Raw genomic sequence first — 72089 nt, 5'->3', positions numbered from 1 at the left:
CAGTTGCTTATTATTCAGCCCAGCTAGACCCAGTAGCAGCAGGAGCACCACCATGCCTTAGAGGAGTAGCTGCTACAGCCTTACTAGTAACAAAAACCGTTGATTTAGTATTGGGATGTCCATTAACAATAATGTGCCCACATGAGATTGAAGCATTATTGGTAAAACATAGAACACAGGCATTCTCAGATCAGAGAATTACAAGGTATGAAATAACCTTATTAAATAGTGAAAATATTACCTTGAAACGCTGTTCAACTCTTAACCCTGCCACCTTGCTTCCAGATTTACCTACTTCAGGAGAACCATTACATAACTGTGAAACATTAGTGTCCATGGCAGAAAAGCCTCGAGATAATCTCTTGGACACTCCCTTAGACAATGCAGATCTGATTTTATTTACCGATGGTTCCTCTTTTATGAGGGATGGCATACGTTACACTGGAGCTGCCGTAGTCTCAGAATTTGCCACTGAATGGTCAGCTTCACTACCTTCTAACATTAGCGCTCAAGGAGCAGAGCTCATAGTTCTGAAACATGCCTGTATAATTGCCAAAGATAAAAAGGCAACAATTTATACGGATTCTAGATACACTTTTGGCATTAGTCACTCAGTCGGGATGCTATGGCTCCAAAGAGGATTTTTAACCTCAGCTGGAAAATCCATAGCTAATGCAGAAATTATTAATGAAGTTCTTTCTGCTCTCAAACTGCCTAAAGCCCTAGCTGTAGTTCATTGCTCTGCCCATACAGGTGGCTCTGACCCTGTCTCTAGAGGAAATGACCGAGCAGATGCCGCTGCAAAACTAGCAGCCATAAAAGGACCTGGATTAATTTTAACATTAACAACCACCGATAATTTAAATTTATCACTCTCCTATAATGAAAAGGAAGTGGAAAAATGGAAACAAAAATTTAAAGCAAAACAAATTAATGGAGTATGGGTGTCATCTGAAGGAAAACCCCTGCTCCCTAGAAGTTTCTATCACCAAATTTGCCAATCTGTTCATAATAATGGCCACTTTGGTACCCAGGGCATCGTGGACTCTGTTAAGAGAGTATGGATAGCCCCTGGTATAACTACCATAGCCTCTAAAGTGTGTTCATCCTGCCCTACCTGCCAGGCATATAACCAACATGCCTTTCGTGGCAAAGCCTTTGGTGGACGTCCTCTGGCTTACACACCTTTTGAACACCTACAGATAGATTTCATAACGATGCCAAAGGCTGGACAATATAAATTTTGTTTGGTCATAGTAGACCAACTGACCAGATGGCCGGAAGCATTTCCTACTGCCCGAGCCACAGCAGATTTTGTTGCTAAGGTACTTTTAAAAGAAATTATTCCTCACTTTGGCCTACCAGCACGTATTGACTCCGATAGAGGGAGTCATTTTACCGATTCTGTCTTAAATCAAATATATTCTTGCTTGGGGATAACTCCAAAATTCCATGTTCCATATCATCCCCAGAGTTCAGGCCAAGTTGAGAGGATGAATAAAGAACTTAAAACTATGATTGGAAAATTATGCACTGAGACCCATTTAAAATGGCCTGAAATTCTCCCTCTGGCCCTATTTTATCTTAGAAGCAGGCCTAGAGGAGACTTACATATTTCACCATTTGAGATGCTTTTTGGACATCCGCCTATACAGGCTAAGCCTTTCTCCCCGGCTTATACATCGCTATTAGGGGGAGATATTACTATTGCTTCCTATATACAGGAATTACAGCACAAACTGCGTGAGCTACATGAATCCGGAGCTGCAGTACAAGCTGGACCACTAGACTTTTCACTTCACGACCTGAACCCAGGAGACAACGTGTATATTAAGAATTTCAAGCGTACTGGAGCAACTGAACCTTCATGGGAAGGACCATTCCAAATATTGTTAACTACTCCAACATCTATAAAGGTTGGAGAAAAGGACTCTTGGATTCACTGTTCTCATGTAAAGAGAGCATCTTCTGTTGAGACTGATTGACTGTATCCTATACATGCATTGGAGATAACTACCCATTGACAAGTGGAACTGCTTTATTCTGCTTTTGACACATTGAATTCCTAAATTTAAATTTTTTTTCCTTTTTTCCTTTTTTTTCTCTTTTCCTTATTTTATTATTATTATTATTATTATTACATTATTTTATTTTTTCCCTTTTTCTCATTTCTATGTACTTAAGGTACATATGATCAATATTAATTTTATTCTACAATATTAGTTTAAATATATATACTTGCTGTTATTATTAATACGCACCCAAACAGCTTTAGACTATGGGAACCTGTTATTTATTGATAATTGTTGTGGGACTATGATTAATGTTTGTGTCTGATTCTAGGAACGAGATCAAAAAAGGAGCACAGAGATAACCTGGATAATGCCAAAAGAGCTCACAGGTCTAAAAATCAAAGACCAATCCAGGTAGGATTAATGCATTTCTAAGCCAATACTAAGGACTTGAACCTAGTGTGAGACTCGGGGTTGCGACACTTGACAGACGTTAAGATGTAGGCCTTCCCTGTATCCACACTCTTCGTGAAAGTACCTACAGACAAGTACCTAAGGTTGGCTACCATCCTGGCTCCATCCATCCCTGAGAACGAAGGTAAAATCAGACGAGGGAATAACTTCCCTAGATATATAAAAAAATCTGGTCCTCTTTTTTCTCTCCTATAGTACGGCAACTTCCTGTAGCCTTGGCTGCAAATGGGGGAGTAAAATATGCTGCATTCTGTCCTACAGACTTGTGGGATTAGAAATTACTTAACTGGACCCTAATACAGGGGCCTGTGGAAAAAAAAATTTTTTTATTCTTGCTTTCTCAAATTTTGTATACATAGATTTTTTTTTAAATTTTGATACTGATTTTGAATTCTTCTTTAATATAAATATGCATATATAAAGGGTTTATATTTTTCCCTTAATTTTTTCCCTTTTTCTTCTTTTGATTTTGAATTTTGATTTTATTTTCATATTGTTTTGTTTTTCTTTTGAATTAACTCACACACCCCCACCACTAAAACTTGAATCCTCAGCTGGACTCAGTGTTTTTTCAACACTTTCTTCAGGGGGGATTGTATTTCATCAAATCCAAGATTTAAATTTTGTTCGAGAGAGAAATCTTCAGAGAAGAAGCTTGCTAACTAACTGAATCCAGAGAATGAACTGTTTGCAGAAAGATATCTAAACCTTTTCACTACAGGAAGATCCAGAATGAACCTTGGGGTGTGGTTGATTGAACATTTTTGAATGTACTCTCTTATGCCAAAGGGGACTGCCCCCTAATTGGCTTTTGTCAATGCGCCCAGCAAAACATTGGTTTGCTGTCCTTCTCTCTCCTCTATTTCCCCATATTTACAACTATTACAATTTTCCTCTTAGTGGGTAAAAAAATTTTTTGTATACACTTACAGTTAGAAATTTTTGGGGTGCAGTATGCTTATGTTTAGTGATCAATTGGGGAGACTAGTCTCCCAATCATCATCAGGGGGGATTGTGAATTTTAAAAGTCTCCATCTTGGTCTAGCACCCAAAAATTGTGCACACCCACACTACACGAGCATGTGCTAGTCAATGACAAATCAGAAATAACTAACTGCCCACCTGGGCTGTCCTAAGCCAAGCTAGAGCCAACCATTGGATTTGTGAGACACAGGAAGTGAGGTAGGGAGCAGCCTCTGGAATTCGCGCACTTCCTGTGGAGAGAGCGAGACGGGAGTTGGTGTTAGGAGCTTGGACAGAGAGGACGCCCGCAGACAGCTTTCCTTCAGAGTGGTCACGTGAGTTAAGGACTGATTCTTTCCACCTGGGCCTTTGGGCCTAAAACTCCCTCTGCCTTGGTCAGAGGTTGAGTAGCCCCTTTCCCTTTTCTCTTCTCTCCTTCTCTCCCTCTCCTTTCTCTACTCCCAGTGTGATTAAACCTCCATAAACTCCATTCTGACTTGAGTGTTTTATTTTAGGAATTTCATAAGTAAATTCCTTGGCGGCCATTGTTCAATATTACATAAATCCTGTAGTCACATTTGTAACCATTACAATATTATAATCTCTCCCAGAAGCCTAAAATTTCTACTATTACACACTTTACAAGTTTTGGCTATTATTATTATTGCTATTGTCTTGTGGTGAAAATAGACCCCTACCCCCTTATACTTGATTGGATTTTAGTGATAGTGATAGGTTTAAGATAATCAATATTGTGATTCTAAAGTGATTCATATACATTCCATTATAATCTTAATACAATTAGTAGAATTCATGGTTTTTACAAGGATTTCTAACTAAAGCATAAAAACAGCTTCTAAAGGTATATCTAACCCCTCCCTAAGTTTGAACTCCCCCTTATCATAAGATGCTGACTATCTGAATTTCATGTCCCAATATGGCACAAATATCATGCACCCTTCCCTATTTGAAAATAGTCATCCTTTCCCCCAGATCAGATGAGAGAAAGGTAATGGTCATTTGACTTGACCTTTAGACTAATATGGGTTTTCCAAAATGAACTAACCAATCAGCTTTGTAATTGGGTAACTGTTTCTAAAATAAGGTCTATATGATGTTATGTCTTGTGATATGTCATTTTGTTATATAAACCAAGTCTCAGCCTCTGGGCATTGTCTCTTGCCAGGTTCAACATGCAAGAGAATGCTTTTATTGGAGGACTTGGCCCTCTTCCAATAAAATCAAACTTTCTACCTTGACTTGGAAATTTTGGCTTTTTGACTTTATTTACCTAAGTTGTCTATATGAAATCTGTGGGTTTCTATTTCACAACAGTCTAAAGTACATGGGTATGAAGTAGTAAAGTTTAGATACAAACCCAGATATGGCTCCCAGTCTATTGCTTTTTCTACTGTAGCATAAAAATTTACTGATGTCTCTGGTAATGAAGATAAATAAGGACAATGATGAAGGAATGAATAGATCATACCCAAATAATTTCACATGTCAATGGGCAAAATATTAGGAAGGGAACCGCTGAAATACTCTATCTAGGCTTGAGGACTATAATGTTATACTCTACCAGCCCCAAAATGAGTCATAATAAGATAGTTTAATTACAAAACATATGCAGCTGCTGTTTAAATCTGGTGGAATGTAGGGCAGATTTTAAATCTTTAGGCTATGTGGGAATGTTTATTAAGGGCATGGACACCATTAATTATTTTTTTATTAGTTGCCAGGAAATGATCATCTGATTAGTTTCCTAAATTTGGGAAAGATTCTTCCTGGGATTAATATTATGGCTCTCAAGGATGGAAATCATTGCATATATTCCTCTCAGGAAAATCTAAACTACTTTTGTTCAAACCCAACCTTCTTCCTCCTGGGCTCAGCCAGGACAATCTCCAGAAGTGACTAAAGCTTCCCTATGGGACTAAAGCTATGTTAGCTCATCATTCAGTGTTCTTTGTTTCTAGGTTTGGCTCAGTTAACCAATCAACAAGCATTTTTAAATTTCATTTCATGGAGCAGCTAGATGGCATAGTGGATAGAGTATCAGGCCTAAAGTCAAGAGGACCTGGGTTCAAATTTGACTTCAAATACTTCCTAGTTGTGTGACCCTGAGTAAGTCACCTAACCCTATTTGTCTAAGCCTTGCCCTTCTGTCTTAGAATTGCTATGAAGACTGAAAGTAAGGGTTTTTTAAAAAGCCTATTATATGTTTGACATTGTGTTAAGTGCTAGGGATATAAATACAAAATAAAATAAAACAAAACAATTCCTACTTAAAAGGAGCCTATATTCTAATGGAGGAGGCAACATGGATCTGTAAGAATGCACAGCAAGGAAGTGTGGAGGAGGTGGGGCACCAGCAGCTGGAGGCACCCAGAAAGGCTTCTTGCAGAAGGTAGTTCTAAAACTGCACTTTAAGGGAAGAGAGAGATTATTTCATGAGAGGGAGGAGGGAGTGCATTCCAGGCATGAGGAGCAGCCAAAGCAAAGGCATAAAGATAGAAGATAAAAGAGTCCTGTATAAGGAACAGAGAGAAGTTTGGGACAACTAGAAAGTGTGAGAAAGGAGTATATTCCAATGAGACTGGAAAGATGAGTTGGGGCCAGATTGCAAAGGGTGGAATGAAATGAAATGAGGGGATGTGAAGTTCTTATTCACTGATGACTACAAAAACCAGAACCTATCCTCTAGTGAGTACTTGAAGAAGCCAGGCAAACTCTAGACAGTTAGGTGGTACAGTGGAGAGAGCACTGGACCTGGAGTCAACATTTAACCACTGTCTGCCTCAGTTCACTCTACTGTAAAAGAAGAAGAAGAATAGCACCTACCTCCCAAGTTAGTTGTGACAATCAAATGAGATAATATTTGCAAATACTATCTTAGAGCTTAGCATAGTACCTGGCACATTATAGGCATTTAATAAAAGCTTGTTTTCTTCCTTCCTTCTTCCTTTCTTCCTTCTTTCCTTCCTTCCTTCCTTCCTTCCTTCCTTCTGACACATTGGATAAAGGGCTTGATTTGTAGTCCAGAAGACTTGAGTTCAAATCCTGCTTCAGACACTTACCTTGGACAAGTCCCCTAACCTCTGTCTACTTCAGTTTGCTTTTCTATAAAATGGGAATAATAAGAATACCTTCTGTCCAGGATTAGTATAAGAATCAAATGATACATTGCAAAGTGATTTGCAAACTTTGAAGTGTTAATATTAACTTCTAGCTATTCCATAAGGGCTTGCAATTGCCTTCAATACTTAGTTTTCATGGTGATTAAAGCTAAAAACAAAAGATATCTTCAAAAATATGAAGATGCTAAAAGAAGCACATGGTTGGTTGGGCTTACTAAATCACATTGGTCTTTTTTCAGTGTCAGGCACCAATTATGAAAGATTTGTGTTGCTATTTGGTTGGTGAATTTCCACCTTCTATAATGTCAGTTAGTTGTTCTTACATACTAATCAGAAGGCATTGCATTTTTACATATTAAACGGATTAAATCCATTGAAACTTTTCATTTGGAAAATTTTGAAAGAGATCCACATGTCATCATTGCCCTATGTACCATAGTCTCATTTTTAGTTCAACAAAGGTCATGGTGTTTCATGTTTCTCTGTAACATAGCAACTCTAATAATATCTTCCAGTACAATAAAATCTTAGGGTGAGGTTAATCATTAATTATACTTATAAATCCATATTTCAAAATCATATTGATAATTATTTATTTCTTTGAGCTGTCTTCATCAGATCACAATGGTTTTTACACACATAATATGGATGGCAAAGAGCTTACAGTAGGATTATCAGGTCTACCATTTTCTTTTTGTTTCCTTTTGTTTGAATTTCTTGTTATTTTCTTTTCTTTTCTCTTTTTAATTTTATTTGGTCAATTTCAAACATTATTCCTTGGTTACAAAAATCATATTCTATTCCTCCCTCCCCTCCCCTTTCCCTTTCCATAGCCAACACACAGTTCCACTAGGTATTACATGTGTCCTTGATCAGAACCTATTTCCATGCTGTTAATGTTTGTACTAGGACGTTCATTTAGGGTCTATATCCCCAATCATATCCCCCTCAACCCATGTAATGTTTTTCTTCAGTGTTTTTACTCCAATAGTTTTTCCTCTGAATGTGGATAGTGTTCTTTCTCGTAGATCCCTTTGGGTTGTTCATGATCACTGCATTGCCACTAATGGAGAAGTCCATTACATTCGATTGTACCACAGTGTCTCAGTCTCTGTGTACAATGTGTTATTTTCTTTTAGGAATAATTTTTATTAATATATTTTGCTTTTACATTTTCCCCTCCCAGAGAGCAATCCCACATAACAATTTTTAACGAAAAGAAAGAGAAAAAAGTATTATTTCAAACCATGATTTCTTTGCAAGAATCTTTTCAAGCCATAAGCCCAACTTGTGAGAATTGGTTTAATTAAAATGATATAATATAATACATGAATCCATTTAATCAGAAATATGTAAACTGAAACACATTGCAACATACTGAAATCAAGTATGTGAGGGTGACATTATTGACCTTTCCTCCTATCCTCTCAGCTAAAACCTTACATCACACTTTTCTGAGGAAAATGCATGTTTAATAAGGGCTCCCTCTTCTCCCTTCCCTCTTGAATATCATCCTCCATTATTTACTCCTTTACTCCAGTCTCTGAAGAATAGATGGCCCTTCTCACAAAAGCCCTACATTCATATCTTTGATTGAATTCCCTCATAGATCTTATCTTCAGCAAATTGTCGCATTATCATCCCTTCTGACTATAAACTTCAATCTCAGACTCAATGTACTCATTTCTTCTCTGCTTCCTACAGATACAACTAATTCTCTCTTATCCTTTAAAACCTTCACTACCAACCCCATTAGCTACTGCCTCTATCTCTTCTTTTTTCTCAAACTCCTTGAAAGAGAAAATTACATAAACATCTCATAGAATATACCACAATAAACTGCAAACAAATATAAAAGGCCATATCATAAAAGAAATAAAGGAAAAAAGGTAAAACACAAATATGAAGAAGAGAATTTATCATATGAGGTATAAAGATGATGGATAAAATGAACAATATTAATTATAAAATTCAAAGGGTTTTACAAAAGCAAAATCAATGCACTTAGAAGAGAAACAGGTAATTTGCTAGAAAAATTGCAGGACGAAGGGATGCCCATCAATTGGGGAATGGCTGAGCAAATTGTGGTATATGTTGTTGATGGAATACTATTGTGCTAAAAGGAATAATAAAGTAGAGGAATTCCATGGAGACTGGAACGACCTCCAGGAAGTGATGCGGAGTGAAAGGAGCAGAACCAGGAGAACATTGTACACAGAGACTAATACACTGTGGTATAATCGAATGTAATGGACTTCTCCATTGGTGGTGGTGTGATGTCCCTGAACAATCTGCAGGGATCTAGGAGAAAAAACACTATGCATAAGCAAAGGATAAACTATGGGAGTGGAAACACCGAGGAAAAGCAACTGCCTGACTACAGCGGTTGAGGGGACATGACCGAGGAGAGACTCTAAACGAAATTCTAATGCAAATATTGGCAACATAGAAATGGATTCGAATCAAGAACACATGTGACACCCAGTCACGGGTCGGCTATGGGGGGAGGGAGGAGGAAAAAAAATGATCTTTGTCTTTAATGAATAATGCTTGGAAATGATCAAATAAAATATTATTTAAAAAAAAAGAAAAATTGCAGGAAATTTTTCTGATAAAGGTCTGATATCTAATATAAGAGATATACATATCTGCAGATAAAAACAATCATTTCTCCAAAAAAAATCATTCCTCCAATAAATGGTCAAAGGAGTTTTCAGAAGCAATTCAAGCTATCAACTATATTAAAAACAATGCTTTAAATCACTAATAATAGAAAGCAAATTGAAAAAATTCTAAATTATCATAGCTATCAGAGTAACTCAACAGAGCTAACAGACAGAGCTAACAGAGCTAATCAACAGAACTAACATTATAGGATGTTGCTTCTTGCAGGTGAAACTTAGCTGAGACTTAAAGGAAGTAAGGGAAGGCAGGAGGCAGGAAGTAAAGAATTATAGGTAAGGAATAGCCAGTGAAAATGGAGTCAGGTATCCTTTGGGCAGAATGACCTTTGTGGACCTCTGTAGACCCTGTGAACACGGAGATTCTTTTATTTTAGGGTGAAGTTAGAGAAAACTCTACCCATTCCATTTTTAGAACAAGAAAACATGGAGGAGCTAGGATTCTGGGAGCTACTTAAACAATGGTCTAGCCAAAGATAGCTTATTAGGCCCCATGTGTGGAAAAGCATTCCCACATGGTATATGTATATGATAGAGCTTATGGAAAAGGCTGGGAAAGGAAAAAGAGAGAAAGTAAGTGTGGTTGGGAGGAGAGTTTCAAATAAATAGATACATGTCCACTATTGGTGACATCTTCAGCACTGAGACAAACATCATTGATCTGGTTTCAGAAGCAAACTTGTTAGCAGTTAATTTTTCATTTTCATTGCCCAGCTATCTGCCTTTGGGCAATTAATTATCTGAAATACTTTTGATGGATTCATCTGTGAATTTATTTGTGTGGGTCTCATTTCCAAAGTCATCCTACAGATTTGATTCCAAATTCTGGTTTTCTCACATGAGACCCTCATCCTAATCTATTAAAAAGGGACGGCTCCAAGAAGAACTCCCACAAACTATTCATCTTTTTCTTATATGCCCTCTACTCCCAAATTTAAAAGTACACAGCCCATAGTCTGCTGCTATATATATCCCACTCCCTCAAGGGGATACTTTATTTGAGGTTAATAAAGAATAGAGTTGGTGGTAAGTAGTTTTATGCTTCTAGTTTGTGTGTGAAAAGGTTGGATGAAGGCAAAAAGAACTTCATTCTAGATAAAAGGAGGAAAAAGTATTAGTGAAGTCTCACATTGTATAACCCTGCAGTGCCACCTACAGAGAGTGTGTGACACAGAGAGATGGGTCTAAGGAGGAGGAGGAGGATTCCAGTATAGAGCCAGCACCCTAGAGGAAGAAGGACAGTCTAGGGAGGTGGAGCCAGAGGAAAGAGGAGGTATGAAAACATGGAGAATACTAATTTGCCAGTGGTTTACTGGGGTTGGGGCAGGGAAATTTCTGTAAAAATTATCTAATTGAAACTATGAGCAGAACTGGTTTACACTGTTCAGCTGATGTGTCATTCAAGAGAACTATCTTTAAAAGGAAAGAGAAGGGAGAAGAAACAAAGGAGGAAGAAAAGGAGGAGAAAAAAAAAGAACAGCCTTATATAATCACCACGAATTAGCTTCTCCCTTCTACCTCTTATTTCTCCTTCTTCCTCCAACCACATGATACTTTAAGCTACTATGACTCTTACTTTAGGCTACTATGACTTCCTAATAAAACCTCTCTAAATGTACTGTTAGTTTGGGCTAATAGCATAGATAATATGAAGCTACATAAATCGGGCTGCATGTGTGGTGGGCAAGTTATCTCATTTCCATGAACCTCAGATTCCTTATTTGTAAAATCATGTGGTTGGAAGACATGATCTCTAAGATTCCTATCAGTTCTCAAAGTCTGTGAAGGCAAGGACATTGTCTCTTGTTTTCCCTAGAGCAGAGATACTTAACCTGGGGTCTATTAATTTGACTGATAGATAAACTCTCAATATAATTGACTTCTTTTGTATTTTATATATTAAAAATATTATTTTGAGTTCATAATTTTCATCAGACTGCCAAATGGGTTCATGTCACAAAAAGGTTAAGAATTGTGGAAGAGGCATGCATACAAAAGACAAGAAGCTGGAGATTGATCAGATGTCAATCAAAAGAAAATTCCATTTGGAATGTTACTGGGAAAAGCAAAATTGTAATAGATGACATTTGACGGTATATTTGGTGGATATTGATTTCTTCAGCCTCCTTCTAAGTCACTCAGGGTTAGCTCTCCTTTCTCTTCTTTATCTCAAGTAAGGGTTTATTGGGGAAAAAAGGACAAGATGGAGGATGGAGGGAAGAGGGTTGGGATTTCCTATTATCTACAGTGAGCCTTAGGTTGGAGGATATTGAGAGAAATGGCAATTCAGTCACTAGCATGAAACCGAGCCAGTCAGAGAGAGAAAGAGATGGATTATTGTCCTTCTTCTTCTGCCTTCAAATCAGCCAGGTCACCTCCAACTTGATTATCCCAAGTCCCAGAGATAAAACCAGCTTCTTCCTTCACAGTCACCACCATCAGCCCAAAGCTCAGAAATCCAGTTACCATTGGCTTGGCTCCAAACTGCTTTTCCCAGTAACATTCCAAATGCAATTTTCCTTTGATTGACAGCTGATCAACCTCCAGCTTCTTGTCTTTTGCATACATGCCTCTTCCACAGAATTATATTAGCCCAGAGGATAGAGAATTTTTGAAATAGAAGTGTGTATTCCTCTCCATACCCAGAAATAGCAAATCTGGATTTGAAGGACTAGAGGGTACTTAACACCCATGTGGGATTCCCATCCTTCATGGCTCTCTCAATGTTGTGTGTTTAAACTGACAACAGAAGCACAACCCAAGACAGCTCTATAGACATCTCATAGAATCTTAAAGTTAGAAATTATATAATCCAATCAACCTAGAATAAAGAATTACTTCATAATTCCTGGCAAATGCTAGAGCAACCACCATTTGAATACCTCTTCTAGTTCTGAGGAGCTTTCTACCTTGAGAATTATCCAGTTCTATTAATGGTCAGCTGTAGCAATGAAAGGAACCTGGGTACAGTGGGTCTGGGAAACTTCTGAGGTATGTTTCAATCCTGATTATTACATGACTAGAGAATGTGATTATTCTGTGACCCAGGGAGTTTGTCAGGCAGTGGAAAAGAGAACTACCCTGGCAGATAGATTCCTAAATATTTTATATTGTCTAGAGTGATTTTAAATGGAGTTTCTCTTTCTAACTCCTGCTGCTAGGTTTTGTTGGAAATATATAGAAATGCTGATGATTTGTGTGGTTTTATTTTGTACCCTGCAACTTTGATAAAGTTATTAATTATTTCCACTAGCCCTTTAGTTGATTTTTCTAGGATTCTTTAAGTATACCATCATATCATTTGTAAAGAGTAATAGTTTAGTTTCCTCATTGACTATTTTAATCTCTTCAATTTCTTTTTCTTCTCTAGTTGCTACTGCTAGCATTTCTAGTACAATATTAAATAGAGGTGATAAAGGGCATCCTTGTTTCACACCTGATCTTATTGGGAAGGCATCTAACTTGTTCCCTTTGCAGATGATACTTGCTTTAATATACACTGTTTATTATTTTGAGGAAGGGCTCTTCTATTCCTATACTTTCTAGTGTTTTCAATAGGAATGGGTGTTGTATTTTGTCAAAGGCTTTTTCTGCATTTTTTTGAAATAAACATGTGATTTCTGTTGGTTTGATTATTGATATGGTCACTTATGTGGATGGTTTTCCTAATATTAAACCATTCTTGCATTCCTGGGATAAATCCCACCTGGTCACAGTGAATAATCCTTGTGATAAGTTTGTACCTCAAAGAGATAATAAGGAAAAATACTTGTACAAAAATATTTTTAGCCGAGCTCTTTGTGGTAGCAAAAAAAATTGGAAAATGAGGGGGTGTCCATCGTTTGGAGAATGACTGAACAAATTGTGATATCTAATGGTGATGGAATATTATTGTGCTGAAAAGAATGATGAACTGGAGGATTTCTATGTGAACTGGAAAGATCTCCAGGAATTGATGAAGAGTGAAATGAGCAGAACCAGGAGAACATTGTACACAGTAACTGATATACTGTGGCACAATCAAATGTTTGTGTCACCAATCAAAAGTAATGACTTTTCTACTAGCAGCAATGTAACGATCCAGGACAATACAGGGGAATTAATGAGAAAGAACACTGTCCACATCCAGAGAAAGAACTATGGGAGTAGAAACGAAGAAGAAAAACATATGATCGATGAAAGAAAAACATATGATCGATCATGTGGTTCCATGGAGATATGATTGGGGTTTTGGCTTAAACTCTATTGCAAATATGAATAATATGGAAATAGGTTTCAACAACGATACAGGTATAACTCAATGTAATTGCTTGTCAGCTCCGAGAGGGGGGAGGAAAGAGGGGAGCGAAAGAACATGAATTGAGTAACCATGGTAAAATATCCATATCCAAATCTCCAATAATAAATAAATTGTTAAAAAGAGAACTGCCTAGGAAAATCTAAATTAAAGTTCCACTTCCAACATATGCTGTCTTTGTGACCTTGAGAAAGGCACATAACCTTCAGTGCTCCAGGTAGCTTTGTAAGACAATAAGATGCAGAGAAGGGACCAACTTGCATGGGTAGTGGATTCCTTAAGGAGCAAATTCCACAAACCAATGAAATTACCGGTTCAGTCTACCCCTTAGGGCAGGGACTAGTTTTCTTTGTGTGTAATGTCTCAAACAGAACAGTCTTGTCCGTAGTAGATGCCTAATAAACGCTTTTGGGTTACTTATAGTAAGTTGGCTGAAGTTAGAATCGTCCTGTCTGATCTTTCCACCCTTTGGCTATCGATAATACTCAAATTTGAGACTAAGAAAGTGACGCAAAAAGCACTGAGATACACCTCAATGCAATGCAATTCTATGCAGCGTGTGGTATGGTTGAAATGGTTCTGGACTTGGAGTCACCTTTATCTGATATTTCATAAATGTATGACTTTAGGAAATTCCTTTAACTCGTATATGTTTAATTTCCTCATTCATAAAAGGAAGGCGTTAATCAAGGAACGGTCCAGCTCTAAATCCTATCTATAGTAAAACCTAGCAACAGGAATGCAGCCTCAAAGAGAACGCTCAGCGCAACTAACTAAGCGTGAGGAGGAGGAGTAAGAGGGGAGTGGGAGGGAAGAAAGCTCGGAACCTTAGGAGCACGAGTCGGAGCTGGGAAAAGGGCACGTTGGAAAGAAGGACCGGAAGCGGGTAGGGGGAAGCTTGAGCCGACGGAACGCCAACGCGGAAGTGGCCGGGCTGCTGCAGTCAGATCCGGGGATGGAGGGAGCCGGAGGCGGCGGCAGCGGCGGAGTAGAGGAATGATGAGGCTGAGGATTGCGCCGCTTCCCCCTCGGGAGGCCCTGTAGCCGGAGGGGGCACGAGGCGCAGGGGTTTGGTCTCTCCGGCTGCGAGCCCCGGAAGGAGGAGGACGAAGTCCCGGGGCTTCGGGGCCGGGAGCCCGGCTGGGCTCTGACAGGCCCGCGGACGAGCTCTGAACGATCTGGAGGGGCCAGGCCTGGCCGGGGCTCCCTAAGGGGGACCCGGAACAGCCCCAAGAGGGGCGCAGGCTCGACCAGGGACCAGAGTTTGGGTGGGGAGTTAGACCCTTAGAAATTCAAGCCAGGATTTGGGAAAGGAGTGGGCGGGGGATCCCCCTATTCCCCTCCCCCATTCCCTGCTCTTGCCCCCAGAGGGGCAAGCGGGGAAGCTTGAGGGGAGGCGACCCCGCGGGGTCCGAGGAGGACCCCATTTCTGAGGTTGAGGCCGAGGCTCTGAGTGGGGGTCCCCGACAGGGGGGCGTGCAGGGTTAAGCATGGCCACCCGGCGTTTAACCGACGCTTTCTTGTTGTTGCGGAACAATTCCATCCAAAACCGGCAGCTGTTAGCCGAGCAAGTGAGTAGTTACACCTCCTCCACCTCCAGCCCTCTGCATTCACGTAGCGTTGCTGCGGTGAGTCTCCTGCCGGCCTCCTCCACCTGCTCCTTGCGGTGCCCTGTGCTCCGCAGTATGTCTCTGTCTCTGTGTCTCTCTCTCTGTCTCTCCTTCTCTCTCTCGTTGTCTTATTGTCATGTCGTTGTTAGGAGGCATTAGACTGGAGGTGCTGGGTTTTGTTTTGAAACCTCTCCCCTTGTCTTCTCTCCTTTCCTCCCTTTCTCCGTCCTCTCCATACCCCAGGCCTTTTGCTTCCGACTTTCACAGGGCCGCTCTCACTCTGGACTTGAAAAAGTTCTTCCTCCCTCCTGTTCAGTTTTGAAGCTCTGTGTTTCACTTTTCATTGCTTCATGTTTTTGCTTGTTACTTCTTCCCTCACCCCATCCTCCCCAGTTCCCTGATCCCTTGTCTTTTCATTCTGATGCCTCTCCAGTTTGTCCACATTTCTTTTTAAAATGACTCCGAGTCATTTTAGCTTTATTTTTTCCAATGAGGATTTTCCATTCTTGTATGACAGTCGAGGCTCTTCTTGCTTTATGCTATTAATGATTTGTTCCCCTGTTTCCTGGAGAACAATTTTGTGAAACTAAGACCCCTGTTTTTCATTTCCCATTCAGGAAATTCTGACTTCATTCTGACTGCCTTTTACACTGTGCCTATGTTGGGAATTTATCTAATACTGTACACCTGCTTTAAAAAACAAAAAATTGGACTATTAACCCAGCAATCCAGTAAATTGCCATGACTACATAGTTTTCAAAAATTAATCCTAGCTTATGAGTTCAGGTTTATTAGTAGAATGTTTAAACAAAAACCTCATAGTGGTATTGGTAATTATTTTATTGTAATTCATGACTCAATTCTTACAAAAGACAGATGCTTAGGAACTATAGTTTAACTCAGTCTTGGAAATGCCAAGTTAGAAACTATTACTGGAATTTGTCAGAGACCCCTTAAATTTTACTATGATTGCTATCTCTTTCTTCTGAAAACGTATGTCATGAGTGATATTTACAAAGTGACTCTGAAGTTATGACTAACCCCTGCTTTACTAATGCGTATGTATAGAAAAAGAGACCTGTATTTTTTGAGCTGAAAAAGTATGAATTTGTTTTATGAAAGAGTTTAATTTAAGATTTGCCATATTTGCCTATTCCAGGTTTTGTTAGGCATCTGAAAGCTTACAGGCATGGTGTGCTAAATAGCATATTGGACTAAATCATCCAAGGTCTGGCTTTTTTTTTTTTTAGCTCTATGACCCTGGGCAAGTCACTTTACCTTTAAGTTGCCTCAGGCAAGCCTTAGTGAATAAATCATTAGATTGTACCTCTACATTGGTAGAGGGATCTTCCACATGATAGGTTCTATTTGCTTCTATTACTTACTATATGAAGATTTTCAGAAAACAAATTTAAATTATTTTTAAAATATCACTTTCAAAAAGGCTAAAGATGTTTGATAATATAGACAGAATTATTCACACACTTAAGAGTAAAGTTAGACTATATAACTCAGGAAATTGAGAGACAGTAAATCAATTACGAATTCCTGTTTATACTTATATTAACAAAACATTGTTTGAAGGTTATTGTGCCTTCATAATGGACTATAAATAAAAAACAAAACTGTTTATACTTTGCAAGTTCAGCATTTCCCTCCAAGAAGCCAGGTTCTTCAAAAAGTTTATGGTAGTAGTACTGCTAATCAAGTTACAAAACCCTAATAGCTAAAAATACTTTAACAGTAATGGTATGTACAAAATTCTCACTTTTCTTTGAATTTGTTTCTAAAGTTGGAAATCAAAATAGAGAGGAAGCATGGTAGTATAGAAAGAAGACACATGTTTAAGAGTCAAGGAGCCCAAGTCCTAGACCCGCTGCCACTGACTTAACAAAGTGATCTTGGGCAAATCATCACTGATCACTGGGAAATGAGGGGTTAAGCTAAATGATTTCTGAGGTCTTTTAAATCCTAAAATTCTTTGATACTAATATCTCTTCAACTCAAGTCTCATGTAATCAAAAAAGTATTACCATGTGATCAAACACATTAAGTAGTCACTTCCAGAATAAGAAGATGTCCTAATTGAAATAAATTATGATTATTATCTAAATTTGGCTTGGTCTTGAGTAGAAAGAAGGCTTCCTTCCTGACCAGCTGAAAATCTTAAGCATTACTTTATTACATAAAAAGTAATTAGATCTGATTACAGTGTGGCATATATACCTCTCTATTATTGTAGAACTTCTAATGGGGGTAGCATGTATATTTTACACTTGTTGATATTCTTTCCAGTAATACAGATACAGATATTACCTTCCTTCTTTCATTCTCTTCCCATTTCCCACATACACTTTGTGATTTGCTTTGGGTAAAAATTTTAGATGAAAGCCATCCTTTTAATAGAAAGTCTATCTAGATAGCCTGCTCCTCAGAAGGAACTCAAATACAAAATCCATCAACAGACTCTTCTCAATTTCTTTTCTAGTTAGGAGTTGCCAGAGCCTTCTCTCCAAAATCTAGAATTAACCATTCTACAGGAATGAAACATTAAAGTAGGGCTTTAGGAAAGAAGAGTGTTAAATATTATTGTAATTAAATTTCTTTTGTTTCTAAGAAGAAGTTGAAGAGGAAAAGAACTTTAGCTTTCTATAATTTCATCTTAGTTTTTCTATAAAAGCATTTAGCTTTCTTCAAAGTTCAATTGAATGCCCTTCCTAATGACTTCTCCTGGCCATTTCAGTAACAGAATAATTTGAGAAATGGAAAATTACAAAATGATAAAGAATCCTTTCTCCAAATTAATGGCTAAGTAAAAAATTCAACAAGGGTTAATTATTCCAATGTGCCAGTTATAGTTTCTGTGAATAGTAGTAAAAAGCTATTTAAATTTACTGAGATGCTTATCAGTACAAGAGATAGCTTTCTATGCTTATTTGAAAAAAAAAAGATAAATAGTTCTAGATTGGTGTTCCATTAAGGTTGAGGTTTTATTTTACTTCTGGTGAGTTCACATTTTGTCATTACTTTATTATGAGGGGAATTTTACAATGTAGCCTTACCTAACTGATATTTGAGAATCAATAAAAATGATTAATAAAATTAAATTTATGGTTTTTAAACTTTTTTGTATTTCATTTTTAGAATCGTTTGCTGCTATTGCTATTTTTCCAGGGACCAAAACAGTCACCACAATCTTTGTAAATGAAAATGTGGTTTTATATAGTTTTACTAAATAGTTTGATGATAAAAGATTTTTTTTACTTACTTTTTAAACAAAAATGCATTCGTTTGTAGAACTCTGTTTTTAGTGAAATGGTTTACTTAAATCTAAAAAAATTTTTTCAGGACTGACCATACTCTGTCTGTCTGTCTCCATTCTTTTTCTTCTACCTTTTGCTTTCTCTAACTGGATGGGACTGATGGGAACAACAAATCTCTTCAGGAGCTGGATGAGGTATTGTGTTTTGAATGTTTTTGAAAGGTGATTAATTTCAATTTGTAAAAAATGTCCCTTTTGCTCTTTGTTCAGTGCCAGCAGAACTGATACTTATCTTTAATCATACTGTCTTTATTCTCAAAATGTACTTTTTTTGTTTTATTCCCTATTTCAATACCCATGGTAAATTTCCCCATAACAATGTCAAAAGAAATGGTATACTTAATTTCAGTTGGATAGTATCTCTTTGTTATAATCAAACTGTATTACTCAATCGGCAAACATTTATGAAGTGCCTTCTGTGTACCCATTGCTGGGGATATAAAGATAAAAGTAAAACAGTTGTTACCTCCAAGGAGCTTATGTTCAGCTCTATTATACATAGGGCTAGTTATTGTGCTTCAAATTAGATAATTCAGAAAGATTTACAAGTATATCTCACTTTAAGAAATCTTGATTCAATAAATAAAAAAATCTAGATTTATTAAACATACATTAAGAAATATTTATGAAGCTGATTGAAGGATTTGTCCTTAATAAACTTTCCTAATGTATTCAAAATTGGTGTTTTACACAAATCTGATATAAACAATTTTTTAGAGGTTACTGTATAAATAAAAACATACCTGTAATTTTGGTAAAACAAACTTAAAAGGCCTTTTAAAAAAAACAAGAACTGTTCAACTCGCTTGCTATTTATTGTTACAGTAATAATAGCTTACATTTCTATAACATTCATATTTACCTTTCTTCATGATAATACCATAAAGTAATTGGCATTATCTCTTTTTTATATGTGGAATCTAATGCTCAGAAGATATTAGTAACTTGCTTATGGTTGCATAGCTAGTCATTGTCAGAATAGAGACCTGGGTAGAAATTCTTAACCTTTCACTATAAGTAAAATTGGTCCTATTTGATTTGACCACAGTTAGCTGTCCTCCCCTATTATGTGTTCTACAATCCAGTGTTTCTGACCATTTTGCTTTTCCTTAATATAACACTATTTCCAGACTCCATACCTTCTCATCAACTACCCCTTCTTGTCTAGAATACCCTCATCACCTCCACTTCCTGACTTCCCAGACTTCAGGAATTACCTCAAATTTTCCCTTCTGTAAGAGGACTTTTATGGCCCCTTTCCAATTAGTAGTACCTTTCCCTTTGATTTTCTCTTGTAGACAAGTAAGTCTTCCTCATTAGAATGTGAGCTTCTTGACAATGGGCACTGTTTTTACCCAATTTTTTTTGATTCTCCAGTACAGTGCATGGCACATACTAAGTGCTTTAATAAATACTTGTTGACTCAATTAATATGAAAACATGAATTGCCTAGAGAGATCTTTTCAGCCCTCTCTCCTAAGTATTTTTAGTGTGACAATAATGGAAACTTTAAAATCAGTATAGTGGCAACCAAAAGATACATTTTGCCAGAAGGTAAATATGCAAATAGGTGTACAAAGCTATAGAAAATTTGTTAATAATTTTTTTTTTTCTGTGAAGACTTGGAAATTATCATTAAAAGGTTTTTTGTTTGTTTTTTTTACTATTATGGCACATATAAAGGGATTTTGTGTCATTTGTTTCTCTTTACCTCTTGATTTGCAGAAAGGCAGTCCAAATGTTTGATCAGTTTTTCATCATAACTGAAAATTTGCAGAATGCTATTTAGAAGGGATTTTTTCCTCCTTTTTGACTATCTTTTTGAGTTTTTCATGCAAAATAAAATCATCAAGAAAGAAACTCAATATACATTCTCCCATTGCAACTCAACAGATGGTTGTCTATGTCATTAAAGTTCTCTAAGAAGCATCCTTTTTTTTTTTTAATGCTGATAAGAATGATTGGTAACATTTCTAAAGTCCTTAAAAATCAAAGGTGAAAATATTACACCTGAATATATGCTGGAGGGGAAAAATTACTTAAAATATAGCAAAGGTAATCCTTACAATCTCTATAAAGGTCCACATTGTCAAATGTTATCAAACTATAACCATATGATTTATAATTGAGATAGCTAAATTACCCCTATTTAAAAAATGCATCCTTTTTGTATCAAAGTCTGTTTGTTTATTTTTTTCAGTTTGTTTTTGTAGCTATCATATAAACTATTATAACCCATGGTATACTGTAAAGGCATTCTGCTGTGAAATAATTCCAATAGCTTGTTCTTTTGAAGGCTTTTTATAAAATATATATAAATCATGTTTCCATAAGGAAACTAGCATCCTTTCTTATGTAGATGAAGTAAAATTCACATTCACCCTGGTATCTAAGGAGACCTCCAACATGTCAAATTGTAATAGGGGAGGAGAAATATAGCAATATTGATTCAAAAACACATTTCTGAGAGTAATTATGTTTATTTTCTCCTAATCTCCTGTGTCTTTTAGTGGCGATATTTAAAAAGAGAAAGTGTGTACTTATCAGGGTCAAATTTTCATGTTTTAAAATATTCTTTTTCACTCCTTAGCTTGCTGATGATCGTATGGCACTGGTGTCAGGCATCAGCTTAGATCCAGAAGCAGCAATTGGTGTGACAAAACGGTTACCTCCTAAATGGGTTGATGGAGTAGATGAAGTAAGTTGAATTTCTAAATACTACGTTTGGCACATTTAAAATGTGTCTAGAAAAGTTGCATATCTAGATTTTAGCTGCAAAAATATATTTGGATAAACTTGAATGTGCTTCTTGGCTAAGAATTTTTAAAGCTGCTTCCTGGCTTCAAGAAAAAGATTTCTAATGTGTGGTAATTTGAACTTTCCGTGTAAGACTAATGAAAAACTCCTGAATTCTGATGAAGAAAGCTTTGTATATATATAATGTGAAGAAAGTAGTATTCAGGGTAACTTATCCCTAGAAACTGGTAGTGTGATCTGCAACTTCAATACAGATTCATTGAGTGCCTATTATGTTACCCAACCTGACCTATTCCCTTCTTTTAGTGATGGTGTATAAAACCAGCCAATAATGTATTTATCGTGGAAAGAAATATTGTCTTTCCAAAGAGTTTCTTGTGGACTCTCATTTTATTTCATTAATCATACTTTATTGTCACCCTTGTATATCAATCAATCTGCATTTATTAAACACCTGTGTTTCAGACTCTGTGTTAAGTACTTCAAATGCGAGGAATGAAATATTCTCTCTAAAGACATTCTATTCTAACTGGGAAGCAAGTACATATGTATAAGTGTATACAGAATAAATACCAATCAATTATAAGGTTGTTAGGGAGTTCAGGCATTAGCAGTTGGTATCAGAAAAAACTTCATGTAGAAGTTAATGTTTGAGCCATATTCTGAAAGATTGAGGGAGGCTGTGAGGTGGAGGTTAGGAGAGGGTGTTTTCCAGGCAGAGGGAATAGCCAGTGCAAATCTATAGAAAGAGGGGAGAGATACAATGTTCTATATGAGGAGCAGAGTATAGGAGGTAGATAATATACATTAAAATTGGAAAGCTATATTGAAAATAGGCTGAAAAGGACTTTGAGAGCTGAGCAGAGACATATTTGTTCCTAGAAGAATTAGTGAGCCTCTGGACCTGATGGACACTTTTGTGTACTATATAGAAGATGGACTAAAATAGAAAGAAACTTGAAACAGGGAGACCAGTTAGGAGGCTGCAGCTGCAATAACTAAAGGAGATATGATGAGGACCTGAACTAAGGTGTAGCTATTAAGTAGAGTCAAGAGGGCCGATTTCACAGACATAGAGATAAAAATGAAAAGGTGTGGCAACAGAGATGATATGGGGGGCTAAGGAGAATGAGAAGTACAGGAAGATAAAAAGTTATGAAACTGAAAGACTAAAAATGGTGATAACTTTTGAATAAAGGTGTTTTGGAAGATGGGTTTCAGGTGAACACGATGATTAGGCATGTTCAATTTGAGATAACTCTGAGACAACTAGTTAGTTATGTTCAATAGGTACCATGAAAGCCTGGAATGCATTCCCTCCTTATCTCTGCCTCAGAAAGTCCCTTTCGTCCCGTCACTTTTTTTTAACCTTACCTTCTGTCTTAGAATCAATACTGTATATTAGTTCCTAGGCATAAGAGCTATAAGGGCTAGGCAATGGAGGTTATGTGACTTATCCAGGGTCACAAAGCTAGGAAGTGTCTGGGGCCACATTTGAACCTAGGACTCTGTGCCTAGACTTGGCTTTCAATCCACTAATTCACTTGGCTTCCACCTATCGCTATCCTCTACATGAATTCTTTCATAATTTCCTCAACTGATAGTGTTCTTTCTTTCAAAGCACCCTTGTGTTTAACTCTCTTGTATATATTTGTGTTCATTCACTTTCTATTTGTGCTTATATATGTTTTGATATATGTTATCTCATTAAAATATAAGCTTTTTGTGAGAAGGGATTATTTCATTGTTTGTACTTGAATCCCCAGCATCTTGCATATTATCAGAAAGACTGGGATTGTTTATATAGATCTATGAGTTGTCTGCATAGAAATGATAATTAAACCCAAAAGAATTGATGAAGTCACTGAGAAAGTATAGAAGAGGACTGGGAGAGCCATGGGGAACATGCCCAGTCATGATATACATGATCTTTGTGTATCATTGCTACTTTTTTCAGGTGATGCAGACAAGTATTCCTGAACTTTTCATGTTTTATTTAACTTATGATCTAAGGGTCTGTTGTATATACTTGTCTAAGGAATTTTCTGATATGTTTCTGTGGTTTTTATTGACTTATGTCATTTAGATACAGTATGATATTGGCAGAATTAAACAGAAGATGAAAGAATTAGCTAGTCTTCATGATAAACATTTAAACAGACCTACGTTGGATGATAGCAGTGAAGAAGAACATGCCATTGAAATAACCACACAAGAGATCACACAGGTAAGGGTCAAGAATATTACAGGAGGACTATTTATTTTTTAAAACTTTAGAAGAAATGGTACAGTTTGGAGTAACTTAAGATTGCAGCATTCTTCCTAAGTTTTCTATGTCTCAAGATATCTCCTAGAGGGGGCAGCTGGGTAGCTCAGTGGATTGAGAGCCAGTCCTAGAGACTGGAGGTCCTAGGTTCAAATCTGACCTCAAACACTTCCCAACTGTGTGACCTTGGGCAAGTCACTTGACCCCCATTGCCTAGCCCTTACCACTCTTCTGCCTTGGAGCCAATCCAAGACAGAAAGTAAGGGTTTAAAAAAAAAAAGATATCTCCTAGATTTGTCAAAGAATGCCATTACATTCTACATGCAATGTATCAAACAAAATTACTTCAATTTAATTTTTAAAATAATTTTCAGCACTTAAAGCATACTTAGAAAGTCAAACCATGACAGTATGACAGCTAAGAGTTTTGAAGATTACTCTCCAGGAATCTCTAAGTGTTCTAGCATGATTTCTTAATGAAATTTCATCAGGATACTATTTTAACACATAGTATTTAAAATGATTTTCATTTGCTAAAGCATAGTTGATTCATTTAATTGGTAATTTAATTTCTATATTAAGACAGATTCTTTTCCTCAGATTTCACTATTTCATCCCAAGTAGTTAAATAAAACCTCTTTGAATGTTTTTCAAATATAAAATTTCATATCATATCAGTATTTCACATCAGTAATTGCCATTTTGGAATTGTGAGTTTTTTGAAAATTGTCCCATTTAATCAATGAAGACTCTGCTTCCAGCTCTTTCATAGGTGTCAGAGAGCAGTACAGTCTTTGCAGAGCAGAGCACGAAAATGTACCGAACAGGAAGAACGAGTCCTTCGAAATGTAGTATCCTCTTTAGCTCAGTCTCTTCAGGAATCTTCCACTAATTTTAGACATGCACAATCTGACTATCTCAAACGTAAGTATCATTTCAGGTGCAAGGACTTGGTCTCTATATTTTTTCAGTAATAAAATGATCTTGGCTATAGAACTTGAGGGGGCAGCGAGGTGGTTCAATGGATTGAGAGCTAGGCCTGGAGATAGGAGGTCCTAGATTCAAATGTGGCCTCAGATACTTCCTAGCTGTGTGACCCTGGACAAGTCATTTATCCCCCATTGCATAGCCCTTATCCCTCTTCTGCCTGCGAATCAATATACAGTATTGATTCTAAGGTAGAAGATAAGAGTTTTTTTAAAAAACTTACAAGAAGAGCCATTCATTATTTTTGCTGGTTGTTATTTCTCCATCTCCTCTCATTTGTGTTTATTAGTGTTGAGCATATGTGAAAACTGTATGTCAAAAGGAATTATTGACTGTTTCTTACTTAGAAAAAAATTAAATTCATGACAACAAGAAAGATTACATAGCTATGTAGCCACAGTGATGGTAAAACCTCATTAGGGCAACTTAAGTTAAACCTAAAATATAGGAGGGGAGGGAGCTAGGAATAGAGTAAAACTAGAAAGAATTATATAAAGTTGTTGGGCCACTTCTCAGTTGCCATACTGAAAACTAATGGTGTACTTCTTAAAAAAAAAAAAAAGAAGTTTTATGCAACAATTCAGTAACACACATTTAGTGAGCATTTACTTCATGCAAGATACTGTACATACACAGATTCTAAAAATATTACCCTGCTTTCAGGCAGCCTTTAGTAAAAAATAGATGAATAAAATAATGTATACAAATAATCATAATTCAAGCTAGAATATTATAACTGCAAAGGAGAAGTTAAAAGGGCATGAGATTCAGGTAAGGAGAGAGTGCTTTTAGTTGAAAGGGATGAGCGAATGAGAGCTGGTACAGATTTTAAAGAACAATAGTAGTTAGTGGGAACAGTCTGAATAAATAAGATTAATGTACCATCTCTTCTGTGACTTAATTCCCTTATGATCATGCTTGTTCTTCCCATTTGCCTAGCAAAAAGTAAACTTTGGCTCAATTTCTCTAAATCAATACATTTTCCTGCTTAGTAGGGCCTTAGTTAATAAGGGTATTGATCTTATTGTTAGAACTTAAACTGAACGGTCCTATTTAACATTTGGACTTTTATTTTGATAATATAATAATAAATATTACTGTTTGTCTCTTAATTTCTTGTTTGGAGAGAACTTTTAAAACTGGCTACCAAAATTTCATATTGACATTACAGATTTATTTCTTAATTGTAAAATAATATTTTCAAAATGATTTTACATATCTTAGTAATGTAGTTTTGTATCTCTAATAGGCATGAAGAATCGAGAGGAAAGATCCCAACATTTTTTTGACACATCAGTACCACTTATGGATGATGGAGAGGATAACACTCTTTATGACCGGGTATGTTAACCACAAAATTATTAATAAGAAGTTCACTAGCACATTCAAAAAAAATCTGATTTCTATTGTAAGATTTAAATTAGGTTTGACTTGATATAAGAGTTATAAAAGTGAGGTCATGGTCACCGTTTATAAGATATTAGCTCTTAAGTCAGAAATGACTGTTAGCAGCTTTTATTTACAACATAGTAGAGATATTGAAAGTGGAAAATGTAGGAAGAAGACAGCCTTTTCTAGCCTACCGCCTTAAGTGCTACTCTGGTGAAGTCTGGCTCAGCCCCCAGCAGGGGCTCCCTCAAGTCCCAATCTCCAGTGGAAGTCCTGGTGGTGTCTTCAGCCAGAAATCCACCAATGCATGCCTCTTACTTCAGCCCGAGACACTCACCCAGCAAGCCTCCTCAGCACAGAATGCTCCAGCCCAGGATGAGTCTTCCTTCAGTCCTGCTTACCAACACACAATGAATGAATCAGTCCTTTGGCTTGGCCCCTTATCCCCCTTTTTCCATGTCATGTCCTGTCTTTTCCCCTCTTTGCAGGAACCAATTGCAGTCTCCCAATTTGCCTAGCACTGCCCCAAGGGGGAGGGGGTGCTTGTGACCTTTGGGGTGTGAACTAGTAAGTTAGTAAGTGACTTGTGAACTCTCTTACTTAATGGCTAAAGTGCTAAGTAGGGGCACTTCAAGTTCTTGATTTGATTAACAAAATAGACAAAGTGAAAGTTAATTCTATCGTCACACTAGGTGGAATAAACACATCAGTAATGTTTACTAAGCATTCATCAGGTTGCTTTTGCAATGTGCTATAGGATAAATTTAGGTAAGGGACAGGTTAAAAAAAACTTGTGAAAGTTTGATGTGACATTATACTTTTGCTATCCTGAAAACATTCAGGAAAAGTCTACACTAATTTCTTCTTTGTAAACAAATTGGCTTTGCATAGGGTAATGTAAACATGTAGATGACATGAGTTAACTCTGAAAACACAGGTTATAGCTCAGTACCCATTTTTGGCCAATGTACTTTGTGGATTTGGATCTTTTTTCCTGGTAAGGGACTATTAACTATTTGAAAAATGAAGTGCCATATACCTTACCTTAAAAGAATGTTTTAAGCATGTACACTACTCATTAATTTAGATATGATATAGTATCTTTCCTTTATTACAGAGGAAGTCCTAACTTTAGAATCTGCCTTTTTTTCCCCCTTTCAACAGGGTTTTACAGATGACCAGTTAGTGTTGGTAGAACAAAATACACTAATGGTTGAAGAGCGGGAGCGAGAAATTCGCCAGATTGTACAGTCTATTTCTGACCTAAATGAAATATTTAGGGACCTAGGAGCAATGATTGTAGAACAAGTATGTGAATTTATCTTATGTTTTATTTTCCTTCCATAATACATAACCTTCTCTAGAGAACTGGCTTGTTCTGACTCCTTTCAACTATTATTTCTGCCACCATGTGAGCTTGCTGGTTTTGGCAAATTACTACATAATGACTGCTGGAGCCACTGCCATTCAAATACAATTAAAATGATGATTCATCATTGATAAAACTCCCTAGGAAATGGTATTTAGGTTCTGATTCAACATGATGCCAACTACTCAAAATAGAATTTTAGAGCTATAGAAGATGTAGATGCAATAATAATTTTAAAAATTTTAAATGAAATGATATAATTTCCAGTAGAAAATGTTTCAATTAAGGGCCCTATCCTGACACACAATACATCAACTCCTTTTTCCTATTTTAGCCAACAATGGAATCTGTTTTTCAAAGAAAATTATGCTTCCTGAAGCAAAATTATTCACTTTTATGATGGTGGATTGTGGCTTAAAGTCTTTGGTCCTTATATATGGAGACTGAGGTTTACATTTATTGAAGTGATAAAAGTCTAGTGGCATTATAATAACATGTCTGGTTTCACCAGCATTATTTAAGAGTTTGTGAGCACTAAAGCTCCTTTTCAGATCCAATTCCTACCAAACTATATATTTGACAAAACTGCAGTGTGCCTATGACTTATTTATCTTTTAGGATTTAAATTTTTAAAATGTTATTCCTTATGAGCTAAATTACTTTAGTGTAGCTAACAGCAAATTTGAGTCATAATGACGACTGATCCATATTTTCTCAAAATCATATTGAAGCTTTTGATGTATATTTTTTAAACATAAGGAATTGCTACAGCTAACCTTGTTAATAATAGTTGCATTTTAGACATTTTATTTTGAAGTTCAATTTTTAATCATTACTTGTCATTTTATTATTCAGGGGACAGTTCTTGATAGAATTGACTATAATGTTGAACAATCCTGTATCAAAACTGAAGATGGTTTGAAACAACTTCAAAAGGTAATGGGAGAGGCTTATAAAAGAATGTTATTTTAGTGGTTGAGAGGGTTTTAAGAACCATTAACCAAATGCAGGATTATGTCAGTGCTGGCTTTTTCAACTCACATTTTTAAATGTGTTTGGTGCCAACATCTGTTTTAGGAGCATCAGAAAATAAGTCTAGAGCAGCGGTTCTCAACCTCTCAATTTGAAGCAATGAGAATACATAATGCATATCAGGTATTTACATTCTGAATCATAACTGTAGCAAAATTACAGTTTTGAAGAAGCCACCAAAATAATTTTTTGGTTTGGGGTCACTGCAACATGAAGAACTGTATTGCGGGGTCATGGCATTAGAAAGGTTGAGAACCACTGGTCTAGAGTATTCTGACAAGTCTGTAATCCATGTAGCACTTTATACAAAGCCAGCTCTGATTCACTCTACTTTTTTCTGCTGTAAATGAACCTCAAACTTAGCTCTGAAATTACTGAGCACTTGGGAGCATGACAATAAAAATCAAAAAGGGTTGTAATTTTTCTCCCTTAAAAATTAATGCATCCCTTTTTAAACTTGATTATTATTTTTTAAACAAATCAACATTTGTTGAAGTGTTTTGAAATCTGGCTGTTCATTATTGCTGATTCAGATTTTTCTTGTCATGTAACATTTCTGATCAGTAGCTGGTAAAAAAGCACTTCTGCAGATCAGAGTCTTAATTTTTACCTTTTAATTACCACAGCAGATCTCTGGTCACATGAGATTTAAAAAAATAAATAAATAAATTAGAATACTGTGTTTACATTTTTTCTTAAAAGAGAGCAATGTGATAGACATTTGTGTATTTGTATATTTTTTCTCGGATGGGATAGGTCTATTGCTTTGCCTTTAAATCTAATCATATGTGAAAAATGAATGTGTATAAACTGCAAGTAAATTTCATATTTAGTTGAATGTATTTTAAACATAAAGTGTGTGACTTCATAAATAAAATGTATTCCTTCCATTTCTTCATGTACCATCCCATAATATTTCCAGCCATGAAATAAGTATTTTTCTAATTTTCAGTTTCACTTTTTTGTACTTCTGAAGCCATTTACTTTGTAGAACAGAAAGGGTTCATTCATAATAGTTTCAGCTTGTTCTATTTCTTAAAAGTTTATATTGGGAATTTTGCAATCTACTCACAGCTCTTGTTACCCCTTATTTGGTGGGAATGGAGTTGGTAAAAATATGCTTTTGTTGCTTCTCTAGAAGGTATCTTCCTTAGAATAATGCAAAGATCTAATGGACACTTAGGTTAACCTGGCCATAAGCCATTATACAGTAAAACAGTCAAAATTGGCTTTGATGCCTCATTATGTAATGCCTAAATTTAGCTGCGCCTCTGAATTTTCCAAAGCCTTAGAAGCATCTTGAGTGAGACTAGCAAAATAGATTGTGCAATACAAGTTGAGTAAAACACTAGGGCTTCTGAATTAGTATTCAGATGTTATATAAGCACTAGAAATTTTATATGTTATATACTAAACTGTGAATTGGGCTGGTTTTGAATCCACTTAATGTTGATTTTTTTCTAGCACTACATGTTCTTTTTTTCCTTTTATGAAAACTATATACACTTGATAATACATTTCTGTTGTATAGATGAATGATTGGGTCCAAACTAAACTCACAGGAAAGACTGACTTAGAAGTCTGAATGACATTTAATTTATAGTGTCTAACCACACAAGAACCAGCACTGCTTTCTGGAAGGCATCCTCTGCTGATTGGTAGATAACTCAGCTGGCCAAATAACAACAGATAGGAATATTTTTAGTGTATATATAATGAAAGCAGAGGTAGTTGAATGTTCAAAGACATTTGACCATCAGTGTTTGTGCTTTGTGAATTCCCCTTTAGTAGGGCAGACCAAGACCAGTCTCCTAGAATTGGCACACTCTAATCTCTAGTGTCAGGATGCATTCAACATTTTTCTCCTTTTTCACCAATGTTCCCTATCACATCCCATAATATCAAACCCTGAAAGGCAGTTTACAATTAATTAGGCTATATTTTATCTTACATCTGTTACATTTTAGATTGTAGTGCCCTTCCTACATTTAGGAAATCTCCTTAGTGAACTTTAATAGAGGCCCTAGTCTCATCAGCAGGATAATTTAGACAGCATTTCCTAGGGTGGCTTAATTATTTCTGCAGGTAACTAATCTCATCAGTTGGGGATTGATTCTTTCTAGCTTTAGCTCCCATTTCAGAGAAAAACATTCTCTGACCTCTCCTATGTGTAGAAGAGAAAATTTCATGTTATTGGGTATTTTTTTATATTTCAACTTTAAAGACATATACAGTTTATGCTATTATGTAACAAGCAAATATTTTGTTAAAAAATTGAATTGATAAATACAAAGAAAATGGAAAGCAAGGTAATCAGCATGACTTTCAATAGACTCTGAGCCTTAGGAGATTTAGTTTAAAGTAGATTATAGAATTAGTGAAATGTTCCTTTTATAATATTACTTGAGTTAATTTCTGGGGTATAAACATATAACCTGAAATCATCTCTCATTATTAAAAGTAGCTGGAATTTAAGAACATGAGTATAGATAAATCAGTTTTTAGTTTGGCTTCTTTTTGAAAAGGCACTTACTGGGCATTTTTTTTCTTATTCTTTAGGCAGAGCAGTATCAAAAGAAGAATCGGAAGATGCTCGTTATTTTAATTTTATTTGTAATAGTTATTGTCCTTATTGTTGTACTGGTTGGTGTAAAGTCACACTAGGTAACTGTGTGTGATTGTGTGTGTGTGTGTGAGTGAGTGTATATGAATGAGTGTTCTTTTATTTCTGAAAGCTGCCTTTGAATGTATAACCCTCCGTGGTACAAGTCTGTGCAATGTTTCCCCATAGATTCTTTTTCATAAATCATGTTTCAGTGATAGGAATGGTTTGGTTTTTTAACAGAGAATTTCAAGTCAAATGATGATGCTACCAAATAGAAATCAAATTCTCTATCCAGACATTCGCAGTATTTTTTTTTTACTAGAAAATATGAGGAGTTGAAAGTTTACAAGCACATGCAAAAGCTGTTATGATATATGTATTTGCTATTTTTAGCAGTCAAATCTACAAGTTGCATGTTGAAAAAATACATTTTGCAATTGGGGTTTGGGAGATTTTGATTTTTTTAAAACCATGTATTTTTAAGTGATTTGGAACCAAAAAGTGTGGTTGGAGATCAAATGCCTTAAACAATGGATTCTAAGTATTTAACATCTTTATTTCCCCTTTGTGGGTATTCCATATTGAAATAAATTGAGAAGGCCTTTGAAATTTTAAAATTTATTCTCCTTTAATGTAATTTAATTCATTGCTAATGATCAGATTAAATAAAATTTGGATACTAAGAAACAATCATTGATATCAGTACATTTAGTTGTTCAGTCAAACAGCTTCATGGGTTTAAATCAATTGGTCTATGTATGTCCTTCATTTGGAAATTCTGCACTATATTTTTTATTGTAAACCACATGGTATTACTATTTATAATTCCCTTAGCTGAAAATTTGGTATGAATCATTGTTAAAAAGGAAGCTTCTCAGTTATTCCTATTCATTCCATTATTTTACACACCTGTTTTAGGATGTTTTTAAAATCAAAATCTCTTTAATGAACTAGCAGTTTAGCCCTGTTTATTACCAATGTACAGTTCATTAATAGAACATATTCTATCAATGATTTGATTTATTATCTGAGAGCTAGATCTGTTTCAAAGTACTATAAAAATCTTGACCAAGAGATTTTCTTACCCTATGAGGGCAGATTTCTAAAGAAGGACTTAATAGTTGTACTTAACTTTTGTTGATATGGTGCTGTCAAATACTACTGGAATCATAGAACAATGTGATGAGTGATGACTTTGGAGAATTAACTTCTTCATGTTCTAATTGGTCCTGAAATAACTTCAGTTTTAAAGGTTTTCACCTAATGTAATATTTATAACCTTTATTTATTCTATACTCATTTTCTTAAAAGGTTTTAAAACATAATTTCAATGGTTATTGTTTTTAGTTTGTTTTGCCTAGTAGCATGAAATGTTCTCCATAGAATTGACTTTGAAATTGTTTCCAGAAATTTAAACTCAGGTCCAGAGTGTAGTAATATTATATACATATGAGTAAATCATAGAATCAGGACTTATACTTAATATTATAAACCTTTGTTCTAGCCACTCCTGAATTATTTGTTGCCAAAGGCAACCACTCCTTAGATTTCCTTTTGACTGAGGTGACAATAGAACACATTGTACCTGACATTCCGGGAAATAGCACCTTTTGAAATGTGGCTGTGATTCCTCCATAATTCTTTGACAAGCAGCTGTTTTGTCATGAAAGAACTTTAGGGAAGAAAAATCTCATTACCCTCAAACTTAAAGCTTCTTCCAATTTCTTAAATAACTATTCACTCTTTGAACCAGATTATATGAGGCAGTGTTTAAGGTGACCCTAGTTGTAAATTCTGCTTTTGGACTTGAAACCAATGTGATAAAAAATTCTCCTAAAGGACAGAGGCCATGAGAAAACTTCTTATGGAACTTGTTTCTTTGCATTAATCTGTTTTCGTAAAGTTAAATCACAGCATTCTTTTTTAAAAATAGCTCATTTAAGAAATTAAAAAAATATATTTATTTTCAGTGAATAGAATTTTTCTTGAAATGTGAGTTCACTAAGTAATCAGGATTTCCATTTTTAAAATGTGCCTGATGTGTGAGAGGTGGGGAAGGCCCCTTCAAACTAAGAAAACTAGGATAGTACCTAAAATGTCGGCTGCTCTGTGTCTGGCCTCAACAAGAGGCAAAATAGTCATGTAGCAGGGAATAAATTAGAATCCAAGAGCTACTGGTTTGCAGTGTAGTCAAATGAAATTTCCCCCCAGTATACGTATGACATTAGAATACTTTATATTATTAGTCCTATACTTAAGGAAAGATTACTTAAAATTTCAGCAAGAAAATAAAACATATCTTGCACTAACTAGTGAATTAAGATAATTTTTCCCTGTGAAATTGGATGGCATAAGTCATCTTCATTACCTATTGACAACCATTTTCTGTAGTAAAATTAGCCAATCTAGTTTCTAGCCTCTATATTTGAAGTTGGGCACAATTGACTGCCACAAATTAAAAACATTCTTTTGCCTAGAATTGATTACTGTTGGTTGGAATTGATGACATGAAAGTTATGGTTATTCATTGTTCTGTTTTCAGTCTTTGAGTGAAAGCCTAATTCATTACTTAAGGCAATTCATTGGTTTCATTGACTGGCACTTTGAAATTTAAAGAAAAATTAGGAGGGGGAACTCAAATGATGTTTTGTTTTACTCTTACCCAGTGTTGATACTGAAACTTTCCATGATTGTAAATGAAACTACTGTCCCTTTTTTGTGGTGTTGCTGGTTACACCATGCAGAGTGTAAAGCAAAATGTTGCTCTAATTTAACATATTTACATCTTTACTAATTGAGAGTCTTTATTTATTTGTCTTGACAGAAGTGCTTTTGATGTTTTTATCCTAGCTAATGATTTCTTAAAAGTAATAAAACTCTTACAACTTGATTGGTCAGAAATGACTTTTTTCTTTATGCTAAAATAAAATAATTAATGAAGCACTTAATATTTCCAAGATGAAATTTTTTTACTATTTTTATGAATTTACCATTCCTGAGAGAGATTTTGTACAATAAAGCAATCATAGAGATTATTGTTTTGAAATCCTAGTATTAATTTTAATGGAATGAGAGTGGGAGGGAAAGGCTGATTTGGATTTTATAATCCTCAAGAATACCCAGCCTATGTTATGGGTAACCCTACATGTGATCCAGTAGACTGCAAAGGATATGACTCCTGATACATTAAAACAAACATTACAAAGGAAATTCATTTAACTAAGGATAATGTGCAAATATAATTCTCCATTTGATAGGCAATACAAAAGAGAGATTTACTTGTAGTTCAGAAACTGAAATAATTGCAAATTTGATATAAAACTTCTACTAAGAGTAGTATTCAAAAGGGTTAAAGATAATTATAGAGTTCACAAAAATATTTTGAGCAATTTTGGAATAAGTATTCTTCCCAGGGAACAACTTTGAAGGGAATTGTGCTTTATTTAATATGTAGACATTAATGATATATTCGTAAAGAATTATCATATACTTTGTCCCCCAGGTAGGACAGTAAAACTTTGGTATTGTTTTAATTTGCCCAATGGTATATATAGGAAAAATTTTCAGAAATTTTAATTAGTTGAGCATAACATATAAGACTTCCCAACTTTATATTCACTTATAAAATTCCCTTTGATTTTAAAGAATCATAATAGTTGGAAGGAACTCAAAAGGTCTTCTAGGACAACCTTCTTTCAGTAATTGCAGTAATCCATTCTACAGTAACATCACAACCTTTCACATAGGGTACTACTGACAGAAGCAGGACTGAAACTGGAGACCAACCAAGAATCTCATCTCTACGTCTCTATGGTTTATGGACAAGTTTTGCAAAATTTTTTTACTCTAGGCTATTCTTAATGTGTCTATTGCATATCTAAAATCATATATTAACTGTATATACTCATATATTGACAAGTTCTTTTATTGATTCTTATCACATTTGAATTACATATTTGAATAATTCAAAAACATCCTAATCTGTCATTTTGATTAACAAAAAATGATAGTATTAAATTTAGTATAAATTTTGATCAACATTTAATTGTGTCTTCCCACATTTCATTTTTGATCATCATTGCCTACTTTCCCCAATAACCCATGTGGGAGAAAAATGGAGAAAAGTTTGCCTTATGTGAGATTTTAAAAGATTTGCTCATTAAACTGAGTATCTTAACAGGTCATCCATATACTTAACCTGCTCATAATTCCTGATCATTATTGTTAACTTAATTTTTGCTAATATTACAGATCTCTGTATGACATTCTAAGATTTTAACATTGTCTACAATTTTGCTTACTACCTACATTGATAGTTTGCATTTTTACTGAGAGAAATGTTAGTTTATTCAGCTCTACATATATCTACATTATATCCATGTATATTGTATATTTTATATTTGTTGAACTTGAACATGGGAAATAAAGTTTTAAATAATTGCCCTGTTGGAGCTCCCAACATTTTCCATTCATGTTTTTTAAAAAATAAAATAATACCCAAGAATATTCTTATTCTTATAAAAATTGAGAATCTGATTTAGTAGCAATGTTGACCTTTTTTTAAATTAGGAAAAATGAAACTCCCTTCACAGGCTTTCTTGAAATATTGAAAGCTTTGAAGTGATCAGTATGGAAACTGTTTCAGAGTGGCATTGAATATACTAAGACTATTTTTAGTTCAAATAATATCAGTTATTTGAGGCTCAGGAAAAACTGGGGGGTAGGAATCAGTGGTGTGTGAATCTCCTAACTCAACTTAAAATTTTGGGGAAGTCATTCATCTAGTCTTTGCCTAGATACTAAAGAGTCAGATAGCTAGAGATACTGCAACATTATCTTGCTAATGTAAATCAAAGAAAATAACTTGTCCAATTTACCAAATGTCTTCCTAAGCTGCCCTGCACTCCTTGGATAATGTAGTGGGATAGTTTAAACTATTTTGGTTACATAATTGGGCCTAAGTGAACTAATTCAATAAATCCCAGTTTAATGTAGTGTGGGTTTGAATTGGGCTAATTTTATATCACTCAGTTTAGCACTTTCTTTTTCACTTGGTATTCCACATATGATTTTCATTCCTTTTTCCAAATATTACAAGATAACTATTTGATTCATTATCTGCCATTCTTTGTCTTCAGATGCAGAGTTCAGTACTCAAGGGCAGGTAGGCAGTACAGTGGATAGAGAGTCAGACCTAGAGACAGGATGTCCTGAGTTCAAATCTGGCCTCAGATACTTCCTAGGTATGTGACCTTGGACAAGTCAATTAACCACAGTTGCCTACCTCTTATCATTCTTTCTTGGAACTGATACTTAACATTGATTCTAGGACAGACAGTGTAAGGGTTTAAAAATGAAATAAAGGCTTTGGGAGCAACTAGCACAGTGGATAGAGACAAGCCTATAGTTGGGAGCACCTGGCTTCAAATTTGATCCCAGACACTGCCTAGCTGTGTGACTTTGGGCAAGTCACTTAACCCCCATTGCCTGGTCCTTATAGCTCTTGTGTCTTGGATGCAATTACTAATTGGCAGTTTAGAAAATATTTTAAAAGAAATAATGCCCACTGTGCCAAAGACAGATTTTTATTACTGAGTCTTCATTTTGGAAGAGATTTCTTGAATGTTTAGTACAACCTAAAAAGATACTATTCCAATTACATTTTGAATTTTTTATCCAAGTTCAACTCATGGCAAAGATACTGGCATGGTTTGCCATTTCCTTCTACAGCTCATTTTACAGATGAAGAAACTTGGACAAACAGAGTGAAGTGATTTGCTCTAAGTTACACAGCTATGTGTCTTAGGTGTGATTTGTCAAGTCTTCCTGATTCTAAGCCTGGCACTCTAATCACTGTGCCACTTAGATGCCCACATTTTGAGTACTTACTTGAGTGCTCTTTGAGTATTCAGATGTACCCAAAGAATAAGCCAGGTACATTTTTGGTACTTAGCTTATCCTTTGGGTAAATCTGAAATGATGTGCCTAAGTCAGGCAAGGTCTCCTAAGTCCTATAATACTGCCAGTTACATAGCAGCTCTGCATGAGTACGGGTAATGACCATATGACAGATCTCATAAATATGTCAAATGACCATTCTGATGGAATCAAAGAACTATGTCTCAGGTTTCATTGTACAGTAAGAAACAAAGGCTCTGGTTGCCTTTTATCTTAGCAGCTTTAGTGTCTGTGCTTGGGCTTAAACTCAAGATTTGCCTAATCCCGAGTGTGGTGGCCAAGACTAGCTAGACCTCTCAAGAGATTCTGGAGTTGTGCCAGTCTCTGCCCTCCCTTTTGCCATGGGGTTCCTGGGCTTATCACACAAACCCTGATCCCCACCCCTGCCCTGCCTCCTCACTGCCTAGTTCCAGGATCATACTAGGAATTTGTCCTGGGATAGTTTTTAGGGTCTTTTCTTACTGCTGGGCTTGGGCTGCTTGACTCAGGACCAGGCTGGATTGTAAAAAACTTCTTGTACTGGGGTTGCTTTGAACCTGATTTCCAGCCACTTCTACTTCCTTACTTCAGTATTTCTGCAGTATATCAAATTTAGGCATTCAAGGGCTGGGTAGAGGAACCCATTGATTCCTTTTTTTTTTAAACTGGTACATTTTAAAGTTTTTAAAGAGTACTTTTAAGGATAGGTCCTAGCACTCTTATTTTCTCAGAATACCAGTTCTTGTTCAGAGTATGTACTACCACTAAAGTTATATTTTAACTCCTTGAGGCCATATGATCAGTAGACTTAGAACTGGAAAGGACCTTAGAGACCATCTTATCCAATCCCCTCAAAAGTGAGGCCCAACAATGTAGGTTCATATTGTTAGGAATAAAAAGGGGTCTGGCCAGAGTAAAGTGTTTATTAATAAAATGACTGAACAAGAGATGAGAGAGAGAAGACATTTCCCTTAAGGAAGATTAACCTGATTGGGTTCAATTTTCCATTTGACTGGCCAAGATCTGTCTCCTACAAGACAGCAGCTTGGCTATTTTATCTCTGTTGCAGAAGTCCAGAAAAAGAGCAAAGTACCTTCCCACCTGGGTTTTCCAAGCCTTCAGCCCATTCACTTTCACAAGTCATGCCCAAGGGCTAACTGTTGACCCTTTCTCCTTTACTTGGGCCACCCAGTGGGTATTCGCACTACCTAATTGTCCCCCACCTTAATTGCTGGCTTTACTGCTGTTCCCAGGGGCCCCAGAGCTTAGATTCTGTCCTTGTGATCAAGGTCCTCTAAATAATTTCATACAATCCCCCCCACCCCATTCTTTGGCAGACAAGCATGTTAAGTCTTCCTACCCTTGGTTTTTCAGGAGATTTATCAGCCACATGTGGTCTATAAGATTTTCTCACTGGGGGCATAAAAATAGACAAGATATTGAATACATAATGGAGAGGATTACAACAATTTTGGGAATAAGAGAAACAAAACAAAAAAAAAAGGTACACTGACAAAAGACCAATTAGGATCTCCCCTTTGGCGTAAAAGTTTATAATCAGGATAAATAGTGGGCTTAACCCCATTGCAGGTTCATTATAACCAAAAGTTCACTCCAAATCTCCTGATGTAGTGCATGATTTCTGCAAGCATCCTTATAGCATCTTCTCCAGAAGATCCACTTTCCTGGTCCAGGGTGTTGGCAATTGTCTTTTCCTAAAATTGCTTTGAAATATCTTAAATTTTGGATTTTAGAATAATTATACAATCCCCTCATCAGGAGGGTATATACCAACAATAGAATCAACACAGGATGCATGGCTGAGCAGAAAGGTGTATGAATCAATTCTCCCCCCCCCCCAAAAAAAGAAGGAAATGGCAAATCACATTTAAAAATATGTATATCAAAATTCTATATAAAAATATGAGAATTAAAATCATTAGAGGTCTTTGGTTCGCCATCAAGATCCAATTGAAGTAGATCCAATTGTATCCTACAAGCATGCAGGACAGGTGCTGCAATATTGTACTTACCCATCATCAGCCAGGAACTATAGAAAATTGCCATACTATAGAAGAAAAAAGGTCAAAAGTCTGAGGTAAAAGAGAAATATAATTCCCTGGACTGATTTCTCCTTCAGTCACAGGGATAGGAAGCCAAAGATAAAGCTAAACAGAGATACATGTATAAATTGGAAACTGGGAAGTCCAATGTCAAGACTTGCCAAACAGCTACTTTCCCCAAACCTTTAGAGATAGGTCCTCTGCCTTGGCATAGATCTGTATTGGCAAAGGCGTGGCATGTGTGGCCTGGCATGCCAGAAGGGGCTGTTACATTCCCCCTCTCTACTGTGCCTGAGGATATTCTTTGCATGCCCCTCCCATCTGTCCAGCAGTCCAATGCTCTGCTCTCTGGGGTAAGGTGGGGAGGGGGTGGTTCAAAGTGAGGTTTACAGGCAGCTTAAAAGTGCAGTTTGGGCACATGATCTCTTAAGAGATTCTAGCATAGTTCCTCAACAACTCCACAGGGATTGTTAGTCTCCTTGACCTTGTGTTCCTTCACACTGATCAGTGGCTCATTAGCAGTCCCTTTTTCTGAAAAAATCACAAATATCAATTAAAGTCCCATAATATTTAATAATCAATGGCAGGTTTCCATAGTCTAAAGCTTTTGGGTATGCAATGTTATCAGGGCTCATAGATGTTGTAAACTTATCCTTCAATATCTAAATAGCAGTACTGATTCCATATACTCAAGTTTAAAAAAAAGAAAAAAAATCAAAAAGAAAATCATAGTGCACATCCCATTGAACAAAAGACCAGTCAAACATAGGCATAACAAAAAAATTTGTCACCCAAAAGTGAAAGACATTGTCTCTCTAGTTTGGCCATGATCATGACTGGCAATTCTGAAGACAGCCTGTGAGATCAGCATGAGGGTCTGATTCTTCCCATATAACTACCATCACCAGAAGGAGAGGACTGCACTAGGAACTGCACCCATCCCCTGCATGTAAACTCTACTGGAACACCTGACTGACATAGGAAGTGCCTGAGAAACCCTACACTGAACCAGACCTCAGCCTGCACTGCCCTGGCTTATACTGCACTTTTTCTCATTTTCTAGATGGGCTTCAGGCCTAGTAAAGGCAAACGAACCTTTTCAGGGTGGGGAGAATCCACTTTGTGCCAGCATTGATCTGAAACCTCACCTTTCTACCCTCCCTGAACCTCCCCCCCCACCCCCGCCCCATCCCTAGTGAAATAAAAGGAAAATGGGGGAGGGGGGGCAGGAAGTATACATATATTCCTGGCAAAAGCTTAGTATAAGCTTTGCTAAGCTACACTTTAAACTAAGACAAATTCTAAAGAATACCACAATTCCCAGGATTAAAAAGGCCAATTTGGCTATAGTAGCTAACAGACCAGTTCTCTGAAATCATGACAGGTTCCACCATGCACCATCAGATGTCACATGAGTCTTTAAAGCAATTTGCTAAGTGCCATTCAAAATTCTTTGAAGCTCATGGATATTTGTCACAATTTTACCAGATCTATTTATATAGGAGCAAGAAAATTGATTAATAAGGGCACACACCCCTCCTGATGCAGCTGTAAGCAAATCAAGAGCTAGCCAATTTTGTATAACTGTCTTTGCTAAGAAGAACATCTCATCCCATAGGAGATAGCCTTAGAAGTTTGAGAGATGGATTGAACTGTATCTTGAGCCAGTCTTTCAACACTAGCAGAGATATTCCTAATAGATTCTATTACTGCCATCATTCCAAAATTTTGGCAGAACTGCCCAGAAAAACCTCTGCACCACTGATGAGGAGGCTACTGAATTAGGCCTTTATCTCTTGGTTCTTGAACACCACCAACTACCCAGATTTCTAGCTGTGGACTTGCCCACCCAGCCAATATAGTGGTCATACAACAATACTGGTTGAGTAACATGTCAAACCACAAATACCATACCATCCTTGGGGAAAGGTAGAGTAAGCTGAAGAGTTACAGACAGAAAATTGCCCAGGGAGTCACCAAGCCCTATTGGAAATCTACCTTCAGTGGGGATAAGATAGTAATAGTTGTAAAAGACATGTATTTATGTGTCCCATCCTTTGTATTTTCTAGCTTTGTCTTAGCCTAAATAAATGGTGTGGTAGGGAATGTAATAATGAGATTGCACTTTACATTGTCATCCATATACCTACTACTCAATGGATCCTTACCTTTCTTCACACATAAGTCAAAGGTAGGCACAGGATCAGTCACACAATATGAAGAGCACTCTTTTCTCTTATACCCAGCTACTTTAAGGAACATAGATATTTTCTAACCAAATCCTTTTCATTTTACAGATGAAGATACTACTATCCAAAAAGGGCAAATAACTTGAAGAAAATCAAACAGATACTGAATAGGGCCAGATACCTCAGTAACCAGAACAAGGTCTTTTACTTCATACATTTTCAGTAAATATTGATTCAAAAGTAAATTGAAACTATAATTTTAATTTTGTAAGGTTTATTCAGTGACATAATATGGTGGTATTACAGTTTGTTTTTTCTTCACAGTGGTTTTAAGAGCATAGAAATGAAAACTCAATCCCTCCTGCAAGGTAGTTAATAAATCTAAACAGAGAAGGACAAATTGTGAAAAGGTTTGTGGGAGTTCTCCCCCTCCCCCCGCCAAACCTATGCTTTTAACAGAAGGGGAAACATATATAAGCTGAAACACTGAGAGGTAATCATCAAATTCCTATTACATGCCGAACTCTAGGGGATACAAAGTTAAGGAGAGGAAACAACATGCCAACATAAGTGGGTGCTCACAGCTAATGTGTTTTAGAAGCAGATGTTTCTGGCTCCAAAAGCGGGGGACCCCTATTCGCTCTACCAGATTACCGTTTTCGAACGCTAGCATTCTATAGTTTTTACTAGCCTGTAAAAAACAACCAGCTTCAACTACTGTGTATGTTAATGTAGTTTACTTTGAATTGGGAAGACCAGATGCTTTGAAGGTTTGAAAAGTGGGAGTATAGAATGTGATAGAGGGAGCTTACGGACAAAAGAGTGGCAGCTTGAGATTTGGGGCAAGGCAGTGTGCAAGGAAGGCAATGGCGACCGGAGGGGGATGGATCTTTTTAACCACTTCATTTACTCTAGTTCAGGATCTATTTCAAATCTGCCCACCTCACCATCGTCACCTCGTCTCACACATTGCCACCTCAAAAAGTGAACTGAGAGACAGTAAACTTGGGAGGTCAGAGCTGAGGCAGTCCTTAGAAAAAGAAAGTTTTCTTAAATACTTCGATGGGGCAAAGGTGGAGTGGAGACTCCGCATCTGAGTTTGAAAACTAAGTGGGGGTGGGGATATTCCCTTCAGTCTGTCCTTTCCATACTGCCGGAGTTGGTGCTTTCGGGGTGCGGGAAAGTGGGCCTAAGAGATGGGAGCTCCGAAGACACCCCCAGACACCGAGGCTGCATTTCAGCCATTTCCCTTCTTCCAGTTTAAAGGAAGAAAAAAAAATACTCAGTAGAGCAAGTCAGCCCGGTGCTTCTAGCTTCCTTCCTCAAAGAAACTCCCGCCCCTAACAACCCGACCCCCAAGATCTTGGATCTCGCCCCGCCCTTCTTGCAAATTATATCCCAAAGTATAGTGGCAAAAGCCACTAGAACGCCTAGCAAAGGAAATCCCAGGCCTAGCCTCGTTCCCATTCCCTCCCCGTGGCCCTCTCCCGAAGCAGAATCCTCAATGGTTGCTTTATACCTCACCCTCTTGAATCCCTTTCCCTGACTTCCCAGAGGGGGAGTTCCCCAGTTCTCCTGGAGGGAGCCAGCTGTCTTCCTTGGCCCCGCCCCCAGGAGCCCGCCTATTCCTTCACTCAGTTCCATCTCCAGGGGGAGCCCGCCCTGTACCTCCACCCCGCCATGTTCCTTCGCTCCGTCCCCCTCTCCAAGAGGAGCCAGTCCTATCCCTTCACCCCGCCCCCTCCCTAGGAGGAGCTCCCTGTGTTCCTTCGCCCCGCCCCCCAAGCAGAACTCTCCCCACCCCGTCCCCTTCTTCACCGGCCGGGGCCCGAGTTCTCGCGAGCGTGAGAACCCTAGCCGGTGGGGGAGCTGGGGGGTGGGGGGAGGGGGGAGGAGCACAGCCGGCGGGCAGCTAGGGACGGGGCGGCGCTGGAGCCGCGGCGGGGCCCGGGCGGGCCGGGGCTCCGAAGATGGCGAACGTGGGGCTGCAGTTCCTGGCGAGCGCCGGGGACGCCGACCCGCAGAGCCGGCCGGTCCTGCTTCTGGGCCAGCTGCAGAATCTGCACCGCGTGCCCTGGAGTCACCTCCGCGGGAAGCTGCAGCCCCGGGTCACCGAGGAGGTGAGCGGGGGCCCGGGGCCAGACCAGGCCGGGCCAGGCCGGGAACGAAGTTTCCCCTCTTCCCCTCCCCCCGTGTCTTATCCCCGGGCCCTTGGACCGCCACCAACACCCCCAACCCCCGGGGGGCGGCTGCCACTGTAGCAAAGGGGCCACCTGCACCCCTTCCCAATACAGACTCATCGACCCTGGGGCCAGAGAGACCCCCCCCTACAACACTCAAATCACCCCCCTACACATACCTGCCCAGCCCAGGGGTCTGGTGGGGCCAGGGCTGGAGGTGCAAGAGAAGGCCCAGATCCCGTAAGGAAAAGGGAGGACAGTGATATGGCCCACGGAGGGCCTAGACTGGGCCCTCCCTGACCATTAAGATTTATCTATAGCCTTCTTAAAGGCCTGGGATCCTAGGCAGGCTGTGCCCTCTACCCTTGCTCCATCTGGTTGGTGGGGATGGGTGGAGTGATTTGAAAGAAATGTTCAGTTCCATAATCGCTGGACCACAGCTTTAGGGGCTCCTTTTTGAGACCCATGAGCCATTAACCCTGTGAGTTAGGGAGGGCACTAAGTTTTATCTTTCTTTTACAGATGAAGAAACTGAGGCCAGATTGCTCTGAGCTCATAACCCAGATTTTGTGCTGCTGTCCCCTGTGTTGTTTCCACTGATCACCCTCTCCTTTTACATAAGGGAAAGGGACTGTTTTTTGTGGTTGTCTTGCCCTGCTCCCACTTGCTCTATTACATCTCAGTGAAATGCAGAGTTGGGTCCTCAGAACAGGATAACATTGAATTCAAAACATGGCTTCCCCTCCCCCTTCCTTTTCTAGTTTTGCCTTCTGCCTGGATAAGCTGCTCTCCAGGGTATCTGGAGTCCAGAGGTTCTCTGAGGATGTGAGTGATGTCATCAAGACCTGACTCCTCCTCTCCTTCCTCTTTTAATTTCACTTGGAAAAAAAGGAGGGAGAAAAAAGTCAGAGATTCAAGTCTCTAAAAAACTAATTTCTAAGGGGATTGGATTTTCCAATTCGAAGTTTTCTGATATTTGATTTTGCATTTTGGAATCCTGAGCTCAGTTTTTTACATGTAATTTTGGATTGGAGTCATTGGCTCCTTCCTTCCAAAGATTAATTAACATGACTCAAACCAATTGTAATTTGGAAAAATTTAGAAACCAGGCCTCTGTTTGGCCTTTTAATTTTGATCAGAGGCATCTGCTTAAATCCTAGAATGGGGAAGAAGTTGAGGGGAAAAGAAACTCAACTTTAGCAAGATGTGACACATCTAATTGCCAAACAGTGGCTGCCATGGAAAAACTGAAAATGCATGGCCTTTTAAAAGAACACAGGCTCACATACAGGAATGTCTCCTATTAGCATTCTGATTTTTCATTTCTCTGCTCTCTCTGTCTTTCTTGTCTCACTGTCCTATCTCAGATTTGGCAGACTGCGTTAGGCACACTCAATCCCAACCCTACAGACAGCTGTCCTCTCTACTTGAACTATGCCACAGTGGCAGCACTTCCTTCCCGAGTGAGTCGGCACAATAGTCCCTCAGCAGCCCAGTTCATTACCCGCCTTGTAAGAAATTGCCTTTCAGGGGGAACCAACAGGTGCATTTTGGTAAGTTCTTTCTGAGAAATTGTCTGGAACAAATAGGTAGAGGCAGATTTTTGCTTTTTTGCTTTTATTTTTTTTTCCTCGAGAAGGGTTTTTCTTCCTTTTATTAATATGAACTTAAGAATCAGTATCAAACACAAATATTTCTAATGTACAAAGAACCAACAAAAGAAGATTGTATATGAAATTGTGAACTTCATTATATAGTTATTTTTAAGTGTATATTAAATTTGATAAGAAAGTAAAATTGTTTATCACCTGTTTTTTAGATTTTTTTTAGATTTTCCTTAATGTCTTTAGTGTTTATTAATTATTCTTTTCTATTTTTATTTCACTTCTCATTAACTCACCCCCTACCCTAAAGCTCTCCCATGTAATAAAGTAGTTAAATAAAACAAAATATTTGACTATGTTTGAAAATTGCTACACCAAGAGGGAAGGTCAAAGCATCAATTAGAGTTCTATAGTCTTTCAAAGTTGTTTTCCTTTGAATTATCTTGGCTATCCTGCAAATTACTAAATAATGTTTAATAAATGTTAAATGCCAGATAACTCTGGTTCTGCTCATTTCATGTCACGAGTCCAAAATTTTATAATTCTGTGATTTATTCTTCCTGTTAACTTTTTTCCAGAAAACAAACAAAAAAAAACCTTTTTCATTCATTCTCCAGCAAGGGAGTACTGGCAGGGTGTTCACTCTTATTAGGAAATGTTGCAGTTTCTTGTATTCTAGATTTTCTTTTTTCAGCTAGTTCAGAACATCAGAATTGGATTGGAGTAGCTGCCTCTGATTTTCTTCTTAATGAGCCTTTGACTCAGCAGTGAAGTTCACCTACCCTCCTGTATTAGAAATTCTTGTCAGTGCTGCATTCTTATACCATAAATGAAAATTCTTTCTTTTTAGGCAGCAATTACCTATTAAGTCCCTACTTTGTTCCAATCCATTGTTCTAAATTCTGAGCAAAATAGAAAGGCAAATAAGATGCAACCTTCCTTACTTTGCTATTTATATCCCCAGCACTTAAAATAGTGTTTTACACATAGTATGTACTTAATAAATCTTTTGTTTGTTTAAAAAGAAAAACAGGCTTTAATCTTAAGGAGCTGGTGGGGTGAGGATATGACATATCTATAAAGAACCATAATGAAAAAATTTTAAATTTATCAGCCCTGGAACTGGTCAGTCAGATTCTGGCTTCTTCCCTCCCATCCTCTCACTTCCACAATTTTGTGTTGCAGATGGTCTGTGAACGCTCAGAAGTATTTGCTTCTGCTTGTGCCCTGGCCCGAGCTTTCCCCCTTTTTACACACCGATCTAGTGCCTCAAGACGCACAGAGAAGACCGTCACTGTGGAGTTCTTTTTGGTCGGACAGAACAATGGACCAGTGGAAGTTACTACTCTAAAAGTGAGTATTGGATTCAAATTATTCTGGCCCAATGCAGGCATAGGCAATCCTGGAACTCTTGCTAGGACTTTTCACTGTTTGGAAGTGATGTTTTCTTGTCCCCTAGGAAAAGATTAAGAAAGTTAAAAAGGCCTTTTTAGTTCATAGCTTCCTAGACTTTTCTCTGGCCCTCAGTTTTCTCATACAAAAAGAATCCTCACATGTGTACTTTTCTAGGTGGGATCTTAGAACCAGTGGCCTTCAGGGAGAAAATGGCTCTTACTACCTTTGAGGTAACTTTTATGGTATTAGTGTACTATGGGCTTGATAGAGCAGGGATAGAGCCAGGATAGTTTTGATTATAGTATCTGTGATTTCAGCATGTAGGTAGCTTCCAGTATCTATGATACACTAAGGGAACTCATTCATTTTCTCTGAGGAGTGTTTGAATTGAAAGGTAGTGGGGGGCATTTTGGCAGGACTGGAAGGGTTACAGAGACATATTTCATATCTTAGTTATCAAATGCAAATAAGCCTCTTTTTATTTAAAAAAATCAACATAATCTGAGACTATCTCAGCAAATTTGATAGTAAATTGGAGAAAAATCATGGGGTTGGGCCACATCAGCCCATGGTCTGCCATATTTGACAGAATGAGACCAGATAAGATGGTTGGAGACCCCTTAGTCTTCCCATATTCCTCCTATCTCCTATCTTTCACTTACACCTACACATAGTCTTTCAACTTTTCTTTTTCCTTTTAGCATTGATTTCTTCCAAATAAAAGACTTTCCACCTTTTTGCTTCTAGGCTTTTAAAAATAGGAAATTACACTATCCCAGTAGATTAGATTTGCAGTCCCTTAGGCTCTCAAAGTGGAAGTGGAGTGAGGCATAGGGAAAACTGTCTAAATCAGCTCAAGGGAAGGTACTGAGCAAATACAGGGTGGAAAGATGAGGATGTGCTAAACAGTAGCCAGAAGCCATAACTAAGATTTAGACAATTATGATGAGGCTGGTTGGTCTGCAAAATTTGAGAGAGAGAGAGAGACAGAGAGAGACTTGATACTATAAATAATATACCCCATCCTTTCTCATTGACCATCCCTTTGCCTATTCTGTGTTTCCAGTGTTTGACCAGTGCAACTGAAGGTGTAAGACTGGCTGCCCGAATTGTTGACACACCCTGTAATGAGATGAACACAGATAACTTTCTTGAGGTTTGTAATATCCCCCTGGCAAATCAGGGTGCAGGGAGAAAAGAAAGGCATATTGATGGGGTGAGAGTAACAGAATGATTCCTTGATTAAGGTAACTTTACCAAAAATTTCCTGGGCTAACTAAAAGTTTTTCAGTCTCAAAGTAATCATGTTAACAATTAGAAAATGGTTATTAAGCACCTCCTATACACAAGGAATTGTGTTTGATTACTAGGCATACACAAGATGGCCTATTTTATAGATGCTTGGGGATCATTGTGCTAGTCCTGGCCCAGCTGACATAGTGCAGTAGGGAAAATTAGATTGGAAATCAAAGAGCCTGGAATCAAATTCCAGCTGTAAAGCTCTGTGACCTTGCATAAATAAGGGGACCTCTCTGTTGCCTTAGTTTTCTCACTGATAGAGGGAAGGAGTTTAGATTAGATGGTTTCTAAGGTCTCTTCCAGCTCCTAAATCCATGAGCCTATGAAAACAATTGTGTATGTCCTTGGGCAAGGCATTTTCCATTGCTGGGCTTTTGAAATGAAGAGCCTGTTTTTTTTTGTTTTTTGTTTTTTCTTTTTGTGGCTAATTTGCTTTCCCTATTTGGTTACATTGGCCAATGGATTAGATGAGAATGGTCAGTGGCTGTTGGGTAGGCAGGGAGGAGCAAATGCTTTCAACTATTAAAAAAAACCCAAAACAAACTAAAGGATTCATTTGGCTGTTCAGGAAGATACGTTTGAATCTTCAGCTTGTTTTTTTTTTCCCCTCACAAAAACATATAGGAAATTAAAAAAGTTGGAAAAGACCTAGGGATAGTTCCAACTATCATCCGGGATGAAGAACTGAAGCAGAGAGGATTTGGAGGTAGGTGCCATGATGAATTCTTGCCAAGGACTGGCCTCCATTGCATCTTTCTGTAGTTTCCCGTTTAATTGGATGTATTGACCATCCAGGTTGTTATAAAGGCAATGTTACTCAACCCTTCACATCAAATCAGAAGGAAATCCATGTACAGCTCTGGTGTCTGAGCCTGTGAGCTAAAGCAGATCCTGTAATAGAAGAGAGGAAGTCACATTATCTGAAGGCTTGTTTATTCCACTGAATATTAAAATCTTGTTCAGATCTCTACTTTCCATGTAATTTTGAGAGATGGAAGAACAAAGATGGAGAAAATTTATTCACCTTAATGATTTTTTAATTGTTTCTACAGGGTTCTTACCATAGCATAGGGGAAATTAAAAAATAATCTATATGGCTTATTCCTTCAAGAAGTCTGTCTCTGACAACAAAGCAGAATATAACAGTGGTAGTGACTGGAAAAGCTAAGCTAGATCTATGTAGAGAACACTAGTCAGGGATTGATTTTCTTATAGGAGTAAGATTTAGACTGGGAATTAAAGTATTACACAGAGTCATTTCGCTTTCAAAGAGAATACGATAGCCTTTTTTGCTTCAGATTTGGCCCCAGGAACTACCTTGCTTAGGTTGTCATTAGAATTAGATTTTAATCAAGTAACTCAGAATTAGAACAATCCAAAAGGGGAGTCCCAAAGAGGTTCTACCTCCCCTTTAAGTAGAATCTAATCTGGTGATATCAGACTCAAGTAGAAATGGATCCTTTGGTGCCCTGATTGACTTAGAAAATCTCAAATGAATATTATCTGTGTCTTATTTGTATTTTTATTATTTTGTTAAGCATTTCCCAGTTACATTTTAACCTCATTCTGACTAGGCTGGGAGTTTAACACCTCTGGTGTGGAATACTATTTTGGGGTTTGTTGTGCAGCTTCTAGGATAGACCAGTTGAAGGTGGCCTCAGAGATTTCCTCTGTGATTCTGTAAATTAGTTTGCATCCTTTGAATCACAGTAAGTGTGCCAAACAGTCCTATGGTCCTGAAATATGACTCTTCACCACAGATGTCTTGAGAGAATTTCCTTAATGGCCCTACAGATCAAGCAATCAACAAGCATTTATTAAACTCTTAATTGTTTAACTGCTAGCTACTAGGGATACAAAGAAAGAGACAAAGCTGTTTCTGCCCTAAAGGAGCTTGCAATCCATTGGGAGAAGTAATGTGTACCCACATAAATATAAACAAATAAGAGCCCAATGAAGCATGATCAGGTCTGTGTTGAGATTGGTGGTGGCCTCATGAATAGAACTCTCTTCTCTCCTCTACTCAATAGGTATTTATGGAGTTGGCAAAGCTGCTGTGCATCCCCCTGCACTGGCGGTTCTCAGCCACATGCCTGAGGGTGCCACCCAGACCATCGCGTGGGTCGGTAAAGGCATTGTCTATGACACTGGGGGGCTCAGCATTAAAGGGAAGGTGAGATCCCATTGCTGACCTTGAGGGCCATATTGAGGGGTGGCTAGAGCCAGAGTCTCTAAACTAGCCCTTGCTCTTAGAGCCTAGGGAGTCTGAGACATGGTTCTTGGAGAGCTGGATTGGGAAGAGATTATAAGGTGGGGTCCTCAATCAGTTCCCAGGCTGAGGAGTTGATGGTTTAGGGATGCTTTCTGTCTCTGGCACAGCAATATAATAGCTTGTGTGTTCTATGAATCTAAGTCCCATCCCACCCACTGACACCTTTTCATAGCCTAGGACTCTAAAAGTGCCAAGTGTTTCATAGCATGAGCAGAAGTTGGACTAGTGACGAATCCAAGATAATGAAGCAGCTATTTTAGAACAATGTTCTCTCTCCTTTTCCCAGTTCTGTTTGCAGTTCTGCTTTGGGATCACAGTCAGGTTGCTGCTGCCACCTATACCTTGAATTCTGTAGGTCATTAGAGAATAGTGTGGTTTTGGAATTGCAGAATATTACATGGAAGTTTAAGGAAAGCAGGAAGGACCTTGTGAGGATAGTTCTAGCTGAGACTATGTATTTAAGGTACTAGGTGGATTGTAGAACTGTTCACCTGCTCTTTTTCCCTCCTTGCTGACAGACCACCATGCCTGGCATGAAGCGTGACTGTGGGGGAGCAGCAGCTGTCCTAGGAGCCTTCAGAGCTGCAGTCAGACAAGTAAGTGAGGTTCACTGTGAGTGACCTTGCACTTACTCCCAAGGATGCTTGTGTTTTTATTCCAAGTTTGTTTGTTTTTTAACCAAATTATTAGTCCCTTCATTTGGAAAGGGGCAAAATAGTAAAAAGCACCAGATTTAGAGTAAAAAGCCCTAGGTTCAGATCCCAAGTCTGAGACATTGTGTAAGTCAATTCCCTTCTCTGGATCAAAGTTCCCGTTAGCCATGGAAAAAGGCATTTGGACCAGATGTTTTCCATTTTTCATTTCTCTTAAGGCTAGGAGCTATCTTTCTTCTGAATACCTGTCTGAATACATCACCTCCTTCTTTTCTTGGCTTTGTCAAAACCAAACTAAACTCTTCAAGAGTTGTAAAGCATATACCTTTAGATAAACGCTATGAGGGAGGTGGTGTAAAGATTAGCTCTGTTTAATAGAGATTAAATTATTTATCACACAACTAATAAGTCAGGGCTGGGATGTGTTTTTAGCTTCTTGCCCTAGTAGTGGACCTTAGATTGGATCAAGGTAGTGAATGGCAGTAACTTACATTTTTTTCCACATTCATAGTAGGAAATTGGATGGTAAATATTATGATAGGTGAAAGTTTACTTCTGCAGATGTGGGGAATTCCAAGCTTGAGAAGATTATTCTAATTGAAATTCTAACACTGAAAGCACAGGGAACATTCTAGAAAAGAGGAAGCCTGCAAATGTAATTCAAATACAGTTCAGTTCATTTCCAGTTGTGGTATCTGGGTTTGAGGGCTAATTAATAATGGAGAATTTTTGTTTAGCATTACTTACTAAATTCTTGAGCTGTAACACACCATAACTTTCCATTGTTCTTTCACATCAGCCTCTATCCCTTCTCATCAGTCACAATCCTGTATTAGAGCACAGCATGGGAAGGTCGTATGATACTGCCTTGTTGAGAAACCAGCACTGCCCAGACTCATTTCCTGAAGTTCCAGTTGGGATATGACTGGATTGAAGTTGAAGAAATGAGTTTATCATAGTGGTTTCATCCCAGCATCAAAAGGGTATCAGGATAGTTGATTCCAAATTAGGTGGACAAAAGTTACTTAAAACTTCATTCTTAAGTGATTAGTGTATTTTCTGGAGGATTTTAGGTTGACTGCTGCCCTTCTGGACAAAAGTAGACTTCTGCCTTCAATCCTGACATTTTTTTAATTCCTCTCCAAAAAATTAATAGTCATATGTTGACTACTGGATTTAGATGGGAAAGAGACTTTCAAAAATAGAATCTTGTCTGAGAGACTGGCTTTGCCTACAGGCTAGAAACTTCTATGCCACTACTTCATGGCTCAGCAGCAAGTTGACTATCACTTTCTCCCTTAGCCTGATGAAAGGAAATCAGCATAAGGCTGGTGCTAGAAAAAGCAATTTTGAGCCACTTTGAAGAGAAACATGTAAATGCAACTAAAGATACCCTTATCTCCCTTATAAATCAGAGATAACTTAGACTTACTGAGCAGTGATTTCCCTCCAAGAAGTATTGGAGGTTCAGAGAGCCTTCATCTTTCTGGATTAATGTAAAAGATCTGCACAGGATGTGGCCAGATGCCAAATTCCAGTTCCTCAACCCCAAATTATGCTTTTCACTTTGTATTGAAGCCATAGCACACCCATTTGATGTTAGAGAAATGTAAGCCTTGTAAATTAGTCATTAGGGACCTGTGATTGAAACCAGATTGGAGAGGACTGGGGAGCATCTTACTTCAGTTGCTAGTGTTATGGAGTGAATTTCCCATCCCCAAAGTCCATAAATCCTATGCAGAGTTCCAAGCACCAGGAGGCTGCTACATTCTAAATGAATGTGAATGTGGCTAGTTGTGCTTCCCCTGACACTGTCATGGGCTTGAAAGTGTCCTGTCCTAGGGAAACTTGCAAAAAAACATAGACCAAATGAGTAGTTGGAGAAGAGTGAACTCAAAGCCAGGGGTCAGGGAAGGGTCGATATGAAAATAAGCAAAAGTTCTAATATTTTTAGTAAGTCAGAAAGTTTGAGTTTTAGAGACTTCTGCAGGGTAGGAGGTAATAAATGAAGGAGTATAATGTAATATAATATAATATAATCTCATTAATTCTGAATTTAGGAATTTAGAATTTGTGCCTAATGTATGTAGTAATCTTGGACAAATGACTTCTCCTTGTAAATCAAGAATTGGACTGGCTAGTTTCAAAGGTCTTATGCAGTTAACACATTCTTCCTCCTTTTTCTGATATTTCAATGAATTTCATAATGGGTTTGGAGAGGTTCTTTGGTTTAGTAAGCTGATCAGAAAAATTCTCAGTAAAATAAGGCCTAATGTTATAATTGACTGTTAATTGTGATATTTTTTAGAAAGGAGTAGCTTGTTTTTTTTTTTGATACGGTAAGCAGGTTCTTAGGAGGAGACATTGGTTTATCTGTATCATGTCTGTGGAAGTTCCATGAGGTCGACCCATTTGGAAGATCATAACATCTGATAGCCACTCAGCTTGAATTTTCTTTTCTTATCAAAATCTGGATCATCAGAATTTAGCACTTAGCATCAATAAAATGTGGATATCTAGAAAAATTCCTTCATGCTGATCCCTAAAAGCCCACTATTGGTGGTTTATTTCTTTGGTCTGAACCATTACTAGCAATTAACAAGTACTTTTTAAGAGCCTACTATGCTAAGCCCTGGAAATACAAAGACAAAAATGAAAAAATCCCTGCTCTTAAGGAGCTTATATTCTATGCCTAAGGTCTCATATATACAGTAACCTCTGAGACAGATAGCACATTAAAACATTATAGTGTGAATGATTTTATTAGATCATTTGGTTCTGTTATTAATAAAAATTAATCTTGGAGACTGTACTAAATTTATAAATATCTATTAGCAATGAGAAAGAGAAATAAGGTTTCCAGCCTATCTAACTCAAAGTTCCCAGCCAAATTATTTCTACTCCATCAGATTCTAGATTCCCCTTGGGCCCAGCTAACCACTTGGTCGAACCAGACAAATTAAGGCCAGTCAAGGAGCTGGCTTAAGCTCAGGGAGACAAAGCTTCTAGATAAGTGCCAGAATGGCTTAGAGAGAGCTTGTTTCACAAAACAAAAAAATGGCAGAGAGAGGTCTGCTTCATGCTGTCTGTTTGAGCTCAATCTAAACCTTCCCCCAAGATCCTCCAATTGGCCAGGGTATGACCTCAGTTCCCACATGTCGTCCCATTCTCTGACTTCTGTCAGTCAAGAATGTCATTAGCAGTCCCTTCTTCTGAAATAATCACAAATATCAGTTAAAGTCCCATATTATTTAACAACCAGTGGCAGGTTTCAGTAGACTAAAACTTTTAGGTATGCAGTGTTGTCAAGGCTGATAGATAAGGTAAACTTATCCTTCAATATCAAATATCAATCATGATTCCATAAACTCAAGTTTAAAAGAAAACCAAATTTAAATTAGGAAGAAAGAAAAAAAAAGAAAATTATATTGCTAATCCCATTAAACAATGGGACAGTCAAGTATAGGCATAAAAAAAATTGATCACTTAAAAGTGAAAGCTAGTCTGGTCATGAGCTACAGTTCGAGTGTACATAATTTTTTCTCCTGGTAAAAGCTTGGTTTAAACTTTCCTACAGCTAAAAACAAATCCTGAAAAGAACAAAAATTCTCAGGATTAAAAAGGAACATTTGGCTATAGTCACCAACAAACCTGTTCCCCAAAGCTGTCAGAGGTTACACCATGCACCATCAGATGTCACCTGGCCTCTAAAACAATTTGCTGAGTGTCACTCAAAATCCTTTGAAGCTCATGGACGTTTGTAACAGTTCCTTGACTGGATGTTCTTTGAGGGTCAAGATTGGAATGAGAATTGCATATATAAATATAGGACCTTTTTTTGATTCTTCTATCTGCCTCATATTTTATATCCAATCAGTTGCCACATCCTATTGATGATTCTTCTACAGTATCTCACAATTGCCACCTACCCTTTCTGGACTCTTGGAATGACATCTTTAAAGGCTTCCTCTATTCTCCCTTTTCCAATATAGGCCTGTTCTAAGCCTCAACCTTGACTTTTTTACAGTATTTGACACTGTTGACAACTCCCTCCTTCATGCCTTTCTCCTTGGTTTTTCATAACATGCTTTCTCTTGCTTGTCTGGCCATTCTTTAATCTCCTCTGCTGGATCCTCATCCATGTCCTGCCTCCTAATTTGAAGTGAACTCTTAATTCTCTGCCCTGGGCCATCTTCTCCTTGCTCAGTAATCTTATCAGCATTCATAAATTCACTTGTCATTGGTTGGTTGTCTCTTAGTTCCACTTTCTCCCAAATTAACTACATAATAAAACTAAACTAGATGTTTATTTCAAATGTTTCAAAGTAACTCAAATTATATTCCTCACAAGGATTTATTTCATAGAATTTTTAAAATCTACTTAGAAACCATGAACAGGACTATAAAATATGACAATATTACCACCACCCTTCAGTAACTGCTTAACATTGTTGCAGTCATCATTGACTTCTCTCCCTCCCTCTTCTAGCCAATCAGTTCACAAGATTTGTTTATTCTGTTTCCACCACATCTCTCACATCTGTCCATTAATGTCTGAGAATTGATATTAAATATCAGTTCTAAGATAGAAAAGTGTTAAGGACTAGGCAATTGATGTTAAATGACTTTCTCAGGATCACACAGCTAGGAAGTTTCTGATATCCGATTTGAACCCAGAACCTCCTGTCTGCAGGCCTGGCTCTCAATCACTTAGCCAGCTACTTGCTCCATTCCCCTTCTTTTCATTCCCTTAACTGCCATCCTTGTTCAGGTCCTTATAATCCTTTGCCTGGGCAGCCTCTTAAGTGGAACTCTCAAAATCCAGGCTTTACCCAAGTGTAGCCATCCACACAGCTGTTAACATCATTTTACCAAAGCATAGCTCTGGTCATGTCATTTCCCTGCTCAAGAATCATAAACAGTTTCCTGTCTTCTCTAAGACAAAAAGCAAACTCCTCTGTTTGGAGGTTAAATTCTTTCCCAAAGTGACTTTCATTTGCATTCCAAGGTTTCCAGCCCATTCCAGCCACATACTATATTCTAGCCAAATTAGCCTCTTTGCTTTCCTTAGAACTTTGCAGTCTATTTCCTACCTCTATCTCAACTATATATATGATATCCCACCTTTCTCTCTTAGAATACTTGGCTTCTCTCAAGATCCAATTCCTATGTTACTGAAAAGACTTTCCTATTCCCTTAGTTGTTAGTACTCTCTACTTCCTCCTAAAATTATCTTGTGTATGCTTTTCTGTTTATCTCTAGTTCTTAGAATCAAAGACTGTTTTCCGTTTTACCTTTGTACTCACAATGTCACATAGTAGGCACTTTAAAAGTACCTTTTGGATTGAATTTGTGTACTGACATATATTTTATCCTTTAAAACCCAATTAAAATTACTGTCTCCTCCAAGAAGCAAACTTTGTTTCTTTCATCGATGAACTTTCCTGGCATATTTTGTATGGCACTTCATTCTGAATTTCCTTATTGTCTTATGTGTTGTGTTTTATCTTAGCAGTCTTCTCCTCCCACCCAGATACAGAATACATAAGTTCAGAGATGATATCTTATATAAACTTTGTTTCAATACCTAGCAGAATGCTCTGCATACAGTTGGCACTTAATCAGTGTTTATTGAATTTGTCTGTTGAAAGCTTCATATTAAGCTTCTTCATAATGAGTAACAAAAATGCCTTGCAATATCAGGAAGGCCTTGACATTGAGTAAAACCTCCCATTGGGGCACATATGTTTTAAAGGAAGTGATTCCACTTGGTTTTTATCTAATGCAGTGATGTTTATCAGCCACATATTCCAGACATTTTACAGAATTTACAGAACTACTAGCCCCTTCCTGCCTTTCCTTCTAAAGGGGAGATAGAGGAGACAGCTGGGTAGCTCAGTGGATTGAGAGCCAGGCCTAGAGACGGGAGGTCCTAGGTTCAAATCTGGCCTCAGACACCTTGCAGCTATATGACCCTGGGCAAGTCACTTAACCCCCATTGCCTAGCCCTTATCACTCTTCTGCCTTGGAACCAATACACAGTATTGATTCCAAGACGGAAGGTAAGGCGTTTTAAAAAAGTAAATAAATAAATAAAGGGGAGGTAGAAATCTAGGCCTTCTTACAGGACACATTGGAGTCGGTTTTAATCTTGTTTTAAGTTTTTATTGGCATCTTTTATTTATATGTAATTTTCCACCTTCTTATGTTGCTCCCTGCTTTCCTACTTAGTGAGCTATTCCTTAGAACAAAGGGAGAAAAAAAGCTATTCAACAAAACTAACACAGAACTAACAAAACTGACAGAATATGCTGTGTCCCAACTCCATAGTTTCCTACCAGTTCAAAGAAGGGTGTAAGGTACATACTTATATATCTTTTTCAAATCTAAGCTTGGTCATAACTTTTCAACATTCAATTTTGATTTCTTGTTACTGTTTCCATTTACATTGTTGTCACTGCATGTATTGTTTTCCTGGTTCTTCTTTTCTCACTTTGCATTATTAATTCATTAGTTTTTCCATATAATCTTCATATTCATTCTTTACAGTACAATAATATTACATCAAGTTAGTGTGCCCTTATTTGTTTAGGAACTTCCCAATCAATAGGTTCCTATTTTTTCTTCAGGTCTTTGATACTACAGAAAGTGCTGCTATATTTTGTTGTATTTGGAACTTTTCTTTGTATCTTTGACCTCGTTGGTATATGTATGTTGAATAGTGGGATCAAAAGGCATGTACATTTTAGTCACTTGCTTAACATAATTCCAGATTGCTTTCCAAAATGGTTGTTTACAATTCCTACCAGCACTTATGTGTAGATCTCTCCTTCCACAACCAAAGACTATTCCCATCTTTTGCCATCTTTTCTAATTTGTAGTTGTTGTGTATGAAGGGAAACCTCAGACTTATTTAGATTTGTATTTCTCTTTTAAGATATTTGGAACATTTTTATGTGTGTTTTTTTAAATTATATTTCATTTTTCCAATTACATGTAAAAATAATTTTCAACATTTGTTTTTAAAATTTTTGAGTTCCAAATTCTCTTCCTCCCCACCCCTCTCCTTGGGAAGACAAGCAGTTTCATATAGCTTATTACTTGTGCAATCATACAAAATATATTTTCATATTAGTCATGTTATGAAAAAAAAAGACCTAAAAAGGAGAGAAAGTTGTTTTTTGTTTTTTGTTGTTTTTTTTTAAGTGTACTTTGATCTGCATTCTAGTCCATTAAGTCTTTCTTTGGAGGTAGATGGCATTTTTCATTCTGAGTCCTTCAGAGTTGTCTTGGATCATTGTATTGCTGAGACCAGTTAAGCATTTATTTTCACAGTTAATCATCGAACAATATTGCTTTTAACGTTTACAATGTTCTCCTGGTTCTGTAGTATGAACTTTGTATCAGTTCATATAAGTCTTTCCAGGTTTTTCTGAAACTATCCTGCTCATCTTTTTTATGTGATTCTCACCCCAGAGTACAAAGAGGAATTTTTGATCTGGTACTAGCATTTATCATTGAGCCTTTTGAAGCTGGCAGAGAGAAGGAATTTTGGTTAGGAAGAGGCATGGAGGATGGAGTTTGTTCCTGGTTTAAAAAGAGGGAGGGAAATGAAGGTGGGTTGAGTGAGCCTTTTCCAGTGTACACTAATACAGATTTGTTTTTAAAGCATTTTACCTTTGTCAGGGCTATAGACAAAATTTGCAAGTCCCAGGTAGATGAGAAAAACTTCAAGTCAGTGTTTTAAGAGAATACACTTCATAAGACAGTAGGCCAGTCTAACTCTTTCTTCCTCTGCTCTTAGTCCATCCTCTTTTTCTTACTACTGAAGAAAGCAAAGTCTGTGAGGGGTCTCTTGACACTCCCATCTCTTATTTCAGTTTCAAGAAAGCTCTTTGACTTTAAATGATTCAATTTAAAAAAAAAAATTATTGATTAATTTAGAATATTTTCTGTGGTTACATGATTCATTTTCTTTCCCGCCTCTCTTTCCTCCCCTCCCCCATGCCAATGTGCAATTCCACTGGGTTTTACAGTATTTTTATTCAAAACCTATTTCCATATCATTAATATTCACAATACAATGATCATTCAAAGTCAACATCCCCAATCATATATATACCCATCAAACCATGGGATCAAGCAAATGTTTTTCTTCTGTTTCTATTCCCATGGTTCTTTCTCTGGATGTGGATAGCATTTTTTCATAAGTCCCCCTGGATCATTGCATTGCTACTAGTAAAGAATAGACTATTCAATTTCCATGTGCTCAACTATCTGGAAGTTTTCTCTCCAAAAATGGATATTTGGACTTAACCATTGATCACACACACTGTCCTGCCCCTATGAAATTCCCTGTAGAACTGAGGAGGCTGAAATATATATATATTTCATATACATATACATATACATATACACACACACACACACACATATATATATATATATGGCATGAGTATGATTTGGAAATATTCTAACCAATTCCTGCCCATCTCTGGCACTCTCCTACCTCCTGAGGCTTCTGCCTGTAGGTTCATGTGTGCATGTCTGTCTGGCAGAACATGAACAGATCCCGCTTTGGCAACTCCCAGCTATTGTTTCTATCTTCTTTCAGGGCTTCAAAGACAATCTCCATGCTGTGTTTTGCTTGGCTGAGAACTCTGTGGGGCCGAATGCAACAAGACCTGATGACATTCACCTGCTTTACTCAGGAAAGTAAGATTGTCTCCATACTTTCCTTGGATGTGCCTTTTCCATATATCTTTGTATTCATCATTCAACTTTTCCCCCCCTCCATTTCATAATACATATTTTCATCTCCAGTTTCTGTCTGAGCCTTAGAAGCATTATAATCCTGCATAGCACAGTGTCTGCAAACTCATTTGGCAGTGAGATACTTTGGATCATGTCTATTAACTAAATCCATAAATGCTAGTAGGATCTTAGGGCCAGAAGGGGCTTTAGAGATCCTGAAACCCATCTCCTTCATTTTACAGATAAGGTCATTGAGGCATAGAGAGTTTCAGTGGCTGTCCCATGACCGCAAAGCCAGGGTTATGGAATGATCTGGTGATAAAATGTAATCAAAGAAGTTGTGGAATGAACAGTGGAAATTAAGCCTATCTACAGAAACATTGGAACACATAATAAGCATTTATAAAATCAATTCATAATTAAAGTTATAACCACTAACACTTGCATTTTCCTGATAATACATCTAGTCACATCACACAGAATATGAGGATCTGTAGGATACAATTTAGGAAATGCTGGTCTAGCATTTTTATTTTCAAAGGTTTTTTTTGTCAGTTTATTTTTCTCCTCAGATATAGTTAGGGATAGATGGTATTCTCACTCTCTAGTGGGAAGTGGTGCAGTTAAGCAACTTGCCCCAGGGTCCCAGAATAAGTCACTGACAAGACCCATACCTAGAAACCATATTTCCAGTATAGATTATAATGCTACAGTTTTTCCTTTATGGTCTTACCATCAAACAAAACTTTGGCTATAAACAGCTCTGACTCATATGCAGATAAAAGTTTTCCGGGGCAGGCAACAATGAGGCTAGAATAACATCTTGACTTGATATCCTTTTAAAGCAAGAGAACCCTTCTCAAGTAGTTCTTTTAGTCCTTTGTTAAGCTATATAGAGACAGAATGCTACCACGTACATACATCGCACTGGGCTCAGATTCAGAAGGCACTGGCTCTAGTCTCAGCTTTACATTCTGTTCACCTTGGACAGGTCCCCTAACTTTTCAGAGACTTAGTTTACTCAGTTGTAAAATGAACATCACAATATCTGCTCACTAGGTTGGTTGTGTAGATCATGAGATCCTAGGATCTATTCTGAAATTCCAGGCAACTACAGAGGAATATAAATTGGGTACCTCCATTCCCAGGGTGCCTGTAAATGGTATGTAATCCTGTTATAGAATTAGAATGATCTCTCTCTTCCCAGGACTGTGGAAATCAACAACACAGATGCTGAAGGCAGACTAGTGCTTGCTGATGGAGTGTCCTATGCCTGCAAAGATCTAGGGGCTGATATCATTCTAGATATGGCAACACTTACTGGAGCTCAGGTATGGGAGGCAGGGCAGGTTACTCCAGAGGTCTCTAGCCCCATGCACCCTCTCCCTTGGGTTATTGTTCCTATGACTCACTTCTTCCCAGTGTCCCAAGGGGTATCCCTTTGTTTGAAAATGGAATTTCTTGAAATCCTGGGGGGGAGGGAAGCTGCTCTCTCTTCTGTATCTCACATCTTATCAGCCTGAGGGTAAGGTGGGCACAAAATCTCTTGGTTGTTCAGGTGAAACCATCTTTCTCTATCCTTCTCTATTTCTTTGTTTTTGTTTTTTTTGTCCTTGCATTTCTATTCTCCTCCTCCTCATAATTCTAGGGAATTGCCACAGGAAAGTACCATGCTGCTGTCCTCACCAATAGTGAAGAGTGGGAAGCAGCATGTGTGAAAGCCGGGAGAAACTGTGGGGACTTGGTGCACCCCCTGGTCTATTGCCCAGAACTTCACTTCAGTGAATTTACCTCTGCTGTTGCAGATATGAAGAACTCGGTGGCGGTAGGTTGATTTTTAGAATCATAATCAAATTAGCACTTAGAGAGACTTGTAGGAGACTACCACAGTGTTTGAGTTTAGTATAATAAGGGAATAGATGCACAGAAGAGGGAGGACCCTGGCTCCACTCTTGATGAGTGAAGGTACACAAATGCATCAGAAACTTATAGGATATAGAAAGAAACAAGGTAGATGGGGAGTTTAAGGGGTGGTGCACTGAGGGGAAACTGACTCTGTGTGTGAATGAATGAAAAAAATATTTTTTCGTGCTTCCTGTGTGTTAAATAGCACTCAGAGTGCCAGGGATACAAATACAAAAATAAAAACAGTCCCTGCCTACGAGGAATTTTCATTCTAATGAGGGAGAGAGCACAAGAAAAGAAGTAGTGGTCAGGAAGAGACATATGAGGGATATAGGAGAGTGAATTGCCTCACCCCCTCTGGAAGTGGCATAGATGATTGGATTCTAAGAATTGGTTCTAAGAATTGATAGAACAGAAGGAAAGGTTTGGGGTAGTTACTTGATAATAGGAATGGCCAGAGAATGGGCAAGAAGCATAGTGATTGGGATTAAGGTACCTTGTTTTGAAGAATAAATGGGAGAAAATCAATAGTCTAGATTCAGAGGAGAAATGGAATGAGGGGAAATAGAGATTCTGCCATAACCTAGGTAAACAGCAAATGCTGGAATTTTCCCACACTACCAGGTGTGATTGGATATCAGTGTGTGTATCTTGGATTGAAGATTTGCATGTCTTTGCTTCTGTGTCTTGTCTTTCCAGCTAGATCATGTACTCAAGGGTAGAGACTCTGTGTTCCAATTGTTTACCTAGTTCTCTGCATATTTTAATGATCACTAGAACTTTTTTAATTTAGAGGAGCTTTATGTTCCTGGAGACCAGCCCTTTGATTCTCTAGTTACCATGACATGACTTTACCAAGAGGGGAGATGATAGCACAGGAAAGCTGCCATTTCTTCTTGCTGCAGCTGATCAGATTTCAGAATAGTGAGCCCTTTTATGAAGTCTTACCTCCCTTCTATAGACCAATAAGACCTCTCTGCAAAGTGTAACATCTTAAACTCTTCCCAGGACCGGGACAATAGCCCCAGCTCCTGTGCTGGCCTCTTCATTGCCTCCCACATTGGCTTTGACTGGCCTGGTGTATGGGTCCACTTGGATATTGCTTCCCCGGTGCATGCAGTGAGTATCTGGAATTTTTCTCCCTATCCTATTCCCCCAGACCCATTCTTCCTAAATTATACTTCATTGTTATTTATTTATTTTGCATTTGTTTTCTCTTCCCACCTTTTGATTGATTTTTAAAGATATTTCTTCAGCTATTTATCCTTTCATGCAAAATCTGTTCCTTTCAGCCAAAGCTTTTTCCTTCCATACTCTTAGGATTTTTTCTGGTTCTTTGTTCATGGTTCAGGTTAACCAAAAGCATGTTATGTCCTTAAACATCAAGTGACTCAAACTATCACTACTAGTGGTTTGCACCAGAGTTGAGTCTCCCTAGAACAGAGAAATTGGCATATGACCAGTGTACCCACCTTCAGATGGCTCAATGTCTGGACCACTGGACCCCTGACCCTCTGCTATGTTCCCAGCCTAGCAGAAAGCTAGAGGCTTCAATTTCCTAAGCCTGTTAGAAGATGGTAGTGGTTGAAGGGAGCTTTTTGACATAATTCTGTTACCACCAACTCTGGATTTTTATGCCCATAAAGAAATTGTTGTAGAAAATCCAGAGAAAACATAAAATTGGTTTATACTTTCTCTGTGACTTAATTCTCAGCAACAGCAATGGAATCATTGCCTTCTTGCTTGTAGGAAGATGCACTTAGACCCATTACCAATTTGCTTCTAGGGGGAGCGAGCTACAGGCTATGGTGTAGCCCTCTTGCTATCTCTCTTTGGTGGAGCCTCTGAAGATCCGCTTCTGAAAATGGTGTCTCCTTTGGGTGAAGAAACAGACCCTCCAGGAGACATGGAGAGAGACTTCAAAAGGCGGCGCTTGGTGTAATCCATCCCTACCTTAGCCCATTCCCAGGGCCCAGACACCTGTAGGGTCTCTTACCTCACTTTGCACTGATTAATTTTAAGCAACTGCAAGATTCCGCATTAGAGATTGGGATTTTTTACTGTCATGATGATGAAATTGCTCCTTCCTACTTTTTATGAGGTTTGGGGGTTAGGAGGGAGGGAAGGGAGGGTCAGGGGTTGTTTGGGCTTGTTTTTGTGTGAGTTACTGGTTCACACAGTTACCTAACAATTCGAACCCCCTTGGCTTTTGCAAACTTCACTAACTCCCAAGAACAGAAGGATAGCATGACTTTCACTGTGATCTCACAGGGTCACTTCAGTTCATCTGTCCTCTGAGTCCATATCCTGTGAAGCAGCTGCCAAGCAAAGACTTACCCACTTTGCTGCCATGAGGTCATCTAACCTTCAGGCTGAGGTTCTTGAGGAAGCTTCTGCTTCTCAGAATGCAGGCAGGAGGAAGGAGCTAACCTGGCTGTATCTCTAGCATCAGTATTCCCAATGCCCAGCACATCATAGTCTCCACTGCTGGCTGCAGGTCTCTCACCTTCTGTGAAGTGCTCTACCTGTCCTTTTATCCTGCTGCCCAGAAAAAAGGTGCACCAAAGCCTAGGCCAGGCCACGTCTTCAGCTAGTGCTTCCCTTTGGAAGGACAGAAAATATTAACTATGATGGATCCAGACTTGAGAATCAATTTCATCTACAGAGTGAAAGGATTCTTTTGCTCTGACTACTTATAATTTACTCAAGATTTTATTAAATCCAAATACATCATCCCTTTCTGACTGATTATTTGGACTTTTTTCTTTTTGTCTTTTCTCATCATATTGGCATGGGGTTACCTTGAGTTCTCCAGGACATCAGAGAACAAGTCTGTCAGGTCTCACCAAAATGGAAAAGGCTTAATACTGGGTGGGGCAAATGTAGCATCTGGTGTCCAAATACCAGTCTTACTAAGGATGCCCACCAGTGATATACTTTTTGGCCAAAGTAGCCCTGCTAGCTAAACTATCTACTAGATATGAATAGGTTATTATATAGCCTCTGCATGGTAGAGAACTCACATGAATAAAGTCACATATGTTAGAAGTGTTAAGAATCCTAGAAGAATTAAGCCCTCTTGGGAAATGAGTCTGAAAATACCTCTGACTACATAGAATAGGTGCTCAGTACTGATTGTAGCTTTTGCTAAACCTCTCTTTCCTTTCTGATAATTATAGAATGTCAGCCTTAGAGAAATTGACTAGCCCCTCACCTTCGTTTTATAGCTAAGGACATGGGCCCAGAGCTGACAGCAAGGTACAGAAAGGAGGGACTTGAAACATTCTCTGCTACCTAGTGGCAAAGCCAAGCCAATAAGGAAACCTCATCTTAGTTCCTGGTACAGTGCCTTCTTTGATTTTTCTTATCAGTTTGGGTATGGAAAACACAAACATAAAAAGTGAGAGCTTATCTGCTTAGCTTCAGTTCTCAACATAAACTCCAGGGGCTGGTTCAGAGAGAATATGTAAAGTTACATATACAAAGTGTATATTGATGGGAAAGTTTACTAGAGGTCATAATTTGCCTTTTTTGAGTTCTTACAACTTTCCTCCTTTGGAGATGGAGTAATTATGATTATAGGTGTAACAGAGAAAACCACTGGGCCCAAGTAATCTTGCCAGAATAAAGTTAGTTCAAATTTTCCCATTTGAGGCTACATATTATGCCTCAAATCCACTTGATCTTTGAGAAACAGTATGGCAGAAGAGTTTCCTGAATTTGGAATCAGGAAGACCTGGGTTTGAATTATACCTGGTCATTAAATGTGTGATCTGGACATAAGAGAGAGTGTGGTGTTATAGAAAGAGCCCTTGAATTTGGAGTCACTCCAATCCCATTTCTGCCACTTATTACTAGTTATGAATCTTTATGAGTTATTTAACTTCTTAAGCCTAGTTCCTTCATTTGTAAAAGAAAGAGGTTGGACTAGATGACTTCTAAGATCTCTTAGAGCTCTGATTCAATGTCCTTGTGGTATTTGGAGCCTTAGTTTCTTCATCTGTAAAGGGGGATAGCACCTACTCTACAGATTTCTTGTGAGGGTTTAATGATAGACATTGATTGATTTAGCATTTTGCAAAACTAAAAGCCCTACACAAATGTAAGCTATTGGGCTTTAGATGACAGTCTGCAGTTTATTATGGAATTACCTCTGCTACTGGAAGCCATGAGCCTATTACCCGGTCAGACTTGCAGCTAGTCATGGAGCTGCCTGAGGAAGGTCAGTAAGTAAAGGAGGGCTCAGTTTGGATGTGGGAAGACTGGCCATGTTGTAAACATCACATGTGAAGAGCCTTTCTCTTCAGGGAGCTGAGACAGAAATGGAATTGTGCCAATAGCTCTTTTGCTAGATGCTGAGAAAACCTGAATCTATGACCTAGATTTCTGAGAGAGCAAAGAAGAGAGGACATATACAGCCTAAGACTTAAACAGGGGACCTCTTCTTATAAGTGAACCTCGTAGACAGGATAGTATGGTCACTGCACAAAATCCATAATTGTATGCTTCCAAAACCCTTGGTGTTTCTCTTTTCTGAGAAAGAAAAGTGACTCTTCCTTTGTTCATCAACACATTTATTGAACAACTGGTTGCTCAGTTCTGTTATGATGTATTTTTTTAAGTTCCTGCCCCTCTTGGAGTTTAAATTTAGGTTTTATGCTAAATATGAGAATTCTAAAGTAATATTGTGGTCACCGATTTAAAAATATTATAGCTTACGTCAAAATTACTTTTAGCTTTATTTACAAAGAAGTGGAAAGAGTGAGAGTGGAAAACTGTAAGAAGATACAGAATTGTCTAGCCTACTACCCTAAGTGCTGCTCCGGTGTCCAGCTTGGATAATCTTCAGCCAGAGGTCCACCAAAACCAAGGCAGGAATCTCAGTCACTCACCCAGCAAGTTGAGCAGAATCTAGGGGGAAAATCTCTGGAACTAATATCTCCAGAGGCCAAGAAAGGAATGCCTTCTAGACCATGCTGGTCTCTTCTTTTTATGCTCCCTTTTTTCACATCACTTCCTGTCATTCCCCCTTCACAGAAACCAGTGTCTTTCAATTTGCCTGCGGGAGGGGGGTAGAGGGGGAGTAGCCTTTGGAGGTGTGAACTTACTCTAGTTAGTGACTTGTGAATTCTATCAAGTAGGGGTACTTTAAGTTCTTGATTTGATTAGCTAAAGATAGGCAAGGGGAGATTTAACCCTATTTTCATAGCTTTCATTCTAATTGAACTTAGCATCTCCATGAAGAGTTAAATAATGAGATTTTAAGACAGTACCTGATTAGCTACCATGACAAAGAGTGGTAATCTGTAAGGGTGTATTCCAAGACAGGAGTGATTGTTGAGATCCAGAGTTAGGCTGAGTAGTCTCAAATTGTCCAGTGCCATCCTCTTGCACATGCAGCTATAATAGCCAGAATTTCCTGTTAGTAAAAACTATTGAGACAAATTCTTACATGTCTCCTGCTCCCCATTTGGTAATAGTTGCAACAGCAGAGAAGTGCTGTCCTTGTTTCTGCTTTGGCCAGGATTAACAGCATTGGTATCCTAGCCCTGCTAGCAGGACCCCAGGGCCACTACAGGGGGATCAGTCTTGAGGGGTTTGTTCTCTGTACTGAGAGCTATGCTTTAGGAAGGAATACAGGTGGGTATGGCAGAGGGTATCTACATGTGGTCTTGTATAATTGCCTGGATCTAGATCACTGATCCACTGACTGCTGGGGAGGTGGCTGGGCCTCTCGGGTCCATTTGATCATAGTTTCTGGGGAACGATACAAAAAGATGAGCTTGGAGAAGAGTTGCTCCTCCAGGTCATGGTCACCCATTTCCCTGACCAGGAAGATGTCAGTGCAAAGCTTGAGGATGCGGTCCACATCAGGGAGCTCCTCATACATGATGGAACGGGAGATGCCATTGAAATGTTCTCGGATAAACTTTGCAATAACCATCACAACAGACACGTACAGCCCGACGATACTGTAAGGGAAACGGAGAGATTTAAAGGAGGCCTTACTGGGTGATTTGGGACAATCTAGCTCTTGCTACAATTATTTTTTCCCCAATATATGAGAACTTCCTCTGCTGATGGGGATCACAATCCCTCTATAACCTTCAGTTTTAAAGGACTTGTCCACAAGTTTCAGAAGCAGGATTTGAACCCATGCCTTTCCTAACTCCAGCACTATCTACAACACAATACTGCCTCTCAAAATTGTGTGTGTGAGTGAGTGTGAGAAAGAGAAAAATGCTGCAGAAAGAATGAATTGGGCCCAAAATTCAATAAGAGGTAGAAAGAGGAATGTATTGATTGCATTTGGGAAACTACAGTGCTTCCCATGATCCCAAGCTGCACCCTGCTATAACAGCCTAACCATTAAAAACAAACTCCACGTGTTCTGGTGAAGCAGTATGATTGCAGATGTAGGAACACCTCAATATCCTAAGAGTCAAAATGCAGGCAATCCAGTTATTAATAACCCAAATCCCAATAAAACTATACGTAGGTCCCTGAAGCTAAAGAGGATTTCAATACCAATTAGTATCTTTGTCACGTCCTTCTGAAAAGCCCACCTCTTCTCATTTTTGCTCACAAAATCCTTGGTAGTTAGGGATAGACCTCTTCTTATTTTATGGGTAGATAAACTGAGGCCTCGAAAAGTTTAGTGATTTGCCCCAGGTCATCCAGAAGATGATTAGCCAGGCCTGGAGGTCAGGGTTCTTTCCTCAGGACAGTTAATACTTGGATATCAGCCTTCTGCTCATCTTGATTCATATTTGGATTTCGTGTCCAGCACTCACTAGACACTCCGTCTGTGGATACATTTTTTTTTGTCTAGATGCCAGTGATTTCATTGAAGTAAGAAGTTGCTCAGTGAGGAATCTCTTGACATCCCTTCTCTGCAATTTATAACCTTAAGAATTTATATAACAACATCAAAGTGACTTGCCTGGGGTCACACAGCCAATATGTATCAGAGGAAGGACTTGAACCAAGGACTTCCCATCAGTAAAGTATGACAGTGCCCTTATATATAATACAGAGGCTCTTTATAAAGATTCTATATACTTTTAAAATCCTTTCTTTCTGATTTAGTATCAATTTTAAGACAGAATTGCATAAAGGGCTAGACAATTGGAGCTAAGTGACTTGCCCAGGGTCACATAGCTAGGAAGTTTCTGGATCCAGATTTGAACCCAGGACCTCCTGTTTCTAGACCTGATGCTCCATCTATCTACCTTTCTACCTCACCATCTTTCCTGTGTACCTTTAAACTTTGGTAATGTAAAGCAGATCAGAGACTTGAGTTTTTATATTGGTTCTTCCTGGTTCTAGCTATTTGTATGACTTTGGAAAAGTCAGCTCTTTTCTCTGGGCTTTTTTCCATATCTGTAAAACATTTGAAACTGGACTCGATCTCTAAGGGCTTTTCCAGCTCTGACACTGGTTTTTTTGTTCATTCTTTCCTTCATAACTAGTAGTGGCTCTCATGGGCACTGCTGAGCACTTCTAGGTCACCTTAAGAACAACCTGGTCCCTTTGATTCCTTACCCATATCCTGCAAGGAAGCCCAGGCTTTGGGGGCTGACTTTGTCACTGTAGATAATAATCTCAAGGTCTCGACCACAGCCTTGATTCTTTGCACAGTTGGGTCTCCATTCCTGGATAACCCACCACTCAGTAGTCCCAGAGTCTGAGGATGAGGCATTTGCTGACAGCTGCTGCAGCCAGATGGTGATGTTTCTGTAGAAAGCCAGCCTGTCAATATCCTGGGGTTTTTCAGAATGAACTAAAAGAAATGAGAGATCCACCAAAGACTTACTCCAGTAGACGAAACTCTCTCCATTGAGTAGGTCAGTCCTTTAAGAACAATGCCTCTGTTTTCATCCTAACCTCTCCCCAAATCCTGAGACTATATCTGTGTGTAGGCTTTTCATATTTCCTTATCACTTTCCTTTCTATATTTTAGTCTTAGAAACAGCCATGATGAAAGATCTAGAGCTGGCCTTAGAGCAAGGAAAATTCAGATTAAGTACTACCTCCAACTCAGTGGTATGGAACCTGGGACAAGTTACTTAGTACAATTACTTTGTGTTCTAGACAGCTCTCCAAGCCAATAAATTGCTGAGAAAGTAGCAACATGTATTGATAGAGGGAATTTCCTGATCCAGGAGCTCCCTTTATCAGGGAAATTAAAGGTCCAGGCCTTATACCCTATTTTAATCTCACATAGTTTTACAGGTAAAGAAATTGAAGCATGGAAAAATTAATATTCATAACTCATTTCTATAGTACTTTGAGTTTTACAAAGTCAAAAAAAGGACACAATCCCCTGTCCTTAGAGAGCTTTCTGTAAGGAAGACACTGAAAATATAAGATAGAGAAATGTGAGCCCTTGTCACTCTCGTTGTTTCCAAGATTCTTATCTGGAGTGTGTTTTAACCTACCCAGTTTGGATTCTCAATTCAGGCTGATTCAAATCTTTTGTCTCTCAAGGCTGTGGTGAAAACCAAATGCCAGACTGAATGGAAAGGCATTTGGAATAAGTCCCCATTTCTATAAGAAGCACTTTGGGCTTACTTGCAAAGGGCTTTGAAAAGGTACAAGAGAAACAAAATTAGTGCAACTAGATGAGAAATAGTATAGCACAATGGAAAGAGTTGGAGTCAGGAAAACTTGGATTCATAAATTGGTTTAAGCTCTTATTAGTTATTTGACTGTGCAAATCACTTAACTGAGGCTCTCTGAGGTTTGATTTCTTTATCTGTAAAATGCATTGGGCTACCCTTGATCTCAAATGTCTTTTCAGCTTTGAGTCTTTGATCTATGATAACCCCCCTCCCCCCAAAAAAAATCCTGAGGGGGGAAATCTTTGTATTCGATATCTGATAGCCGAGATCCATATATGGCTAGTAGAAATATGAGACCAAAGCCATTCTCCTATAGATAGTCAAAGAATATAGACAAAGATTTCTTCAAAGAATTGCAAATTATTGACAATATTAAGGAATGCCCGAAATCATTAATAAAAAATGCAAGAGATGCACAATCATTAAGCATCTATGAAATGTGCTAAGCACTGAGATACAAACCAAGTTTACCCCTTCCCTCCAGATAAACCCTGGTTCTGCTTTTGAGCTCACCATCTAATGGGGGAGACAGCACAAAACACTATGTACAAATAGGATAAATACAGGATAAACTGGAAATAATCTCAAAGGGAATGCACTAAAATTAAGGACAGGGAAAGCCTTCTTGCAGAAGGTAGAACTTTAGCTGACATGAGAAGGAAGCCAGGAAGACCAGAAGGCAAAGATGAGAATACCAACTTCCAGATGGGGGTCAGCCAATGAAAATGCTCAGTCAGGACATGAAGTGTTATGTGCAAGGAACACAAAGGAGAACAATGTCACTGAAGTATGTGAAGGGGAGTCTCCAAAAAGAGAGACCAAGTTATGAAAGGCTTTAACAGCCAAATGTAGGATTTTATATTTGATTCTGGAGAAAATTGGGAGCAACTAACTAGAGTTTATCCAGTGGGGATGACCTGTTCAGCCCTGCACATTAGATCAATTTGACAACCAAGTGAGGAATGGCCTGGGGTGGGGAGAGTCTTGAAGCAGAGATCAACTAACAGGCAACTTTAGTAGTCTGAGCATGAAGTGATCAGGATGACCACTAGGATGGTGGCAGGGTCAGAGGAGAAAAGAGGACACATACCAGAGATGTTAGAAGGTAGAAACCACAGTACTTGATAACTATTGAGGGGGGTGAGGATCAAGAGGGGAGGATGATACATTTTACATTATAAGGAAGTTAGGAAGGGGTAGCATTTGAGAGAGAAAATGATGAGTTCAGTTTTGGACATGTGAAGTTGAGAATATCTAAGACATGCACTTTGAGAGGTCCAACTGGCATTAGAAGATTTGAGACTAGAAGTTGGGAGAGGGGTTAGCCCTAGACAAGTAGACCAGAAAATCATCTACATAGAAATAACTGAGTCCATGACAAGTACGGTCACCAAGTGAATTAATATAGAGGGAGAAGGGAAGAGGGAGCCTACGAAGGAGAGATCCTTGTCCCAGAAACTTAGAAGACAGTATCCATGAAAAGAGGGTGATCAATAGTATCAAAGGCTGCAGAGAATGAAGAAAAGAAAAAAGCCTTTATGGCAATTAATAGATTATTGATAACTTCAGTGAGAACTGTTTTAAATTGAATGGAGCCAGATTGCAGAAAAGAGTGGAAAAGAAAATGACCTGATGAATGGAGTGATATCCCCAGAGTTGGGAAACTAAATTCAAGTCCTTCCTCAGCTTTACACTAGCTATGTTCCTTGGGTAACTCACTCCCTTTCAGTGACCTAGGCTATAATTCTCAGGGCCTTGATGCTAGAAATCGAAAAGAAAATACTAATCTACCTTGGTAGGGGAAATTCCCCAACTGGAGCTAAGAATCAAAGGCTTCCTTCTAGATTTTTGTTTTTTTAAATTATTACTTTCCAGTTTAGAATCAATACTATATTGGTTCTAAGGCAGAAAGGTGCTAAGGGCTAGACAATTGGAGTTAAGTGACTTGCTCTAAGAGGTCACACAACTAGGAAGTATCTAAGGCCTTGTTTGAACCTAGGATATCCTCTCTAGGCCTCCCTTTTAATCCACTGAGTCCACAAGGTCACTTTTTAAAATAAATACATAGCCACATTCCACCCCTTCAGAGAGGTAGATGGTGGATCAGATATCGAATGAAACATTTTGGATAGGATTGGAATTTGTTTTTATTGTGCAAAATTTGTTATGAAGGTTTTGTTTTTTTTTTCTCCTTTTGGGTAGGGGGAGAGAGGGAGAAAGAAACAAAGTTCCAGAGAAACAAAAAAATGAGGAAACAGAAGGAATCAAATAAGGAAAACTTTGGAAATTATAAACTGAATCTGTAATTTA

The 72089-nt window shown here is 38.1% G+C and overlaps 3 protein-coding genes across 11 annotated transcripts; 2 read left to right on the top strand and 1 right to left on the bottom strand.

The window, feature by feature from the left end:
- Window positions 1-14458: 14458 nt before the first annotated feature.
- STX16 (syntaxin 16) lies at window positions 14459-33847 on the top strand. 8 transcript variants are annotated; one of them, XM_007475669.3, is made up of 9 exons: window positions 14459-15138; window positions 18623-18634; window positions 21090-21197; window positions 23343-23483; window positions 24284-24446; window positions 25759-25850; window positions 27063-27206; window positions 28123-28203; window positions 30859-33847. In XM_007475669.3, the coding sequence occupies exons 1-9, from the start codon at window positions 15058-15060 to the stop codon at window positions 30961-30963; spliced, it is 927 nt and encodes a 308-aa protein (XP_007475731.1). In that variant the 5' UTR covers window positions 14459-15057; the 3' UTR covers window positions 30964-33847. The 8 variants fall into 8 exon arrangements, with proteins under 8 accessions (XP_007475731.1, XP_001377532.1, XP_007475732.1 ...); XM_001377495.4 differs by having other exon boundaries at window positions 14459-15195; XM_056812916.1 differs by having other exon boundaries at window positions 14460-15138; window positions 18623-18661.
- A 9127-nt stretch (window positions 33848-42974) lies between these two features.
- On the top strand, window positions 42975-63890 carry NPEPL1 (aminopeptidase like 1). Of its 2 annotated transcripts, XM_001368720.5 has the most exons (12): window positions 42976-43213; window positions 44641-44826; window positions 46063-46230; window positions 47339-47428; window positions 48196-48277; window positions 49602-49744; window positions 50362-50439; window positions 59111-59211; window positions 60458-60581; window positions 60899-61075; window positions 62164-62274; window positions 62942-63890. In XM_001368720.5, exons 1-12 carry the CDS (start codon window positions 43064-43066, stop codon window positions 63095-63097), a joined length of 1566 nt encoding a protein of 521 aa, XP_001368757.1. In that variant the 5' UTR covers window positions 42976-43063; the 3' UTR covers window positions 63098-63890. The 2 variants fall into 2 exon arrangements, with proteins under 2 accessions (XP_007475729.1, XP_001368757.1); XM_007475667.3 differs by lacking the exon at window positions 44641-44826 and having other exon boundaries at window positions 42975-43213.
- A 2880-nt stretch (window positions 63891-66770) lies between these two features.
- On the bottom strand, window positions 66771-67170 carry LOC130456481 (piezo-type mechanosensitive ion channel component 2-like). Its single transcript, XM_056812917.1, has one exon. It carries the CDS (start codon window positions 67097-67099, stop codon window positions 66851-66853), a length of 249 nt encoding a protein of 82 aa, XP_056668895.1. The 5' UTR covers window positions 67100-67170; the 3' UTR covers window positions 66771-66850.
- Between the last annotated feature and the right edge of the window lie 4919 nt (window positions 67171-72089).

Source organism: Monodelphis domestica, chromosome 1 (assembly GCF_027887165.1).
Source record: "Monodelphis domestica isolate mMonDom1 chromosome 1, mMonDom1.pri, whole genome shotgun sequence".
Taxonomy (NCBI): Eukaryota; Metazoa; Chordata; class Mammalia; order Didelphimorphia; family Didelphidae; genus Monodelphis; species Monodelphis domestica.
This window is presented reverse-complemented; position numbering and strand designations above follow the sequence as displayed.

Bases quoted from the DNA above. Each gene is read 5' to 3' on its own strand.
- STX16 (XM_001377495.4), top strand. From the start codon at position 15,058: ATGGCCACCCGGCGTTTAACCGACGCTTTCTTGTTGTTGCGGAACAAT. The intron at 24,447-25,758 runs GTAAGTATCATT...TATCTCTAATAG, and splicing joins ACAATCTGACTATCTCAAAC to GCATGAAGAATCGAGAGGAA. The intron at 27,207-28,122 runs GTATGTGAATTT...TTTATTATTCAG, and splicing joins GAGCAATGATTGTAGAACAA to GGGACAGTTCTTGATAGAAT.
- NPEPL1 (XM_001368720.5), top strand. From the start codon at position 43,064: ATGGCGAACGTGGGGCTGCAGTTCCTGGCGAGCGCCGGGGACGCCGAC. The intron at 47,429-48,195 runs GTTTGTAATATC...AAAAACATATAG, and splicing joins ACACAGATAACTTTCTTGAG to GAAATTAAAAAAGTTGGAAA. The intron at 60,582-60,898 runs GTATGGGAGGCA...TCATAATTCTAG, and splicing joins CAACACTTACTGGAGCTCAG to GGAATTGCCACAGGAAAGTA.
- LOC130456481 (XM_056812917.1), bottom strand. From the start codon at position 67,099: ATGGTTATTGCAAAGTTTATCCGAGAACATTTCAATGGCATCTCCCGT.